This window comes from Solanum lycopersicum, chromosome 5 (assembly GCF_036512215.1).
Source record: "Solanum lycopersicum chromosome 5, SLM_r2.1".
NCBI lineage: Eukaryota > Viridiplantae > Streptophyta > Magnoliopsida > Solanales > Solanaceae > Solanum > Solanum lycopersicum.
Genome location: NC_090804.1, coordinates 44175034 through 44247122, shown reverse-complemented (window position 1 = coordinate 44247122; position 72089 = coordinate 44175034). Strand labels below are relative to the sequence as shown.

Below are 72089 nucleotides of genomic sequence, written 5' to 3'. Positions count from 1 at the left end.
ATTCGTCCGACCATACAAATGGAACATTCTTCTTAGTAAAATTTGTCAGTTGGGAAGCAACAGAAGAAAATCCCTTGACAAATCGACGGTACTAGCTAGCTAAACCAACAAAGCTCCTTACCTCTATAACATTAGTAGGTCTTACCCAACTCTTCACTTCTTCAATTTTAGAAGGATCCACCATCACCCCATCCTTAGAAACCACGTGCCCCAAGAAGGACACTGAATCTAGCAAAAACTCACACTTGGAGAATTTGGCATAAAGTCTTTTCCCCCTCAACACTTCCAATACGATTCTCAAATGCTCCTCATGTTCTTTCCTGCCCCTTGAGCATATCAGTATATCATCAATAAATACAATGAAAAAGAGATCCAGATATGGCTTAAAAATCTCATTCATCAAGCTCATGAAAGTAGCAGGGGCATTCGTCAGACCAAAGGACATTACTAAGAATTCATAATGTCCATACCTGGTTCGAAAAACAGTCTTTGGCACATCTGCTGCCCGTATTTTCAATTGATGATAACCAGATCTCAAAATCAATTTTTGAGAAGGTACAACCACCCTGTAACTGATCGAACAAATCATCAATGCGAGGAATAGGATACTTGTTCTTAATAGTTACCTTATTCAGTTGCATGTAATCTATGCACATCCGAAAACTTCCATCCTTCTTCTTCACAAATAAAACAGGAGCACCCCAAGGAGATGAACTTGGTCTAATAAAATCATTACCTAACAACTCTTGAAGCTGGGCCTTTAGCTCCCTTAACTCACCTAGAGCCATTCTATAAGGGGGTATGGAAATGGGGCGAGTACGCGGCTCCAGCTCAATACAAAAATCAATATCCCTATCCGGTGTCATACCAGGATGGTCTGCAGGAAACACATCCAGAAACTCACGGACTATCGAGACAGACTCAATCGAAGGTACTTGGAAAGTATCATCCCCGAGATGTGCCAAGAAAGATAAACAACCCTTACTAACCATTCTCTTAGCACGAAGGAAAGAGATAATATGAGCTGGAGCGGAAATATAGTGACCCTCCCACACTAGCGGATCTATCCCAGGCTTGGCCAATGTCACAGTTTTAGCATTACAATCTAAGATTGAAAAATTTGGAGAAATCAAAGTCATACCCAGAATTACATCGAAATCAACCATCTCTAGAATAATCAAATCTACATGAGTATTGCTCCCCACAAAAGTCACAAGACAAGACCTATACACCTTCTCAACTATCACAGACTCACCCACAGGAGTATAGACACGAATAGGCATGTCAAAAAAATCACAACATAAATCAAGACCAGTAGCAAATGAGGAAGATACATATGAAAATGTGGATCCAGGATCAAATAATACAGAAGCCATGCAATCACAGACAAGAAAATTACCTGTGATAACAGCATCAGATGTCTCTGCTTCAGACCTCCCGGGGAAAGCATAACAATGGGCCCTATCACCTGTCTGCCCGTTGCCCCTACCATGTTGCGGTGCAGTAGCTCCAGCTTGCCCGCCACCCCGGCTGATTTGGTGACTACCATTACCTTTGCCACCACGTCCTCCAGAATGGCGGCCTCTCCCATGACCACCTCTACCTCTAACTATTGGGGGTCTCTAACTCTGTTTTGGACAATATTTCCTAATATGTCCAGTCTCTCCACATCCATAACAATTTCTGGAGTCAAGCATAGGTCTCTGTGAGAATGATGAAGTCTGGGGATAACCTCCAAACTCAGAGAAATGTTGACAGGTCTGCGATGGACCCCCAGCTACAGCCTGCAGTGAAGACTGAATAGGTCAGTCTGGGTAACCTCCTGAACTTTGCCCTCTGGAGTAAGAACCACTAAACTCACCTCCCTTACGAAACTTCTTGGATGTCGACGCCATGGTGAAGTCGTCTGGCTTCACCCCCTCCACCTCTATCACAAAATAAACCACTTCCTAAAAGGATTTTGCTGCAGCAGCTACCTGTAAGGCTGGGATCTGCAAATCTGACCTCAATCCTTTCACAAAATGGCGAATCCTCTCTTGTGGACTGAAGCAAAGCTGGGTGGCATACCTGGATAGTGCACGAAATTTAGCCTCATAAGCAGTAACAGACATCTTGCCTTGCTCTAGGCTTAGGAACTCATCTCTCCTCTTGTCCCTCAAAGTCCGGGGTATATACTTCTCCATAAATAAGCTAGAGAATGATGCCCAAGTCATAGGTGGTGCCTGTGCTGGTTGACACTCAACATACGACCGCCAGCATATTTTGGCATTCCCCTGAAAATGATAGGTCACAAATTCAACACCGAATTGTTCTACTATGTCCATCATATGTAGCAGCTCATGACAATCAACCAGAAAATCATAGGCATCTTCAGATTCAGCACCCTTGAAGACTGGAGGTTTCAACTTCAAGAATTTAGTGAAAAGTTCATGCTGATCACTCGTCATTATAGACCCTGTAGTCAATCGAGGAAACGTGCCTACTTCCGATGAGGCATCCATGCGGGGAGCCACAACAGCTGCATGTTGTACTCCCTGAACCTGAGGTGCTGGTGCAAAAAACAGTGGAGGTGTCTGGCCCTGATCAGATAACCCGCGAAGATAAGTAAGAACCTGATTAATCATCTCTAGGGTAGGCTGGAGTGGTAATTCCTCATCTTGAACCTGCTCATTTTCCCCTTCCTCACCCTCTCTTACTACCTCATCAGTCGGTGGAGGAGTCACCGCCCTATTACTAGCTGGACCAGGTGTTTGTCCTCTACCTCTAGAGGGCGTCCTCCTGCGACCTCTACCACGGCCTCTTGCCACTGCTCCTCCTCGAGCTACAGCCCAATTGGTTGGCTCAGACGCACCCTGTCTTGCCGATGTTGGTGTTGGCACAGTTGTTACTCTAGTTCTAACCATCTGCGAAATAGAGTGAGGATGTCAGATACCAATTTGTATCAACTAGATACCAATTGGATCCAAGTAATAGCACGAAAGAAAGAAAGAAATGAGCTTTCCTAAAGTCCTATAGCTTCTCGAAGAAAAGTAAAGGTGTCCCCTTACAATTCCGCAAGACTCTACTAGACTTGTCCTTGTGTGATGAGATCAACGAACCTAACGCTCTGATACCAAGTTTGTCACGACCCAAAACGAGCCGCGAGTGGCACCCACACTTATCCTTCTAGGTGAGCGAATCAACAAATCTAAACCCTAACATTTACCAGTATATCAATTATGAATAGTAAAAATAATGCGGAAGATCCAAAACTTATTAACGTAATCAATTAAATAAACTTCTAAAGTTTAATACTTATTATTCCCAAAATCTGGAAGTCATCACATCAAGAACATCTATCCTCAAATTTCTAAATCTAAGAGTATTTAAGAAGCTAAAATAAGTAAAAAGATGGTCCATGTCCGAACTTCAAGGACATCAAGACGTGAATGAGAGAATCCAGTCCGAGCTAGGAATAATAGCTCACCCTGAAATCTGATATGCTGGAGACTGGCTAGAGTTGAGGACGAGTTGAAGTCGATAGTGCACTTGCTGCACTCCATAAAACAACAAGAAGAAAATACAAGTAGGGGTCAGTACAAGGAACACGTACTGAGTAGGTATCATCGGCCAACTCAAAATAGAAAGCAATATATACTGAATAATAATATAAAATCAACCACAATACTTAACGGGTAACAATCAACAAGTACAAGAACCATTGGCAACAACACCAAGCACACCTATGAGGACTCAAGCCTCCACACCATACTCATTTGGGAAATAGGTTCTTCGAATTTGAGTATATTAACATAATTCAAGATTCCTTCTCTTTATTATTATCGTGTCGGAACGTGACACTCCGATCCCATATACCGTGTCGGAACGTGACACTCCGATTCCCTAATACTACTGTGTCGGAACATGACACTCCAATCCAATATACCGTATCGGAATGTGACACTCCGATCCATTTATCTCATTATTTTATTTCATCAAGCCTTCTTTATGTCAAGGCGTCATCTTAATAGAGAGGATTTAAGATTGAAGATTCAACAGTCTCATCATTCTAACCCACCACAATTACACAATCAAAACATATAAACACACAATCAAGCACATAGAAGACTTTACAATGCCACCCAATACATATCGATCGCTATTTAGAGTTTATCTATCACATAGAAATAAACCATAACCTACCTCCACCGAAGAATCGTGATCAAGCAAGCTACTTCCCCAATGCCTTTCATGTCCTCTTCGTTCTCTCTCTCTCGCTCGTTCTCCCTTTCTGTTCTTTTTATTTTTCTTCTCCAGATTCTTTTTCTTTTACCCTAATTATCATATAATCCATTATGATAAAAGTAACCCACTATTTATTTCCCTATTATCTTCTTTAACCCTCAAATAAATAAATTATTAAATTTACCCGACTAATTTCATAATTATAATCATGAATAGTCCAAAACACCCATTTAAATTTTAGCGGAAATCCGACTCAGGGTAGAGTTACGCAGCTTGTGACGGTCCGTCGTATCTACGACGGTCCGTCTTGCAGGTCCGTCACAAAGTTCAGAGAGTTAAATTCAATAGTGAGGTTACGCAACTCGTGATGGTTCGTCGTATCCATGACGGCCCGTCCTGTAGTTCCATCATGAAGTTCAGAGAGTCGATCCCAGTACCCAGATTTCAGAGTTGAAGTGTTTTGGAACGAAGACCCTCGACGGACCGTTGTGCCTATGACGGTTCGTCCTACATGTCGTCGAGGGTAATGAGGAGAGTAGCAGAAGAAATTACACAAGTATGGGACGACGGAGTACATCACGGTCCGTCGTGACCATGACGGTCCGTCGCGTGATCCTTCGACCCAGTCATTTTTTATCAAAAATAATTCTACTGCTCGAACCGACTAAACAGGTTGTTACAATTTTAATTAAAAGAGTCAGTCCGCCCCAACTCATTCAACTCTCTATCCTGTTAGGGTTGGATTGGATCAGTCCATTTTGACACCTCTAGCCATAATATAAAGGAAAAATTTTCAAAACAATAATATTTTAGCATTAATAAGACCTCATAACCACACTTTCAATATTTATTAAAAATGTCAGTATTTTTTTTATATTGCTTATTTATGTATTTTTAATTTTCTTTAATTTGAAGAAAAAAAATACAATTAGTTAATAAAAGAGTGCTGAAAAATAAGGGAGAGAATATTTCAAATAATGTAAGTCACTGAAATTCCTCTTTAGTTACGTTCCAAATAAAAATCGATATGGCCTCTCTTTCCCTTATTGATCAAGTTTACAATATCGATTTTAAACTCTCCGATAATACTCAAACTATGTCGAACAAAAGTCAATTGATTTGAGATTTTTGCTTGCAGTGAAGAAGATTTAGAAAAATGTGAAATTAAAACAAAATAGGGATAATGCCCAAGTACCCCCTCAACCTATGTCCGAAATCTCAAAGACACACTTATACTATACTAAGGTCCTATTGCCCCCCTGAACTTATATTATTAATAATTTTTTACCCCTTTTTAGCTTACGTGGCACTATCTTGTGGGCCCAACGATGGTTGACTTTTTTTCGAACTAGTGCCACGTAGGCTAAAAAGGGGTAGAAAATTATATATAAAATAAGCTCAGGGGGTAATAGGACCTTAGTATAGTATAAGTATGTCTCTAAGATTTCGGGCATGGGTTGAGGGGGTACTTGGATATTTTCCCAAAAAAATATACAAAACTTGTTGGCATACAAAGCGAGATTGAAATAAGAAGTAAACACAAAAAAAATATAACTTGTTGACAAACATTTTAGAATGAATATAAAATCAAAATGAAATACAAAACTTGTTAACTTACAAAGTGAGCACAAAAAGTATATAACTTGTTGGCATACCTTTAGAATGAATACAAAATATAGAAGAAATACATGACACACAAAGTGAAATTGAAATACAAAGTTAGATTGAAATACAAAGTGGGTAAAAGAAAATATAAGAACTTGTTCAAAACCTCTGGAATCATACATATACATACATATATATATATATATATATATATATATATGCTGCTTATGTGGCATGTCTCAATGATCAGAAAAATATTTATCTATTTTTTTAATAATTTAGGGTCTTTTTTCTAATTTCTATACAATAGAATTATGTATACATACCTATATACTGCTATTATTTAGTTAGGGATAATGAACAAGTACCCCCTCAATCTATATCCGAAATCTCAGAGACACACTTATACTATACTAAGATCCTATTACCCCCCCTGAACTTACTTTATTAGTAATTTTCTACCCCTTTTTCGGCCTATGTGGCACTATGTTGTGGGCCCAACGCTGGTTGACTTTTTTTTTCAAGCTAGTGTCACGTAGGTCGAAAAGGTGCGGAAAATTACTTATAAAATAATTTTAGGGGGTTAATAGGACCTTAGTATAGTATAAGTGTGTCTCTAGAATTTCGGGCATAGATTGAGGGGGTATTTATGGATTTTCCCAATTAGTTACTTAATGAGCATTACACCTCCCTAAAATTAAGTAATTTCAAAAGGCTACAAATGGCTGAACGTAGAAATCTATTTTTGTTATATTTCTTTTCGTTAATATATATGAGGATCTTTAGCCCGCTTATGTGGCTGCCTCAATGATCAGAAAAATATTTATCTATTTTTTTAATAATTTAGGGCTTTTTTTCTAATTTCTACACAATAGAATTATGTATACATACCTATATGCTGCTATTAATAGTTACTTAATGAGCATTACACTTCCCTAAAATTAAGAAATTTCAAAAGGCTACAAATGACTGAACGTAAAAATCTATTTTTATTATATTTCTTTTTGTTATGTCGTTTTTCAACCTTTCTTTTTAGTTTTTATTATTGTAATTTTTTTTGTGTGCGTTTACTATCATACCCTCTATTTCTATTTTTTTAAAAATAAAAATATTTTATTTATCTTCTATCTTGTTTTTTAGTTTTTATTATTATAATTTTTTGTAATTTTTATTACTATTATTATACCTTCTATTTCTATTATTTTTTATTTTAAAAATATTTTATTTATCTCTTCTCCTTATTAACATAAATGTGTTCTTTTTATACCTTTTATTTCTATTTTTTTAAAATAAAATATATTTTATTTATCTCTTCTTATTATTATCATAAATGTGTTCTTTCATTTTTCATATCAATCAACCTCATTTAATTTATTGCCATTAAAATTGCAGAACATTAAAGACAATTTTCTTTTTAATATTTTCATTAATGCTATTAATTCCTACTACCTTTCTTTTTCTTTTGGTGTACTACTTTTTTTTTTTAATTTTTGTAGAGGAAATACTTCTTCAATTTTAAATTTTAAACTATGACAAATTTCAATTACATTTATTTTCTATTAAATAAGTATTACTAATTAAGCCTTATAATTTCATATCAGTTAAAAAATCTTTTTACCTTCCCTTTATTTTAATATTTTCATGTATAAATATATTTTCTCCTTTCTGTTCGAACCCGATTAACATGTTTATTCTTTTTAATTATTCTTGATTTTTTTTAATTGTAGGATCTTGGATTTTGGCGTGACAATAATTCAGAGGAATGTTGATTTTTTCTAAGGTATATTAGTAAATTTTTTTTCTTTTGTTATCATATTATTTATACTTTTTTTGTTTTTAACTTTGAGTTGTAGGAGTTTCAATTTTCGTGTGACAACAATGAAGGGAAATGTTGGCTAAAAAATTTTCAAGAAAGTTAAGGTCAGAATGCTAAATTTTTCACGAAAGTTAAGGTCCGAAGATGTATTTATAAAAGTTTTTCTTTTGTTATTATATTATTTATGTTGATCTCTTCTTCTTTCTTTTTCTTGATTTGTTGATATTTTAGCCCTTTGATAATTTATGTATTTTATTAGGATATTTCAATATGAATGAAGAATTTAGAACAATTGAAAACAATTAAAAAGTTTCTAATTTTATTCCTTAAACTGAGACAGTTATTGTAATGAACTTTTACTATTCGAAAAGCAAGAATATAATTATTGTTCTTCTCAATTTTTTACGTAAAAATACTAACTTTATCATCCAAAATATAAGAGGGATAGTTAATCACAGCTCTAGAAGAATCTACATTCAATAATAATAGTATAGTTAATCACAGCTCTAGAAGAATCTACATTCTATAATAATAGTGCTTACAAATTACTACTAACACATACTTTTTATATATAAATATAAATATACCTCATGTAAATCATAAATAAAAAGTAGACATACTTTTTTAGGAAAATAAACACTTTGAGTACAACTATGAAAGCTAGAAAGATTTTCAAAGTTTATTCTTTACATTCTTTATTTTTACTTTTTTGACTTCTTTTAAATGTTGAGAAAAGACATAAAGAGACCATCGAAGTTATCCCATATTTGCATAAAGACACCTAAACTTTTGAAGTGTCTCATCACTCCACTAAACAACTATATATCGTTGTAAATTAGCCATTTTTACCCATTAACTCATGTGGGTTGTTTACACGCATGTTAGACGCGTCATGGGTCATTTTTCCTTTTTATTTACCAGTTTAAAACAGCTACATGTCATTTTCTTTCTTTAATATTAATTGTTTAATCAATTTTTGTATCTTCCCCAATTTAAACTCAAAAATAGCCTTTGGTAGCCCTAAAATTTTGATTTCCATGGCAAGAACAATATTGGTTCTCTCTTTTTGACGACTTCATCATCTTCCTCAAGAAAATAAGGTAGGAATTCGTCTTTTCTCTTTTAATTTCCAGTATAAACGTTAATTTGAAGTTTTTTTATGGTTGAATTTCTTCTCAATTTTGTGGTTACTTTTTGATTGAAAATGTCAAATGCAATGTTGAATCGTATTTGTAACAATGGCAACTGTAGGAGGTCGATTCTAACACTTCTACATTATAATAATCCATAAAATTAGAATAATCGAAAAAAGTGAAGATTTTAGAACCCTAACATGTTATACCTTCAATCTCCAAGAATCTTCACAAATACACATCAACAACGATCAACAATGATGAACAACGAGATTGTCAACAACAACACTATGTATTTCGTTTGATTTTTTAGGGAAAAGTTGAGAAATGAAATGAAAAGGAGTTCACGAATTTTCTTCAAAAAAAAAAGGTCGGGTCGGGTTACCTAGAGAGTGAGCAACACGCGCATTACATAGACGACGGAATGAGTAAAAATAGTCAAATTACAACGATATATAGTTGTTTAGTGGTGTTATAGGACACTTTAAAAGTTTAGGTGTCTTTATGCAAATATGGGACAACTTCGATGGTGTCTTTATGTCTTTTCTCTTAAATGTTTGCAAAAATTAAATTAACGAAAGTTTTTGTAGCTTCACCAGCATTAATAATGAAAGAATTGAAATCAACAAAAAAAATACATAATTAAGTGTTGATCTAATATATATATATATATATATATATATATATATATATATATATATATATATATATATATATATATATATAGAGAGAGAGAGAGAGAGAGAGAGAGAGAGAGAGAGTTGAATTTTAAAAAGGTGTGAATGGAAAATGAAGAATTACGATTTTTATGAAAAGTTGCGACTTTTATGAAAAGTTGCGACTATTATGGAAAGTTGTGACTATTATAGAAAGTTGTGACTTTTATGAAAGGTGACGACACGACCTTTCTGAAAGATTGTGACTATTTCAAAGGTTTGTGACTTTTCCGGTAAGGTACAATAAGAACATTTTCACACTACCCTTTGTTTTCTATAAATTGAGGGATTTTCTCTCATTTTAATATAGAATTCATGACTTCTTCTTCAACTACTAAATCTAGTATTCTAAGTGTACTTTACTGTCGTTAAGTGGTTCGTTGACATCGGAGTTTTTGGTATCTATACTCTGGTGATTGAGATCATTTTACCTTGGGAGGTCATATTCCAAATCAAACCTCGGATACTAGAGGGGAATAATTTCCTTAAGGGGACACTGTGAGTTCAGAGAACTTGATCTTTTTCCTATTAAAAATTTTCCAGATTCTGGTACGTGTTTTACAAATTTTAGATTTGTGAATTAATTTCAGTTCTTCTATTCTTTTGTTCTTCACTGGTTCATTAATCTTGATAACTTCGTATTTCTGAAAAGTTTGTTGGACCAGTAAGATTCTTTAGACACATATTAACAACAATTCTTCTTTAAAAAAAATATTTCGTATATTTTTTTTAAATCCGTTTCTGATTCTAATTTCGCTACTAGTTTTAATTTTCTAGATGTAAAAATGTTCTTAAACTTTATTGTCTTACAAAGATGTTCAAAGTTTTTGTTCTAAGAATGTTTGTAATACAAGATGAACAATATATATATATATATATATATATATATATATATATACACACTCGGTAAAATCCAAATTAAATCTAGCAGCCCACTACTCTCAATTGCTAATACAAGTTTATTTACGTAAAAACTCAATTACGCATAATTAACTCCCTTAATACTTTTTTTTTAATTATTCAAATTCATTATTTACTTCAATTTTATGTTACTATTTGTAACGACCCATTTGTTCAATTTGAGCAATAGATCATTTTATTTCATAAAATAATTTTCGATAGATTCTAAATGAGTATTTTTGACTACTTGTAATTATAATTACAAAAATGATGGGATAGTTTTAATAATTTATGTAATTGAGGTTAAAGAAGATAAACATTATAATTAATAGTAAGTTTCATTTACCATTTTTATAATTAGTCATATAATAATTAGCGTAACAATAATCAATAGAGAAAAAAATAATAATAAAAAGTGACGCATGGTTGTACAAGGATATGCAGGGCGGCTTCAGGTGAGAATGATTTCACTCAAATTCTTCTTAGTGTATTAATTGTATAGATAATCATCAGTGAAGTAGGAAAATTGTAAAGTGCAAAAGTGTGGCCACAATTTGTAAGAATATGATTGAGTGAGATTTTGTATAGAAGTGAGGAAATTAATATTTTGACAATGGTTAGTGAAAATTGGCTAATGGCAATAAAATAATATTGTAAGTTCTGCATATTCCATATGTACAGGCCATGTAGTTTGGATTGCTGTTTGTTCGTACGCCACTGGTTTTATGACCAATGGCTTCCAACTTTATATGTTAATATTTTGTTCTCACATTATAAATTATATTTTAATATATTGAGATAGATAATTAAATATAGGTGTATTCTATTATTTAAATTCCATTAAAGTTATGCTAATTGGAGGAATTAAGAATTATCCTTAGGTTTGAACGTTAGAGAAAGTGATTATAAATTAGGTGAGTTGTTGGGTTTAGGCCGGACATAAAATAATATGAGTGTTTATAGACTCATTAACTTACAAATATGCATATATATTCGATAGATTGGAAAGGTTCAGAAGCATTGAGGAAAGAAAAAGTATTGTAAAAGTAGCTTGCGTGACTCCGGTTCTTCGGTGGAGGTAGGTTATGGTTTATGCTATTTCATATTAAACTCTTAATAGTGACTGATATACATTGGATGATATTGTGAAGTTTTCTATGTACTTGATTTTGTGATTGTGTGGCTTGGTCGTGTGTTTTGTGATTGGTCTGAAATCTCGAGGCCGTGGAATGTATAATCTTAAACCATCTCTATTTGAAGTAATGCCTTGAATAAAGAAGGCTCGATGAAATATTATTAACAAATGAAAAAGTGGTGATATTAAATGATAAATTAATGATATTATTGGATCGGAGTGTCACGTTCCGACACGGTATTCTTGGATCTAAGTGTCACGTTCTCACACGGTATTCTTGGATCGGAGTGTCACGTTCCGACACGATATTCTTGGATCGGAGTGTCACATTCCGACACGATAATATTAAAGGAAAAATATGTTGAATTAATGGAAGATACTCAATCTCAAAGAACTCAACTCCCAAAATGGTTTGGTTTGGAGGCATGAGTCCTCATGTGTGATCTTGATACCTTTGACTTAATACGTGCTTAATTTATTGTTATTGACACTTGTTCATATTGTTTGTCGCTTATCACATGTTAAGTTCTATAGTTGAGTTCATACCATTATTCTTTGTATATTAGTTCCTATTTTGGGTTGACCGATGATACCTACTCAGTACATGTTGCCCCCGTACTGAGTCCTACTTGTGTTTTTCTTTGTTTTCCTTTTATGAAATGCAGCAAGTGTACCTATGACTTCAAATTTCCCTCAGCTCTAGCCAGCCTCCCGCATATCAAGTTCCAGGGTGAGCTATTCATTCAAGCTCGTGTTGGATTCTTTCGGTCGTGACATGATATCCTATACTTTCGGACACATACCATTTTATTCTTTTGTTTTGGTGTATTTGATATTATTAGACTTAGTATTGGAGATTAGATGTCCTTGATGTGATGATTTTCAGGTTTTGGGAAATGATATTTAGTAAGATTTTGAGTTTCCATGTTATCTTTGTATTTTGTATGTTATGTTAAATTAGTTGGTTCGCCCACTTAGGAGGTTAAGTGTGGGTGCCACTCACGACTCGTTTTGGGTCGTGACAAACTTGGTATCAGAGCGTTAGGTTCAGTGATCTCATCACACAAGGACAAGTCTAATAGAGTCTTGAAGTACAGTATGGGGACGCCTTTACTTTTCTTCGAGAAGCTATACAACTTTAGGAACACTTCATTCCTTCTTTCTTTCGTGCTACTACTCGAGTCCAATTGGTATCCGATCTTGTTCACTCTATTTCGCATATGATTAGTACAAGAGTAGTAGAATTGGAAACACCAACATCAGTAAGAATGTATGCGTCCAAAAATAGATATGATTCCACGATTTACTATAGACATGTAATTACTAGTGACTAGTATGATGTTTTTATTAAGTTCTTAAAGTTGAAACTCCTATTCTTTATGGGTACTGAATGTGAAGATGCTTATGAATTACTTATTGTTTGTCACAAGTGTTGTTTCTTAAGATGGATATGATAGAGTGATTGGACGTTGAGTTTCCAACTTACTAATTTAAGGAATATGCAAAAATGTCATGACAGTCTCATATTGAGTCCTGCCGTTAATGACACTACCTATGAATTGGGTATCCTTTATGGCTTCTTCATGGGGAAGTGTATTATCTGGATCTTAAGAGATATGAGGTGGATGGGGTAAAACAAGATGACTTTGCCAAGGTGCATACATTCAAAAAGTTCGCAAGGGACGATTAGATAATGAATATCATTACTTTGTAAAATACAGTTAGTAAGTTCTCATAAGATATATGTTGCTTAGTGAATAATGAAATTTTGTTGAGTCAATCGGTGGTAGAATATCTATTACGATTTTATAGACTAAGTATATAAAAGAAAAGGGTCATGATACGACTACTACAATAATATCGATGTTTACTTGGTTAAAGTTATTATGTGTGTTATTCTTTTTCATCAACTATACCTAAGAATGAATTTAATAATATTTTAGATCTATTCAATGGATAGAAATATGTCGGCTATTGGTGTACGATCTTCTTGGTAGGTAAGACGTGTTTTAGTGAGGCATATAAAGAATTTTTAAGGTGTGGTAATAGTGTTATATGAAAATGAATACATCAATTCTCAAGTGTGAATACTAACTGCTTAAAGGGTTATTAGTGGTATGTCATGTTTAGATAATAAGATTCGGTGTTGCTTTTACATTTGAGAAATCAACCAATTTATTACTACACGCGCTTGGATTGAGCATTATTTGTTATTTATTTATTTTAAAAAATTTTAGTGGTGGATCTTTAGTACAGATATTAACACAACTTAAGTTGTGCAATGTATCTTGAGGGTTCTGAATGAGGACTGGTGATTTTATCTTAAGCTTCAAAAGGTAGATTGATACTAGCATGACAGACTTATAGGGAAAGAAAATCCTAGTGAGTATACTTTGGGTGAAGTAAAATGAAGATTTTAGTAAGAAAGTACATATAAAAATTGAGTTAGTCCCTTGAATTTGATTGGTATACAAGAGTTTAAGGTCTCAGGTTATAAAAAGGTTCACTTCGTGGTGATAAAAGGGTTAATTGAGCATGATGGGGAAAAAATCATGAGAAATTGTAATTGGGATGAAATTATATGATTAGGATTTGTTGGTTAAATAGATTTTGTATGTAATAAAGACTTGCGAGTATCTAAGGTTGTGATTTTCTTCTATTTAGTGAAGTAATGTGATTGTATGGAACGTTTTAGAAGATATTGGGGCACCGCTCGTATAGAACGTAAAGGAGCAAGAGTCATAATCAAAATAAGATAAAATTTATGGGATGTGTAGCTTTCAGAATAAGGTGAGAGCAAGGATTATTTTCTTTGTATGCTTGGATAAAAAATGTATCTTCGAAAGGATTGAGAATGGGGTTCAAGAGCACGTGATTTTTCCTATTTTGTTTTGGTTAAAGCAATAATGTAACAGGTTAATCAGATTGGTTAAAAGTTATTGGATAAATTTTAAGAAATGAGTGTACAAGCGTTCAACTTGAGTGGGATGATAAGCTTTGTTGTAGTGTTGAATATAGTAATTAGTAGGGTTAGATTTTTAGCGTAGGATATGGTAAGGTTGATGATAAGATAAGATACAGTAATTAATAAAAATCTTCAAAGTGTAAGCAAATATAGATATATAAGGGCATTGTATTACACAGTTGTACTTACAATTCAATTTTTTTGTTATAAGTCTGGATTTATGGTGATATATTTTGTCAAGGTATGAATTAGTAAGATGAGAAATGATTGATTGCATCGATATTGAGCATGTGAAAGAGTTTATGCATGTTTTGGACCATACAGTTTGTTATTTTGATTGTTAAAGGATCTAAAGAAGGGTTTACCCTCAGAGTTTTGATTTAGGGTGTGAAGTAAAATATCATGGGTTATTAGTAAAACATGAGATCACTAAGCAATCTAGAGAAACAAGAGTTTGATATATTGAAGGGTCGAGATATTAGAATTTTGCACCATAGAAAGAATTTGAGAAAAGTGAAGGAATAAGACCTCTTTTATAAACCCATGGGGTGTAGTTGATAGTTGTATTGATTTTTGCGTATGGGTTTAGATATGACTATGAGATGTGAACTAGTTCGGTACAAACTTACTAGGAATTTATCATCGACTTTTATAAATGAGGTATGAAAAGTTTAGAGTTTTACGTGGTATTAGATTGCTCAAATTAAGATTATGAATTACGAATGATGCATAAGGTGAGATATAATTTTACATGGTTATAAAAAGAAAGTTGGATTAATACTCTATTGATGGAACTACATAGAATGTTATGATGTGTTACATAGACATTTGATAGTAAATAGAGGTTATGAGCTCATAGTATATAAACTAATGGCGGTGACTAAATTTTTTTGAAGTGTTGGTATGAGTTATAGAATGATTTTAATGGTAGCATAAATTAGGTATATGAAATATTGTGTAGAGCCGACATTGTGTGTGATTTAATAACTCTATCTCGAAGGGAGAGTACTATTACTTTTGAAAGTATATCTATCAGCCTTGGGTGAGGCCCCTATCAATTATGCGATAATTAAATGAAAAGAGAAGGACCTATAGTTTGAAATTTTTAGAGGCGACAATGTGTTTTATAAGAAGACTAGATACGAGTGACAATTTGAGAGTAAGGAAAATGAAAGGTGTAGTTATGATTTTTTGTTATATTAAGAGTATTGAATTTAATGGAGTATTATGAGAAATATGTGAGCTTTGATAAACCTAGTATTTGTGCACTTATAATAGGGACTAAATTAGAGATTGTCTGGTAGCTGACAAATCAAAGAGATAGAGTCGGATGAATAAAATTGTTTGATATGGACAATATGAAAGGAGTATCTAGAGTTATTCGACTTGCGTTATGTATTGATTATTTGATTGTCCTCTTGGTAGAGCGGAAACCTTGGTTAGAATTGTTCATTCTTGTTACGAAAGATTTGGTGTTGTTTGAGAAAGTTAAAGTATACTAGTGACTTAACACAACAACTTTGAATATGAGAATTTATAAGAGAGCGACCAGTTGTTCGATAGACATCAGATTTATCTCATCATCGATATCATGTTTTGGCTATGTGTGATTGAACGTGAGGACCATTAGGTCTAGTTTTGTCATTCTTTAGGTTTGTCTATGACAGCTACTAATCTTGCATTTCGATAGTATTGTTAGAAGTTCTGTATGCTTGGGTGTATCACTCGATGGTGGTTACTTGATCTTTTCCATATTTGGATCAAATGAGTTCGATTTTCCTAGATGATTACTTAATGTCTAAAGATCATATTTTTATAGCTTAAGCTCGAGGAAATGTTTTGTTGTGAGAATGTATTCTTGATAAGATCTATGATGGTTTGTGCATTATGAGTTGTGGTGGATGGTTTAGGAATACTCCTGGTTTTAGCCAATATCGATTTAGGATTGTATCGTGGTTATATATATATATATATATATATATATATATATATATATATTTATCATGATGGTTGTGTCAAGGTCTAGTGGAAGAATCGATCAGTTGAAGAGTACTCCACTAGGGAATAGTTTTGTTGTTAGTTGAGTTAATACAAAACGATATCATTGGAGTATTAAGATGTCTTCATTTGAGGCATTGTATGGGAGGAGGTGTAGATCTCCAATTGGTTGGTTCGGTACTTTTGAGGTGAGATCTTGGGTACAAATATTGTAAAGGAATAGTTGAGACAACTATCCGTTTTACCCTCGCCTTCTATTGATCGTTCGAGGACGAACGATGGATAAATTGATATCTAATGTAACGATCCATTTGTTCAATTTGAGCAATAGATCATTTTATTTCATAAAATAATTTTTGATAGATTCTAAATGGGTATTTTTGACTATTTGTAATTATAATTATAAAAATAATGGGATAGTTTTAATAATTTATGTAGTTGAGGGTTAATGAAAATAACATTATAATTAATAGTGGGTTCCTTTTACCACTTTTATAATTAGTTATATAATAATTACGGTAACAATAATCAATAGAGAAAAATAATAATAATAAAAAGTGATGCATGGTTGTACAAGGATATGCGAGGGCGGCTTCAGGTGATAATGATTTCACTCAAATTCTTCTTAGTGTATTAATTGTATGGATAATCATTAGTGAAGTAGGAAAATTGTAAAGTGCAAAAGTGTGGCCACAATTTGTAAGAATATGATTGAGTGAGATTTTGTATAGAAGTGAGGAAATTAATATTTTAACAATGGTTAGTGAAAATTGGCTAATGGCAATAAAATAATATTGCAAGTTCTGCATATTCCATATGTACAGGTCATGTAGTTTGGATTACTGTTTGTTCGTATGCCACTGGTTTTATGACCAGTTGCTTCCAACTTTATATGTTAATATTTTGTTCTCACATTATAAATTATATTTTAATATATTAAGATAGGTAATTAAATATAGGTGTATTGTATTATTTAAATTCCATTAAAGTTATGCTAATTGAAGGAATTATGAATTATCCTTAGGTTTAAACGTTAGAGAAAGTGATTATAAATTAGGTGAGTTGTTGGGTTTAGGCCGGACATAAAATAATATTAGTGTTTATAGACTCGTTAACTTATAAATATGCATATATATTTGATAGATTGAAAAGGTTCAGAAGCATTGAGGAAAGGAAAAGTATTGTAAAAGTAGCTTGCGTGACTCCGGTTCTTCGGTGGAGGTAGGTTGGTTTATGCTATTTCATATTAAACTCTTAATAGTGATTGATATACATTGGATGATATTGTGAAATTTTCTATGTACTTGATTGTGTGATTGTGTGGCTTGATCGTGTGTTTTGTGATTGGTCTGAAATCTCGAGGCCGTGGAATGTATAATCTTAAACCATCTCTATTTGAAGTAATTCCTTGAATAAAGAAGGCTCGATGAAATATTATTAACGAATGAAAAAGTGGTGATATTAAATGATAAATTAATGATATTATTGGATCGGAGTGTCACATTCCGACACGGTATTCTTGGATCGGAGTGTCACGTTCCTACACGGTATTCTTAGATCGGAGTGTCACGTTCCGACACGATAATGTTAAAGGAAAAATGTGTTGAATTAATGGAAGATACTCAATCTCAAAGAACTCAACTCCCAAAATGGTTTGGTTTGGAGGCATGAGTCCTCATGTGTGATCTTGATACCGTTGACTTAATACGTGCTTACTTTATTGTTATTGACACTTGTTCATGTTTTTTGTCGCTTATCACATGTTAAGTTCTATAGTTGAATTCATACTATTATTCTTTGTATATTAGTTCCTATTTTGGGTTGACCGATGATACCTACTCAGTACATGTTGCCCCCGTACTGAGTCCTACTTGTGTTTTTCTTTGTTTTCCTTTTATGAAATGCAGCGAGTGTACCTACGACTTCAAATTTCCCTCAACTCTAGCCAGCCTCCCGCATATCAAGTTCCAGGGTGAGCTATTCATTCAAGTTCGTGTTGGATTATTTCGGTTATGACATGATGTCCTATACTTTCGGACACATACCATTTTATTCTTTTATTTTGGTGTATTTGATATTTTTAGACTTAGTATTGGAGATTAGATGTCCTTGATGTGATGACTTTCAGGTTTTGAGAAATGATATTTAGTAAGATTTTGAGTTTCTATGTTATCTTTATATTTTGTAAGTTATGTTAAATTGGTTGATCCGCCCACTTAAGAGGTTAAGTGTGGGTGCCACTCACGACTCGTTTTGGATCGTGACAGTATTCTTTTTATTACTTTAAGTACTAAAAAGGAAGTCATTTGTACCGCATAACATTCTTTCCTTTTCATTTCTAAGCTTACTATTCAATTCTTCATTACTATTATTGTGCTCCTTCATTTGAACTCTTTTTCCTAAAAAAGAAGTCATTTCGTAGGTTCTTCTTTCTTTGTTTTCTTTTGCCACAATTATTTATTTTATATTGTATTTTGGTACAGATTTTTTTTTTTGGGGGGAAATAAAGTACAATTTTCCCTCACTTGTGAGAAGTATTTGTCCAAATTCAAGATTGCAAACATGTCATATTAATATATCATTGTTTGCTACTTTTATTATTTATAGTAAGTTTTTATATAGTTATACTATGAATTCAACGTAATATTTTTTTTAGAGAAAATGCCTATTATAAGTGGTAGGAATAACTATATTAATTTCATATTGAATTTATTTAATTCTTATAACTTTGTAGAATATATTATCATTAGTGTTGTATCAAATTTTGTTACTTTTTTTCATTTATTGCAAACTTGTACATAATTAGTGTTGATTGGAATGTAATAACTTTTTTTTTTTTTGGAGTAAATGTCTTATTGTAATTTTAGGAATAATTATATCAATTTCTTATTGAGTTATGATATATTATCATTTCATTATATTTATAAATAAATAAATAAAATTATATGAATTTGTATTTGCTCACAAAACAAATGACTGTCTTTTTCCAAAAAAATATGAATATTTCTTTTATATCAAAATAATCTATATAACATATAAAGTCAGCCAAAAGAAGAATGACATGATTTGTCTTTTGAATAAGAAAATCATTTTTTTTCGATATCATATGCAATTTAAAGTTTAATTAATAGAATTCAATCTATGTTGATAATTAATAGCGCTATAAGGTAAAACTTAGCAGATTTTAGTAGTTTTAATTTTATCCTTACTTTAAAAGACATTTTAAAGCAAAAGTTCAAAAAATAATAATAATTCAATATCATAATTCATTTTTGAAAACTAACGGTTATTTCATAATTTCACTAATGTACTAACTTTTTTATTTGATTGTCGATATGGGCAAATTTACATTTTCAGTATTCTAACTTTTCTTTTTTTACATCTGAAAATCATATTAGATAGTTTATATAACACTAAATAAAATTATTTTATCTTTTGGGTTTATTATCAAAAATTTATGTTATTTCTTTTTTCCATTTCTTATTTACGTTGATATTATACGTTAATTTAAATGAGTAATCTCATTTTCTGGCGTCTTACACATTCATTCAATAAAAAAACATAGTCACGACCCAAACCGGGTTGCGACTGGCACCCACACTTACCCTCCTATGTGAGCGAACCAACCAATCTAACCTTAACATTTCAATATAATATCAACAGAAAGTAATGCGGAAGACTTAAACTCATTAAATAAAGACCAATTCATTAACTTCTAAAATTCAACATCTATTATTCCCCAAAATCTGGAAGTCATCATCACAAGAACATCTACGATCAAACGACTAAACTAAGAGTATTCTAAAAGCTAAAAATACATAAGAAGCTAGTCCATGCCGGAAGTTCAAGGCATCAAGACTTGAAGAAGAAGATCCAGTCCAAGCTAGAAGCATTAGCTCACCCTGAATTTCCGATGTAGTAAGACTGGCTTGAATTACTGTTGAGTTGAAGACGATGGCACGTTTGCTGCACTCCACAAATAAACAAGAAGAGAACATAAAAGTAGGGGTCAGTACAAAACACGGGTACTGAGTAGATATCATCGGCCAACTCAAAATAGAAATCAATATATACCAAGTAATATCATAAAATCAACTATGATACTCAACATGTAGCAACAACAAATACTATATCATTTACAATTACCGTCAAGTTCACACATGAGGACTCAAGCCTCGATACCATACTCATTTGGGAATCATGTTCATTAGATTGAGTATATTAACATCTTTCAAGATTCATTATCTTTATTTCTCTTGTGTCGGTACGTGACACTCCGCTCCCTCAATATTCATTAATCCTCTTTTGTCGGTACGTGACACTCCGATCCCCTAAATCTATGTGTCGGTTCGTAACACCCGATCCCCTAAATCTATGTGTCGGTTCGTGACACCCGATCCCCTAAATCTACGTGTCGGTTCGTGACACCCGATCCCCTAATACTACGTGTCGGTTCGTGACACCCGATCCCCTAATTCTACGTGTCGGTTCGTGACACCCGATCCCCTAATACTACGTGTCAGTTCGTGACACCCGATCCCCTAATTCTACTGGTCGGTTCGTGACACCCGATCCCCTAAATCTACGTGTCGGTTCGTGACACCCGATCCCCTAATACTACGTGTCGGTTCGTGACACCCGATCCCCTAATACTACGTGTCGGTCCGTGACACCCGATCCCCTAATACTACGTGTCGGTTCGTGACACCCGATCCCATAATTCTACGTGTCGGTTCGTGACACCCAATCCCCTAATCTCCTTCCATCAATTCATCAAGCCTTCTTTCTTACCAAGACATCATCAATCTCATTACTTTAGTTCATCAAACCTTCTCCCTTACCAAGGCATCATCATTAAAAAGAGATTAGGTTTTTATCAAGATTTGGGATTCAATAACTTCATCATGCTTAATATAATCACAATTATATAATCACGTTCATGCATCCATACAATTAAGCACATAGCAGGGTTTACAATACTACCAATACATATCATTCTCTATTAAAAGTTTACTATGAAAGCATGAAAACCATAACCTACCTCCACCGAAGATTCGTGATCAAGCAAGCAAATTTTCCCAAAGCTTTGTGTTTTTCCCCTTCTCGATCGTCTCTCTCTCTATCGATTCCCTTCTCTCTCTCTTTCTCTTGTTCTTTCTATTTTCTTTATTCAAACCCTCTTTCTTTTACCCTAATTAGTATATAATTAAGAATAAAAGATGACAATAATAGCCCACTAATTAACTTAAGGTTACCTCTTTTATCCCCCAAGAAATTGAGTTATTAATATAGACCCACGAAATATATAATTATAGCAGGAATAGTCCAAAACGCCCCTTTAAAACTTAACCAGAATTCCGACTTCCACTGGGATTACGCAACCCGTGACGTCCCGTCGCGCTTGCGATGGTCCGTCATGCAGGTTCGTCAGAGACTCGATTTCCTTAAGGAGTCTGTGACGGCCCGTCATACCTACGACGGTCCGTCCTGCACTTTTGTCACGACGTTCAGAGAATCGTTCCCTGTACCAAATTCTCAAGAGTTGAAGTGTTTTGAAACGGTGGATCACGACGGTTCGTCGTGCCTGTGACGGTCCGTCCTGCAGGTCCGTCACAGAGTTCAGAGAGTCGATTTCAGCACCCAAATTTCAGAATTTCTAAGTGTTTTGGGACGAGACACCCTTGACGGTCCGTCGTGCCCATGACGTTCCGTCGTGGGTTCCGTCGTCTCAGCCTGTTTTTCCAGAAATAAAATCTGCTGCTCAAAACGACTAAATAGGTCGTTACATTAGATACCAATTTACCCATCGTTCGTCCCCGAACAATCACAAGAAGGAGAATAAGGGCGAAAAGGGGTACCTGAATATGTGAACAGGTGTGGATATCTTTCTCGCATATCAACCTCCTTCTCCCAAGTGGCTTCTTCAACGGGTCAATTCTTCCATTGAACTTTGATGGATGCAATCTCCCTTGATCTCAACTTGCGAATTTCACTATCTAGAATAACAACAGGCTCCTCCTCATAGGACAAATTCCCATCAAGCAAAACTGAATCCCAACGGATAATATAGTTTCCATCCCCATGGTATCTTTTCAACATCGACACATAGAATACCGGATGTACCCCGGACAGCCCTGGAGGCAAGGCTAACTCATAAGCCACCTCCCCTACTCGCTTAAGTACTTCAAATGGACCAATATACCTTGGGCTAAGTTTACCTCGCTTACCAAACCGCATCACCCCTTTCATCGGCGAAACCTTCAACAAGACTTGTTCACCCTCCATGAACTCCAAGTCTCTAACCTTTCGATCTGCATACTCTTTTTGTCTACTTTGCACCGCTAGAAGCTTTTCTTGAATAGATTTCACCTTCTCCATCGAATCCCTCAAGAGATCCGTACCCCAAGGTCTAACCTCGAACGCCTCAAACCAACCAATAGGGGACCTACATCTCCTGCCATACAATGCTTCAAATGGAGCCATATCAATGCTCGAGTGATAGCTATTATTGTATGAAAATTCCGCTAAGGGTAAGAAACTATCCCAATGGCCACCAAACTCTATCACACATGCGCGAAGCATATCCACCAACACTTGAATCGTTCGCTCAGACTGACCATCGGTCTGAGGATGGAACGCGGTACTAAGGTCCAACCTAGTACCCAATTCCGCATGCAGTGTTTTCCAAAACTTAGAAGTAAACTGCGTACCTCTATCTGATATAATGGAGAGTGGAACCCCATGCAATCGCACCACTTCCGAGATGTAAAGTTTGTCTAACTTCTCTGCATTGTAAGTCAACTTGACCGGAATGAAATGAGCAGACTTAGTTAACCTATCAACAATCACCCAGATGGAATCGTACTTACCCATCGTCTTTGGAAGACCAACCACGAAGTCCATTGCGATTCTCTCCCATTTCCATTCCGGAATGGGCATTCTCTGAAGTGTTCCTCCGGGCCTTTGGTGTTCATACTTTACTTGTTGACAGTTTGGACATTTGGCAATAAAGTCCACAATGTCACGCTCTATTCTACTCCACCAAAAGTGTTGCTTTAGGTCACGGTACATCTTTGTTGCACCCGGATGTATCGAATACCTTGAACTATGAGCTTCTGTCAGAATAGTGTTGATCAAATCATCAACACAGGGCACACATACCCTTCCCTTGATTCTCAAAACACCTTCCTCATCGATTTGTGCTTCCTTAGCCTCCCCTCGCAATACTTTATCTTGGATTCGCCTTAGTTTCTCATCATCAAACTGTTTTCCCTTAATCTTGTCGAGAAAGGAAGATCTTGCCTCCACACAAGCCAACAATCCTCCCTTCTCATTTACTTCTAATCTCATCAAGTCATTAGCTAGAGTCTGAACCTCTCTAGCCAATGGGCGTCTAGAAGCTTGCAAGTGAGCTAGACTTCCCATGCTTCCCACCTTTCTACTTAAAGCATCCGCTACAACATTCGCCTTCCCCGGATGATACAAAATAGTGATGTCGTAGTCTTTCAGTAGTTCCATCCATCTCCTCTGTCTAAAGTTCAAATCTTTCTGAGTAAAGACATACTGTAGGCTACGATGATCCGTATAGATCTCACACTTAACCCCATATAAATAGTGTCTCCATTGCTTTAATGCAAACACCACCGCAGCCAATTCCAAATCCTGGGTCGGATAGTTACGTTCATGCACCTTTAGTTGCCTTGAAGCATAAGCAATCACACTCTTCTCTTGCATTAGTACTGCACCCAAACCAGAATAGGATGCATCACAATAAACAATGAAGTTCTTACCCTCTACTGGCAAGGTAAGGATAGGTGCGGTAGTCAACAAAGTCTTGAGCTTCTGAAAGTTTTCCTCACATTCGTCCGACCATACAAATGGAACATTCTGCTTAGTCAAGTTCGTCAATTGGGAAGCAATAGAAGAGAATCCCTTGACAAATCGGCGGTAGTAGCTAGCTAACCCAACAAAGCTCCTTATTTCTGACACATTAGTAGGTCTTACCCAATTCTTCCCTGTCTCAATCTTAGAAGGATCCACCATCACTCCATCCTTAGAAACCACGTGCCCCAAGAAGGACACTGCATCTAGCCAAAACTCACACTTAGAGAACTTGGCATAAAGATTTTTCTCCCTCAACATTTCCAATACCATTCTCAAATGCTCTTCATGTTTCCTTCTTGATCTTTGAGTATACCAATATATCATCAATAAATACGATCACGAAGAGGTCCAAATATGGCTTAAAAATCCCATTCATCAAGCTCATGAACGCAGCAGGGGCATTCGTAAGACCAAAAGACATCACTACAAATTCCTAATGCCCATACCTCGTTCGAAAAGCAGTCTTTGGCACATCCGTTGCCCGTATTTTCAATTGATGATAACCGAATCTCAAGTCAATCTTAGAGAAGACACAAGCACCTTGTAACTGATCGAACAAGTCATCAATGCGGGGAAGAGGATACTTGTTCTTTATGGTTACCTTGTTTAGTTGTCTGTAGTCTATACACATTCGAAAACTCCCATCCTTCTTCTTCACAAACAAAACCGGAGCACCCCAAGGAGATGCACTTGGTCTAATAAAGCCTTTGTTTAACAACTCTTGAAGCTGGGCTTTTAACTCTCTTAACTCCGCGGGAGCCATTCTGTAAGGGGGTATAGAAATGGGGCGAGTACCCGGTTCAAGGTCAATACAGAAATCAATATCCCTATCTGGTGGCATACCAGGAAGATCTGCAGGGAACACATCTAGAAACTTACGGACCACCGAAACCGACTCAATCGAAGGTACTTGGGTAGTATCGTCCTTGAGATGTGCCAAGAAAGCTAAACACCCTTTACTAACCATTTTCTTAGCACGAAGAAAGGAGATGATACGCACCGGATTGGAAGTGTAGTCACCCTCCCACACTAACAGATCTGTCCCAGGCTTGGCTAACGTCATGGTTTTAGCATTACAATCCAAGATTGCAAAATTTGGAGAAAGCCAAGTCATACCCAGAATTACATCGAAGTCAACCATTTCTTGAAAGGATTTTGCCGTAGCCGCTACCTGTAAGGCTGAAATCCGCAACTCTGACCTCAAACCTTTCACAAAACGACGAATCCGCTCTTGTGGACTGAAACAAAGTTGAGTGGCATATCTGGATAGTGCACGAAACTTAGCCTCATATGCATTGACCGACATCCTACCTTGCTCTAGGCTCAAGAACTCATCCCTTTTCCTATCCCTCAAAGTCCGGGGGATATACTTCTCCATAAACAAGCTAGAGAATGAGGCCCAAGTCATAGGTGGTGCCTCCGTTGGTTGACACTCAACATGTGACCGCCACCACATTTTGGTGTTCCCTTGAAACTGATAACTCACGAATTCAACACCAAACCGTTCTACTATACCCATCTTGTGTAGTAGCTCATGACAGTCAACCAGAAAATCGTAAGCATCCTCAGATTCAGCACCCTTGAAGACTGGAGGTTTCAATTTCAAGAACTTACTGAAAAGTTCATGCTGATCACTTGTCATTATGGGCCCAGTAGTCAGACGTGGAAACGTGCCTATGTCCAATGAGGCATCCATACGAGGAGCCATAGTGGCTGCATGTTGTACCTCTGAAACCGGAGGTGTTGGTGCAGAAAACACTGGAGGGGACTGACGCTGATCAGACAACCCACTAAGATAAGCAAGAACCTGATTGATCATCTCTGGGTAGGTTGGGGCGGAAATTCCTCATTTTGCACTTGTTCATTCTCCCCTTCCTCACCCTCTCTTACCACTTCCTCAGTCGGTGGAGGAGTCACCGCCCTAGTATCAGACGGGCTAGGTGCTCGTCCTCTTCCTCTAGAGGACGTCCTCCCACGACCTCTACCACGGCCTCTTGCCGCTACTCTTCCTCGAGCTACAGCCCCAGTGGCTGGCTCAGACGCTTCTTGTCTTGCCGATGTTGGTGTTGGCGCAGTCGTTGCTCTAGTTCTAACCATCCGCGAAATAGAGTGAAGATGGTCAGATACCAATTTGTATCACCTAGATACCAATTGGATCCAAGTAATAGCACGAAAGAAAGAAAGAATGGAATTTTCCTAAAGTCTTGTAGCCTCTCAAAGAAAAGTAAAGGTGTCCCCCTACCGTTCCTCAAGACTCTACTAGACTCGTTCTTGTGTGATGAGACCAACGAACCTAATGCTCTGATACCAAGTTTGTCACGACCCAAACCGGGTTGCGACTGGCACCCACACTTACTCTCTTATGTGAGCGAACCAACCAATCTAACCTTAACATTTCAATATAATATCAACAGAAAGTAATGCGGAAGACTTAAACTCATTAAATAAAGACCAATTCATTAACTTCTAAAATTCAACATCTATTATTCCCCAAAATCTGGAAGTCATCATCACAAGAACATCTACGATCAAACGACTAAACTAAGAGTATTCTAAAAGCTAAAAATACATAAGAAGCTAGTCCATGCCGAAAGTTCAAGGCATCAAGACTTGAAGAAGAAGATCCAGTCCAAGCTAGAAGCATTAGCTCACCCTGAATTTCCGATGTAGTAAGACTGGCTTGAATTACTGTTGAGTTGAAGACGATGGCATGTTTGCTGCACTCCACAAATAAACAAGAAGAGAACATAAAAGTAGGGGTCAGTACAAAACACGGGTACTGAGTAGATATCATCGGCCAACTCAAAATAGAAATCAATATATACCAAGTAATATCATAAAATCAACTATGATACTCAACATGTAGCAACAACAAATACTATATCATTAACAATTACCGTCAAGTTCACACATGAGGACTCAAGCCTCGATACCATACTCATTTGGAATCATGTTCATTAGATTGAGTATATTAACATCTTTCAAGATTCATTATCTTTATTTCTCTTGTGTCGGTACGTGACACTCCGCTCCCTCAATATTCATTAATCCTCTTGTGTCGGTACGTGATACTCCGATCCCCTAAATCTATGTGTCGGTTCGTGACACCCGATCTCCTAAATCTATGTGTCGGTTCGTGACACCCGATCCCCTAAATCTACGTGTCGGTTCGTGACACCCGATCCCCTAATACTACGTGTCAGTTCGTGACACCCGATCCCCTAATTCTACGTGTCGGTTCGTGACACCCGATCCCCTAATACTACGTGTCGGTTCGTGACACCCGATCCCCTAATTCTACGTGTCGGTTCGTAACACCCGATCCCCTAAATCTACGTGTCGGTTCGTGACACCCGATCCCCTAATACTACGTGTCGGTTCGTGACACCCGATCCCCTAATACTATGTGTCGGTCCGTGACACCCGATCCCCTAATACTACGTGTCGGTTCGTGACACCCGATCCCCTAATTCTACGTGTCGGTTCGTGACACCCGATCCTCTAATCTCCTTCCATCAATTCATCAAGCCTTCTTTCTTACCAAGGCATCATCAATCTCATTACTTTAGTTCATCAAGCCTTCTCCCTTACCAAGGCATCATCATTAAAAAGAGATTAGGTTTTTATCAAGATTTGGGATTCAATAACTTCATCATGCTTAATATAATCACAATTATATAATCACGTTCATGCATCCATACAATTAAGCACATAGCAGGGTTTACAATACTACCAATACATATCATTCTCTATTAAGAGTTTACTATGAAAGCATGAAAACCATAACCTACCTCCACCGAAGATTCGTGATCAAGCAAGCAAATTTTCCCAAAGCTTTGTGTTTTTCCCCTTCTCGATCGTCTCTCTCTCTATCGATTCCCTTCTCTCTCTTTCTCTTGTTCTTTCTATTTTCTTTATTCAAACCCTCTTTCTTTTACCCTAATTAGTATATAATTAAGAATAAAAGATGACAATAATAGCCCACTAATTAACTTAAGGTTACCTCTTTTATCCCCCAAGAAATTGAGTTATTAATATAGACCCACGAAATATATAATTATAGCAGGAATAGTCCAAAACGCCCCTTTAAAACTTAACCAGAATTCCGACTTCCACTGGGATTACGCAACCTGTGACGTCCCGTCGCGCTTGCGACGGTCCGTCATGCAGGTTCGTCAGAGACTCGATTTCCTTAAGGAGTCTGTGACGGCCCGTCGTACCTACGACGGTCCGTCCTGCACTTCCGTCACAACGTTTAGAGAATCGTTCCCTGTACCAAATTCTCAAGAGTTGAAGTGTTTTGAAACGGTGGATCACGACGGTTCGTCGTGCCTGTGACGGTCCGTCCTGCAGGTCCGTCACAGAGTTCAGAGAGTCGATTTCAGTACCCAAATTTCAGAATTTCTAAGTGTTTTGGGACGAGACACCCTCGACGGTCCGTCGTGCCCATGACGTTCCGTCGTGGGTTCCGTTGTCTCAGCCTGTTTTTCCAGAAATAAAATCTGCTGCTCAAAACGACTAAACAGGTCGTTACATATACATACATACATACATATATATATATATATATATATATATATATATATATATATATATATATAATCTAAACTCTAAAGGATCATGAAAAGACAATTATTGTCTCTTATATAAAATTGTAATACTAATTAATATTTAATTATATTTATACTCTTTTCATCTCATTTTATGTGACATCATTTGACTTGATACTAGTGTTAAAGAAAAAAAATTAAAAGTGTGGTAAATTCTATTTAATTAGATAAACTAATACTTATGGGAATAGACAATGAAGAAAAATGGGTCACATAAAATGAAACAAAAGAAAAAAGTATGATTTTTACGACCGCACAGAGCGCGACCAATTTGTTGATAAAAATTAAAAAATATTACCAATCTTATTAACTTACAAAGTGTAAATGAAATATAAAATGAGCATAAAAAAAATAGAAAACTTGTTGGCATATAAAAAGGATTGCCATCAATCTTTGGGGATAACTTGGCAGTCATGCCACACGGTGCGATTGGCTTTGCAGGATAGTTCATATCCCTCACTGTTTCAACAGATATTTCTTGTTTCATCACTTCACATGGTGCCATTGGCTTTGCTAGACTCTGAAGAACGAAAAAAGAGAGAACATAGGGAGTCCTGATAAAATTGTGAATTTGTTGTGAGAGAATTTGAGCAAAATATAATTATCTTTTATATTTGGTTTATCTTTTTTAGGAAAATTTATAACTCTATAAATTGAATATTGTTCTTTGTATACCATGGGCATAATAACATCTAATATGTAGTTATGAAAGAGTTTTATTTATGTGAGATTACTTTCCCAATAGAATTTATATTTTTTTGTTATTAGTTTTTAATATGTAGGTCAGTTGACCAAATCATATTAATAATATAATTTAACTATCCTTTTGTTTGTCATCTAATTTATCACAAATATGATATGTAATTGTAAATTTCAGTATAACGCAATAAAAATAATTTTGAACACGAGGGAGGGACTTTTGTGTGAGTAATAATAGTATATAGTTTAATGAAAAAAACTAATCCACATAATAATAGGAACACTTTATTTTTATTATGTTTCAGAATATTCAAAATTATATATTGTATATCAATTTGCAATATATCAAAGTAAACATTCATGCAATGAAAAATAATCAGCATATTACAATCTCCAAATTACTAATGATGAATGTGTAAGAATTGCCTCCAAACGAAACCTCTAAAATGACTAGAGATTTGAAAGCAAACTCAATTAGTAGGAAAATTAATAGGTTTGCATTAGATACAAATGAGTGGGAAAATGACATGTTGCTCCAAGTCATCTGTTTCCCACGTGAAACTGTTCACGTGTGTATGACAGCACATTGTTTTCTCTTATTTATTTTTTTTTTACATCTTTTTTCTACTTTGAGTTAAGAAGGTTCATATGAATACACTTCTTAAAAAAGTTATACGAAATATAAATTTATTTGCTTTGGGTATAATATAAAGTTGACCTCATCTACACAAATAATAGTCATTTGTTCATTGCTAAAGTTGTTTTTTTTGGAAGTGCCCGAGTTCAAAACCAGACAACAACACACTAATTTTTTGGTTTCTTTTTTCTATTTTCTTCTTCAACCGCTTTATAAAAATTTTAGGTTCACAATCGCCATTAATTTTTTAGTTTTTCATTTTCGTAAATTTTCTTCTTTATATTTAAATCCGCTTGATACTAAATTCATCACTGCATTTCTTTCCATACTACGAAAGGTTTAACATATGGTCCTCTATGTTGTTGAATGCTCAAACTCAATGAATGATCAACATGACAAGTGAAGATAGGACTTAGGAGTGACTCTTCCTTACATACCACTTAGCATGTTTTTATTTTATTTTGTATATTTGGCATGAACTTCAACCATTTTGTCATTGGTTTGTGTTATTTCCCTTTCAAGATATGGACAATAAACGAAAGCTCCAACAGTCTCCCTCAACACTACTACAAATTCATCCTAGGACCACTCCGTTTGGATTAACTTAAAAATTAATCGAATCTACTTTTAATTCAATTTTTAAAACTTAAAAGTGTTTGGTAAATAAAAATAATAATTTAAAATAATTCAAAAATAACTTAAAATAAGTTACAAAGTATTTGATAAAGTAAAAAATGACTTAAAATAAGTCAGGAACCAAAAGTAGGTCTCCCCTACTTTTTTTTTTTTACTTAAAAATCATTGTAGAATATTTTTTATTTTTGACTTAAAAACTATTTTTTAAAGTCAATCCAAACGGGCTCTAATGCTTGAATATAATATAACGCTAGATTAAAAAATGTGGATGGGTTTAAGGTTGTGTGGCGGATGAGATGCAGAGAGGGTTGAAGTCAGTCTTTTTTAAAACTAATATGGAAAGGGGCGGATTGAAGTGAGTTTTTTTAAAAACTGACGTGGGGCGGATCGGGTTGTGATATATGTGATTTTATGTGGATCAAACTTAATTTGAACTTTTTACATGTTATAATAGCAATGTATCATTATTTATTAAGATAATTTATTTAAAGCTATTAAAATATTTAAGATAGAAACTGAAAATGGTTCAATAAAAAATAATATAATTTCTTACATGTTTCCCAATTGATTTATATAAAATAATTTTTAAAATCATTATCCTCTTAAATTAATATAACTTAATGAAAAAATGATTTTGTTCTTTATGAATTTGATTTTTGTATTAAATTTCACAAGAAAAAAACATTAAAAGAATTATTTGAGGCAGATTCATATGGCGTGGGGTGAGACAGGTTTAAAATGAAACAAAATTTATTATACAGAGTGAATTAAGAATTTTTCATGGTAAGCTCAACTCGCTCTGCCGCATCACCTCGTTGTCATCACAGTTTTCCATACTAGATGACAGACACCCTGCATTCCAAAAACTTACATATCTAGATCGCAGACAAAGAAAGTTCATCGCCGACTATTGATGAGGAATTATGATTGCTAGAGGTCCTCTTCTAGGGTGAAACCCATAAGTGTCCTAATTTAATACTAGTAGTATTTACAATTCATAATGCAACATAAATAAATAAGGAAGAGAAATAAATTTGAAAGGTACAAGTCATAACTTGGCCAGGTTTACAACAAAAACATTGATGAGAGTGCTCAATTGTTGTCACTCATAAATAAATAAAATAGTAGTAGTAGTAGTTTTTTCATTTTTCTTTTTTATTTTTTAGTTCACGTTGGAGCCCTACTAAGTCCGGTAATAGTAATTTTTTCATCCACAAACAAGAGGCTTTACTGCAGGTACTCTAAGGCAACTAAGACTTCCACCTGGAATGACAGAGCACTCAGGTTGAGGCCTTTGCATTTGTCTTCCTGGAATACAGTTCAATGAGAAATCAATACCCACATTTCTCAATGGAAGTTTGTCACAATCTTGGCTCAACTCAGAGAAGAAATTGTAAGCAAGAGTCAAATTCACAAGGTTTCTTAGTGAACAAACCAAGTCTGGTAAATCTCCAGATAACTTGTTATGTCCCAAGTTGAGAACCTCAATGCCACTCAAACAAGAAAGGGTATCAGGCAAATGCCCCATCAGTGAATTGAAACTTACATCTAATACTTGCAAATCCGTCCATAATCCCACACCTTCTGGTATACAACCATTTAACTCATTGTTTAAGAACAAAATCTCCTTAATTCTCGGACCCATGTACCCTAAACTAAAAGGAATGTTGCCAGTAAACTTATTATTAGCAAAATTAATGACTGAAGCAGGGGAATTCCCTAAACTCTGAGGTAGTTCACCATCAAACTGGTTATTATTAAGAAAAATAGCATCAAGTTTTCTGTTGAACAGATCCTCGGGAATTGGGCCTGTGAAACTGTTGAATCTGAGATCTAAATAAAGAAGATTTGGGATGAATAGTACTGTAGTAGGGAATGGACCTGAGAAATGGTTGTTACTAAGGTCTAATTCAACGAGTGAAGACAGATCTCTGAATGTTTGTGGAATTATACCTGAAAATCTGTTGGTATTGAGATGAATGAGAGACACATCTGTTAAATAAGATAGTTCTTTTACTAGAGTGCCTTGAAGATTTGCATGATTGAGATCTATACCTGTAACAACTGGGTCTGTTGGGTTGCCCATGTAATCTTGAGAGTTTGAGCAGAAAATTCCTTTGTAACTACACACATTTGGACCCACCCAATTCTTCAAAATCCCCGATGGATCATCAGTAATTGCAGATTTCCATGCTTGAAGAGCAGTGTATGCTGAACTTTGACTTGGGACAGCTCCTGGGTTTGGGCTGTTGATCCCTCCACCAAACCAAACACCTCCAGGTCCAACACCAACACCAACGCCAACGCCAACACCAACACCAACACCAACAACTTGAGTAACTATGATTTGAAGAAGCAAAACCAGAAAGCAACTTCCCCCCATTTTTGATCAAACAAGAGTCTTTTCTTTTTTTTGCAAGGTTGCACAAAATGTGATTGTAGCATTGATGAGAGACGATGTGGGTTTAGTTGGTGCTGCTTCTTCAATGAGGGGTTTATTGCTACTCTCGTCTTACACTACATATTTAATACACTCAGCATTGCAATTGCAATTGCAATTATTAATAAAAGCTTTACTTGTATATAACAGCTGACTTGTCATTGAGCACCAACTGTTCATGAAAATGAAGTTATGCCCCAATTTCTACAAAGGACGACTTTTCCTTTTTTCTTCTCATGCCAGTATTGCTTGTAAAATAATTTAACTATTACTTTAATTAAAAGTGGGCGAGATCATTATGGGTTCATAATGATTGTGAGACAATGAATTCGTTCAAAAATTAATGGTGAAGCCATGTTCATCATTTCCCTTTTTATCAGTATTAAAGAAGGCTACTAAGTCTTTCCCGAAACCTTTAATTATAAATTGTAATTATTGAATTTAAAATTCTAATTAAATTTAGATTGTGCTCTTCGAGGTTCAATTAGGATACGCTTCTTACTTAAAAATCGAATATCAGATATCTAATTAAGAACAAAACATTTATATCGATGTACCACAATCTATACTGATAACTAAATTAATATTTTGATATCATTCATCTGTTACCCGACTCAGTAAATAGGTTGCATGTTCCTTCTTCTTATATTATATAAGACTATATTGTTAAAAATAAATAAATTGTATGATACTGCACAGGTGATATTCATGACTAGTAGTGGGTGGGCACATCAGTGGAGACATTTCTATTAATGGAGTAGCTGATACAATAGTGTTTGATCCTTTCAAATATTTTTAGAAAATAATATTTACGCAAAGTTTGAGTGAAATTACAATATATGTTTGGCCCGAAGCTTTTTCAAGAATATTTGATTATTTTTAGAAAAATATAATTCTATTCTTAAGTTTCAAAAACTATTAAAATACACATAAATTTATATTATAATTTTATATAGAGAAAATGGTCTAACCCCCCCCCCCCCCCCCCCCAAAATCTATACCCGAAATCTCAACTACACACTTCAATTTTATGGGTGTTTCATTACCTACCTAAACTGTATTTTTATATATTTTATACCCATAGCACCTAGAAGCATAATTTGACGAAAAATTTCTCCTTCTCCAACAGTCATCTTCCCCACTTTTAAATAACCATTACTTCTTCTTCCTCCACCATTAATCCTTATTTCTTTTGTGAAAAATTCACGATTTCCTCTCAAAATTAAGTAAGGTTTAGTTGTTAATGTTCATTTTTACTTCAAATCTTGAATTCAGAGTTCGTAATCTGCTCTTATTTCTTATTTAAGTCTCTAATTAGAATTTTGAATTTTCTCAAAATTCATCAAAAATGACAAATGAAAACTTGAATAGGCTTTGTAAGATGCAAACACGGAATTTTGCTAAAGTTGTAAATTTTCTTGGTCGAAATTAAATCCAAAAAGAAGATTTTGATTTTGCGCATGCTATGGTGTATGTGTTTTTTCTCTTGTATTCTTGCTATATTTCTTTTGACGATTCATTTTTTAGTCTAAAAATTGTAGATGGAGATGAACATGAGAAAAAAGGGTTTTTGGATTTCTCTTTGTTCCTTTGTTCTGTTTTCAGTTTAGGAGGGAAATGGAGGGGAAAAACTAGAAAAGGGAGAAAAACAAGAAATGAGAGTTTCAAGGTGAGGGGTCCCAGCTCGTGTAATCACGCATGACAACTTGTTTGGTTTATGTGTTGAGGTCATGACTTAGGCAGGTAGAAAAATTATAAAAATATAGTTTATGTGGGTAATGGGACACCGGTGAAGTTGGAGTGTTTAGTTAGGATTTCGGGTATAGGTTGGAGGGGTTCTAGACTATTTTCTCTTTTATATATAATGAATATGTTTTGTTAAAACATAACCTTATAATATAATTGATAACAATCAACAATAACAAAATAACAACATAGATAAGACAATACATTAATCGCATATTCAAACTCGTCATTGATTCGATTATAATTTTAACTCATTAAACACTATTGTTTTTTTCATCAATTTTATCACTCAAATTAGAACACAAACTTTTTCGGAGGAGACAGTAACAAATATTAGTTATAATTAATAAATAATGACTACTTTTACATAAAACATAAAAGTTTGGCAAATAGTTTTAAAATTCCCAAATATTAGAATTTGGCCCAAATACTAGTTTTTTCTAGTACTTGGGATCATTGGCAAATATATTTGACAAGTTATATGACCAAACATCACATCTCAAATTTTTCCCAAATATTATTGGAGTCAAACGAATCCTACATGGCGTCATCACAAATAATAATTTTCTTTCAATTTATTTACTTTCAAAACTAATCTTTTCCTTTCATGAGAAGCTGTGACATTTATGTAAAATTCTCGCAAATATGTGAAGAGTGAAGGATTGTATTGATAATTGAACGATTGAGTTACATACTCCTTATCTAGGAGAAGAGTCCTACAATAGCTACACTAGGAATCCGAATACAACACAAATATCTGCTAGCTGATCCTTAAACCTCACAAACTCCTAGCTTGTGACGAAACTCAGCAAAAACTTATTTGGTTAATGTTTTTGTATGAATTTCTGCTAGCTGATCCTTAGACCTCACAAACTGAGTAACAAGTTGTCCTTTGGCCACATTCTCATCAACAAAATGATAGTCCATTTCAACATGTAAAATTTCTAGCATGCATAACTGGATTAACTGTCATGTACAAAGCACTCATATTGTCACTTACAATGTAGGTACAGATCAAAGAAACACCCCTAGGTGATGAAGTAGATACATGATTCATGTCATTCTGATGTAGTGGAGGCAAGTGCTTTATACTCAGCTTCAAAACTTGAAGGAGCAACTGTGGACTGTTTCTTGGAGGTCCAAAAATACAGTTTGCACCTAGGTAGATGATATAGCCTGTAGTTAATCTCCTAGTGGTGGTACAACCTCCCCAATCAACATCTGAGTATCCATACAACCTACATGATGATTGTGAAATAAGCCAAAGTGCAGAGTGCCTTTGATGTACTTGAGAATCCTTTTTACCCCTTGAAGATGTTCACTGTTCAAATTTTGCATAAATTGTCTTCCTAAATTCAGAACATGAATAATATCCGGGTTTGTGAGAGTCAAGTTTTGAAGGCTTCCTACTATCATTTGGTAAAAAGATGCTTTAACCAGGCTTCCCACAACTTCATGTAGACCATGCTTTTGAGCCAAAGGAGTGGCTGCAGCCTTTGTAAAAGTCATTCAGTCTTGTCTAGCAGCTTAGCTGCATACTTGCTCTGGCTTAAGTGGATACCCTCATTAAAATACTTAACCTCAATTCTAAGAAAGAAGTGAAAAGAGCCAAGATCTTTCATGACAAATTCTTTTCCAAGTTGTTGAACCAATTCTGAGACATGCAATGAATTGCTACTTGTTATAACAATATCATCCACATATAACAAGAGAAATATGATGCCTTTGTGATATTGCAATATAAATAATGAAGAATCTGCCTTACTATAGATGAAGCCAAGGTTTAGGAGATGCATGCTTAACCTATCAAATCAGGCTCTTGGTGCTTGTTTAAGACCATACAACACCTTTTTAAGTAGACACACATGATGAGGATACTTGGGATCAATAAATACAGAAGGTTGACTCATGCACACATCCTCTTGTAAGATCCATGAAGAAATGTATTTTTTACATCGAGTTGTCTAACTTCCAACTTTGAGCTGATGGCAACGAATAAAACTACGCTAATGGTTGTTGCTTTAACCACAAGGCTAAAAGTTTCTTCAAAGTCGATGCCTTCAAGCTGAGAGAATCCTCTGGCCACAATTTTGGCCTTGTATCTGTCTATTATTTCATCAGCTTTTAATTTGGTCTTAAACACCCATTTTGAGTCAACCAAATTTATACCAGGAGATTTGGGCACCGATATTCATGTCTTGTTAGTGTGTAAAACATTGATTTCCTCTTGCATTTCTACAAGCTAATGAGGTGACTTAAGTGCTTCCTTAATAGTGTTTGGTTCCTTCAGAATGTCTTTGTTGTTGTGAGCAACAAGTGATAAGTGATGTTCCTTCGCCTTGTGACAAGTGATCATATGATGCCCTTTTGGTCATGAAGTACCTCAACTGATACATCAACCGAAGTAGTTGACTGGAGTGTAGCATTGTCAGTTTGATGGTCCACACACTACACCATTTTAGGTCTACGACAAAACTAAATCTGGACAACACTTGTAAGTGTTACCTAAAATATTTTTGAATACACTTTTAAAGTGTAGCCAAAATTTTTAACTTTTGATTTTGATAATTTTGACAACACTTATAAAGCATGCTCTTTAATGGTATATGCTACACTTTATAAGTGTTTTTATATTATGAAATAATTGAAAACAACTATTTTTATGTATGACCACACTTTAAAAGTGTGCTATTTTAAAAATTAAAAAAACAACAGTAGCCTTAATGTTTCTCCAAAAAATTTATATCCCTCTACCATTTTCAAAGTCTCGCTCCAATTTTGATTTTGGAAAAAAATATCATAAACATAAAACCTTTCAACTCTTAGGTCTTTGCCACTAATCATAAATTTTTTTTATAATATTTGAAGAAACAAAATTTGCTCAAAATATTAAATTTTTCCCAATTTTTTGAAGAACAAAATTGGTCCAAATGTGAAACGTTTCAAGGGCTCACAAATTAACAGGTATCTCTTCATTTTTCACTATAATTTTGCTACGATTTCTTCAGCAAATTCAAGGAATGAATCGCTCCTAAGATGACTAAGATTTTGCTCCTACGATCTGACTTCCATTTTGTTCCTAATCAACTGACTTTGTTCTTTACGATCTGCCAACGATTTTGCTCCTAATATGAAAATTCGCTCATCGTGAATCTCTCGTCTAGCTTATCTAATCAGCGTGAAGAACAAAATTCCTCCAAATCTATTTTCTTTTGCGCTGTTCTAGTCAAGATGATGAATAGTATAGAACTGAGTGCTTCACTTCAGAAGATGGTGTGTTATAGCTTCATCACAATGAAAGGATTTTGTTGGATTTGTTGGAATAGGGTTTTACAGGTAAACTTTTTATCTTTGAAAGTCTAAATTTATGGCATATGGGTTTATTGCTATGGTTACACATTTAGCTTTAGGGTTCTCATATTCTTGTGTTGTTGGCATGATATTATGTTAATTCTTTGCCTTATTTTTCTCTTTTAGATTTGTTGATTTCCCTTAAACCGTCAAAGGCCTAATGAATCTCGAGTTTTGGTTTAGTCTCAGACTGTTCACTGTTTGTGATGAGCTACGCTATAAGCCAAAGCTTATTGAAATTTCAGTTCATGTTCGCGAGTCTGGTGTTATTGTAACTATTTTAGGGATACTTCAAATTCTGCATAGCATTTCTACTCTTGATATAGGGTATAAAGTATGCTTTTACTTTCACTTTGACAATGCGGCCCTACTTAAATTCATCCTAAATATCATGAACCTTTTCTATCTATTTGTCGTACTAGTGCAACAATTATCGAACTAGAAAGGTTTCTATATTTTCAGTTGATGTTTTAACAATTCCAAAGCTTGTCTATATTTCTGCTCTTTGCCCTTGTCTTATTATTTTTTAGAAGTGTTGTAATGAATCTCTCTTGTAACCTGTTTTAAATATGTGGGATGAAGGTCAAAGCTGATAGGGATGAATCTTCCCCATAAGCTACTATGCTTGCTTCACATCAAGCTTCAAGCCACTAGTGGAAACAAGACGAAAACACCTGGACCTGGTGCTCTGTCTGCTCTAAGAGCTCTTGCTCGTTCTGGAATGAAAATTGGTCGTATAGGTAATGTTTAGCTTTTGTGTATCAAAATGTTAGAATTATCTATTTTTGTGAGAAACACATATGTGGAGTGAAACTGTTGATGAATCATATAACTTTCTAAATTATCTTGCAGAGGACGTGACTCCAATTCCAAATGATAGCACTCACATAAAGGGTGGTAGGAGAGGAAGAATGATGTAAGCTTGCTTCAATTGTCAATAAGGAGATGCAGTTTCTTGTTGAGAATGCTGCAGGTGTTAGTTTTGATATGAACTTGAATCTTATTCATCTACTATGTAGTTCTACTTATGTTTGCCTTGCTTATAATTTTTGCTACTTTTCGTGGTTAAATTTGTGAAACAATTATGAGAAATATGAATTTTAGCCTACTATCTATTAGCTGGTTGAGATCTATATTCCATGGTTTTTCCGTTTTGTTGTTGTAGTGATTGAACTTCGTATATGTTGACCTATTATTTAATGTTGTGAGATTCTGCACAATAAATTCCAAAAGTAGTTATCAAGAGCATAGTCCCAAGCTGCCAATTTAATTGACAGGATACCTTAGTTTATCATTGTTTGTCAAAGGGATTATTTCTTTCATTTGACATATTACATAGGCTTAAGTGTGTTGGTTACTAATTGTTAGTGAATTCTATAAAGTACAAAGATGTTCACTAACAGCTTGCTCGGTCGTATATATATTGCATTTTCATGGACATATCTGTGTGTTTTCTAAGTCCCTGCAGTTTAGAGACAACATTTTTGCATCCTTTCTAGTTGATGTGCAGTTAACAGTCTTGGTTTTGTAAGAGATAACTTTTACATAAGGTGGTATATCTGCTTCTGGATTGCTATTTTGCGTGGTCTGTGTTACTCATGAGAGTTGTAGAGCCTTGATTCTATTACCAATTTCTTATTTTGTAAAACTAGAGTTAAATAATAGAACTTTTCGTGTTTTCTCATTGAAGTTTCAAATAAGTAGCTAAATCTAAGAGCATATTTGAATTTACTTTTAGGTTTTAGCTTTTGAAATAAGTAGTTAACTCCAGGCTTCACAACAATTTTTTGAATCAAAATTACCTTCTTGTTGATCTTCTGGTTTTTTCCCTTGTAGTTTTGGCTCAAGCTTCTCTACTACGATCTTGTGTCTGCAATTTATAGAATCAGTGTACATGTGATAGAATCAACTTACATTACATACAATAGCAGTGTTGTGAAAAGCGCGCTTCAAAGCAAGGCGACCCTTGTGCGCTTTTTTATCTTGAGGCGAGGCGATCTGAAAAAAGCTCTCGCTTCAGATGAAGAAGCAAGAAGCAACCCTAAGGCAAAAGCGCAATAAAGAGCGCTTTTTATAAAAAAAGCTACAATTAGGTTTTTTTTTAAAAAAAATTAGTTTTTTTTTTAAAAAATAATCTGAAATATAACCTTCTCTCTCCTCACGACTCTTCTTTCACGACTCTTTCCCTTCTTTCTCTCCTCGCGACTCTTCTTTCCCAATACTTCTTTCCCTTCTTTCTCTTATGACGATCTTGACTGAGGCTGCCTCTCTCTTCAACCTCGACCGCGACTGCAGGTAACTTTTTGTTCATCTCTTTTTTAGCTAATGTTGATTAGTTCATCTCTATGCGTTTCTTTTCTCCTGAAATATACAATCTTCGCCTGTGCTTCATCTCTTCATCTTTCTGAGTTTCGACTACTCTAGTTTTTTCTTCTTCTTCTCTTCTTTTCTTCATCTCTGCTGCCTTCTCTGTTTCTAATTACTGACTGCTGCCTCCTCTGTTTTTTTTTTCAATTCTTATGCTTTTTTTTTTGTGATCAGTCTAGCAGCCTTGTTGAAGAATAGGAGTTTGAATCTTTGTGATTTAATTATGTTTTTGATTTTTTGCTTTATATGTTATGACTTATGAATATTTTTGCCTATGTAATTTCTTTCAATCTAAGACTATATTACCTCTATTTAGTTATTTAATATTTTTTTTTTTTTATACTAAATGTCGCTTTTTTAAAAAAAGCGCCGCTTCGCTTCACGCTTCTGTGAACCAAGCCCTCGTCGCTTTTTTCCGCTTCTCGCTTCCCAAAACACTGTACAATAGGTTATAGCTTGCACTTAACTCAGCTGCTGCAATATGCTATAATCAATTACTCTTATATAGCTGCTGCAATCTGCGATAATAAAGTGCAAGAAATTCTGGTAAGAGTTGAGCCCTTCTATAACTGTATGTACTCAGACAAAGGTTTCCAGATTGGTTGATCAGAAACAATGGGATAGTAGTGAATTTGAGTTGCAAGAATGGTCAGGAAAAGATCTGGAGGTGTAGTTTGAATGATCTTTCGATATCCCAGCTTACATTGATAAAAAAAGCATACATTTGATGTTTTTTTGTGTTGAGTTTCCTCTTTTTTCATGCTTTGTTTTGTGCCACTTCTATCCTGATTTACATGTCTGCATTAGAGTATCTTAAGATTACTCTCCTGCTGCCCCTGTTCTTTGGCCTGAAGTGGACTTGGAGTTGGAATTGATGTTCTGATCCAGTGCTGCCTGAACTAAACATGTAATTTGAAGTCTTTTCAGGGTTAGATTATGTTATAACATCGTAACATGCCCCAATTTCTGATAAATGCCCTGACATGGATCCTAGTTTTTCCTACTGGGTTCTTGACATGTTCAGATGCAAGAGGTTGCTGGGAACATGGAGGTTACCTTCATGGAAGAGGCAGTATAGATTCTTTCTCACAATAATTGCTTCTTCTTTTTTTTACTTTGGTACATTAGTCTGTCCATATAATGGAAATGTGGAATAGTTTCTTGAACCTTGTTTAAGTTATATATTGTAGCCCTTGACAACGATGACTTGCTTTACCTCAATAAGCAGATGGGAGCCGAGGAGAATGCTGAACGTCTTCTGCTCTCAAAAACGTGCATTTCAAGCATTCAAGATATCCTTTTTGTTTGTTTCTTCTTTGATGCCACTGCATAATAATATTGAATGGTGACAAGAATTTTAAATTGATGTCTGTTGAATCTCATTTACACATAGAGTTATTAAAAAGATTGATTTAATGATTTAACCCGTCGGATTTTAGCTTTGCTAGCATAGAGGATGTGTTGTGGTTTGCGAAAGTTAGGACACATAAAACTTATCCCCAAAAAACACAGATATGTACAGTTATCAAGTACTATAACCATTAAAATCTTCTATGTATTGCGTGACTAATTTAAACTAAGTTTTTGCTTATTATTTGCCTGCATCTGTTCCCCCTCCACTTCGGGTTGAGCCCAAGCCAAAAATTGGAATCAGGTACAATTGACTTATTTTACATTCTTACTTATTATTTACCTGCATCTGTTCCCCCTCCACTTCGGGTTGAGCCCAAGCCAAAAATTGGAATCAGGTACAATTGACTTATTTTACATTCTTACTTATTATTTACCTGCATCTGTTCCCCCTCCACTTCGGGTTGAGCCCAAGCCAAAAATTGGAATCAGGTACAATTGACTTCTTTTACATTCTTACTTATTATTTACCTGCATCTGTTCCCCCTCCACTTCGGGTTGAGCCCAAGCCAAAAATTGGAATCAGGTACAATTGACTTATTTTACATTCTTACTTTAGACACATTTTCTTTCCAAGTATTCTCCCTAGTCTTTTTCTCCTAGTTTTTATGCCTCAGTAATCAGAAGGTGAGTAATTTTTACAGCTTGATACTTTTTTGTCCTCAAATGTTCAAGGAGCCAAATTAAGATATTTACTGGTCTACAGGCAGCAAGTTTTACTCAAAAAGGATTTAGAAGTCAAGCCTAAGAAGCAGAAAGTTTCTAGAGGGTCTGATGGGAGTAATTTCAAGTACACAGGCTATTCCTAGTAGCAATTAGCAATTAGCAACTCTAATTCCAATCAAGAGAAGCAGAAAGAGGTCTTTCCATCCAAACAAAATGACACTGGAAATGAAAAAAAGGTACATAATCCGATAAAAAGAATGTTAGAAGCATATGAATGTTCCTCTTTTATATGTTAATTCTTTGCAATTCTATAGCCAGTAAATTCAATGTCATCTCCTACGAATCTAAGCATGAAGATTATGGCGACCAACATATATCAGCAGCTTTATGTCCGTGAAAATTAAAAAAACTTGCCTCCGTCATCATGTTAATTTTTCTTTAAAACACCAACTGCAAATAGAGTTCTCAATGTCATCCTCCACAAAGGACTGAGGAACCCTATCTGTAGAGAATGCCATTCATGACAAAATCTTATGATTATTAAAAACGACTAGTATCGAGCATATTGAATGCATGATTTATTTCACTAACTTATAATTTTATTTTAAAATGTGCAGAAAAATATCGGTAATTGAATTTTGATTAGTGGTGAGAAGTAAATTCGATCTATTGCATTGAACGATGAAGAGCTTTTGTACTATTGTCATATTTGTTTTAATGCCTTTGATTTTTTGGAATATATTGATAGTGGAGATCTTTAGGCAATCAAATTCTAAGTATTGGTTGTTACAAGACATGTTTTCAAAGCTTATTCAATATATATAGCTTCGATTAATTTATTAGCTAATTTTTTGGTTTATATCACTTATATATTTAATTATATGATTATTGATAATATGCAAATAAAAATTATTATTGTTAAAGATGAAAAATATTGGCTACAAAAATTCTACGAAACATTGTCACACTTAAAAAGTGTTGTTTTCGATGAGATATGAAAGACCACTTTTTAAACGTGACCAATAACAAAGCAAAGATCACATTTTAAGTGTAGTATAACCAGATAAAAGGTGTTGCTAATAGTTACTACAAAGCGTGCCCTTTATAGCTCTTTGGCAACGCTTTTTAAGTTTACCTGCTATGGTGACATTTCTAACTTGTTACCTAATGTCAAAGGTTACACTCCTTTTGATCACTCCCTAAAAAGTGTTGCTTAAAATCTAAAAGTGTAGCCTTTTATCAAAGACCACACTTTTTGCTAGTTTATGCTACACTTTACTAGGGTGGCGTTAGGCCTAAAATGGGATGGTGACAGGTACATCAAAGGCACTCACACTTTGGCCTTAGACTTATTTTTACAATCACGGATACCATGTAGAATTCTCATGTATATGTGAAGAATCAAGGATTTTATTGATAATTGAATGATTGAGTTACATACTCCTTATACAGGAGAAGAGTCTCATACTAGCTACACTAGGAATCCTAATACAACACAAATATATTATTTACACCTTATCATAGTCGACTACATCAACTTTAAGTCATACAAAATATAAACTTGTACATAATTTAAAATTAGTAGTCTAGTCTTAGTGTAACTCGAACTTTAACTCGTTAGGCATCTTCATGTAACCTATTCCTTTGACGTGTTTCATTTAACTTCTTTCAACAATTTATGAAAAATTGTGACTTTAATGAAGATGTGCAATTTTTATGAAAAGTTGTGACTTTAGTGAAGAGTTGCGACTTTTATGAAAAATTATGACTTATGAAAAGTTGTGAACTTTCGAAGGGTTTCAACTTTTTCAAATAATATATCCTTTCCGATAAGACTCAATAAACATTTGTTCACAGTACCATTTGTTGTCTATAAATAGAGGAATTTTGTATCATTTTTAAACAACGAATATTCTAAACCTCTTCCTCCTCTTCTTCATAATTAAATATTTGTATGCTTTGCTCGTGTTTAGTGACTCATTGACACCGGCCATTACTTATGTTACAAATCCTGATATGTATTTTTATAGTCATTTATTTATCTTATGTTATGAAGGATAAATGATAAGATGTAATAAGTTTCATTTTCTTTTACATTATTAATGTTTGTTACTATGTAATCTTGTATGTAAGACAATATAGTGTTTTAGTTTTAATGAAGAGAAAAGACATAAAGACACCATCGAAGTTGTCCCATATTTGCATAAAGACACCTAAACTTTTAAAGTGTCCTATCACACCACTTAACAACTATATATTGTTGTAAATTGGCCATTTTTACTCATTCCATCGTCTATGTAATGCGCGTGTTGCTCACTCTCTAGGTAACCCAACCCCACCCTTTTTTTTGAAGATTATTCGTGAACTCCTTTTCATTTCATTTCTCAACTTTTCCCTAAAAAATCAAACGAAATACACAATGTTCTTGTTGACGATAGTGTTGTTGTTGACAATCTCGTTGTTGATCATTGTTGATCGTTGTTGATGTGTATTTGTGAAGATTCTTGGAGATTGAAGGTCTAATAGGTTAGGGTTCTAAAATCTGCACTTTTTTTCTCGATTATTCTCATTTTATGGATTATTATATTGTAGAAGTGTTAGAATAGACCTCCTACAGTTGCCATTGTTAGGATATTTTTGAGTATGTTGGGTAATCGACTTAGTGTAGGGTATTGTGTTATTGACTTAGTGCAACTGTTAGTGATCAGGGTTTTGTGATTGTGTTTTAGGTTAGGGTTAGATGTTATCCACTTAGTTCGAATCTTATTATTTGTCTCTTATACATTTGTAGACTTCAATTTGTATACTAATAACTGCTATTGTTAGTGTTTTTGTTCTGTTAGTACTGTTAAAGCTTAATGTTAGTGCTTTATTCTACTTTTGTTAGTTAGTGTTTCTGTTGTTGTTGTTTGTTAGTGATTATGTTTGTTGTGTACAACTTGTTAGAGTTAGTTATTGAAATGTGTGTTTGAATTGTGTTTGTTGTTGTTACATGATTTTTCAGGATGACTTTTACTCTTATAACTTTAAGATGGTATCATGGGGGGAAATAGAATTTGGTCTACCACCTAAATATATTGGGGGGCATGTGACAGAATTCCTAGATGTAGATGTTGATAGGATGTCTTATTTTGAGTTGAGGGACTACATAAAGGAACTAGGATATACAATAGATTGTGATTTTTTCATCAAGTGGGATGGGTTATTGGTCCTTGTTGATAATGATAAGGTTATATTTGACCCTTTTCAATATGATGAATGATGGGGATACAGTGGAGGTGTATGTTTTTCATGGGGTTAGTGAAGCTAATCAGGCCCCACTTGGATTGGAGTTTGTCCCCCATGTGACTGAAAGTGGGGTAGGTGAGGAATCTTTTAATGAGACTTCTAACCCTAATAATCAGCCTCCTACTTCTACTTTTCCTTCCATCCCTACAACTGGTCCTTCTGAAACTTCCAGCACTCCATTTGAAGCTCAGTCTTCTACTGTGCCTCCACCATCTCCTTCTATTGTGCCTCCTCCTTCATCTGATTATCCTATAATAGATGATGATCCAACTGATGATGAAGTGGAAGATGAATCAGGATCTGAAGGGGATACTAGTGAAGATACTAAGGTTGACAGTGATGTTCATCAAGAGTATGTAGATATAAGGGCAACCAAGAGGCATTTCAAAAGGTCACAAAGGAGAAGTAGGGGAACTACTTCAGATCAGATTAATGTTAATGAGAAAGGTCCAGATATAGGGTATGATGAGACAAATAATGGTATTAGGGAAAGCTTAGTTGGTAAGCTAGGAGGTGATGAACCTTATTATCTAAGAGATGAAGTTCCTAACTTTGAAATAGATGGTGAAGAGGTTGATCAGGTAGTGCATAAACCTGTTAGGAGGAAGAAAACCCCAAATAGAGTTGTGTTTGATACAACTGCTGAAAAGATTGTTTGGGAATTAGGACTGGTTTTTGGAACTGTTGAAGAATTTAGAGTGGCAGTGACAAAATATGCAACCCAAGAACATATTCAAATTGAAAAATATGTAAATGAGCCTGGCAGAGTTAGAGTGAGATGTTGTAAAGAGAGTTGTCCTTGGTTGTTGTGTGCAAGTAAGGATAAAACTAGTGGAGATTTCATTGTGAAAACATACAACCCTATCCATAAATGTTTGACATCAACTCATAACTACCTGTGCAACTCAAAGTTTTCGGCCACCAAATACAAAGAAAGAATAACTCAACAGCCAAATTGTCTTGTTGCAGGACATTATTAGAAAGGAGTTGGATATTAATGTTGGTAGGACAACAGTGAGAAGAGCTAGGGCTAGAGTGTTACAAGAGATCATGGGTGATCACATTGTGGAGTATGGTAGGATTTTTGATTATAGAGATGAAATATTAAGGAGTAATCCAGGTAGTACTTGTGTAGTGAAGGTTGGAGAAGATTCTGAAACTAGGCAGAAATTTTTTGAAGGATTTTATGTTTGCTTCAATGCTTTAAAGAAAGCATTTTTTGGAGGTGCTAGAAGGTTGATTGGTTTTGATGGGTGTTTTCTCAAAGGTGTGTGTAAAGGCCAGTTGTTAGTGGCAGTTTGTAGAGATGGAAACAACCAAATGCTCCCTATTGCTTGGGCAGTTGTTGAGGTTGAGAATCAGTATACCTGGACATGGTTTCTTGAACTAGTAAAGAATGATCTTGAACTTGGAGAAGGGCATCAACTATCCATCATTAGTGATATGCAAAAGGTAATTACTGATATCCATCTTACTATTTTATTGTTGTTGAGTTTTGCACTTTAATTGATTCTTTTTCTGTTATGTTGGTATGTTAGGGACTAGAAATTGCTGTGGATACTTTATTGCCACTTGTTGAACATAGAAAATGTGCAAGACATGTTATTGCAAATTGGTCAAAAAATTGGAAAGGAGTTGAAAGAAGAAGAGTGTTTTGGAGGATTTCTAAATCCACATTTGAAGCTGAGATGAAGGACAATATAGAGACAATGAGGAAATTAGGACAAGAAGGTTTAGATAATCTTTTATGGTAGAATACATGGTGCAAGAAGTATTTTGAAGAATATAGCAATGTGATGTTGTGGACAACAATATGGCAGAAAGCTTTAATGCTTGGATAGTGTCTGCAAGGTATAAAACCATCATTACAATGTTTGAGGAGATAAGGGTGAAGATGATGAAAAGAATTGGTGATTTGAGAGAGTTCTCAAACACTTGGATCACTGATATATCTCCTATATCTTTGAAGATTTTGCAAGAAAACATTCAAAAGTCTATGCAATGTAACTTGACTTGGAATGGAGAAAGAGGTTTTGAGATTAAACACCATGGGTTTACACACACTGTGGACATTGTTAATAGGAGGTGTAGTTGCAGATCCTGACAGCTTAGTGGAATTCCTTGTCCTCATGGTGTTGCTGCCCTTCATTACAAAAACTTGGAACCAATCCATTATGTGGCTAGCTGTTATAGCAAGGAAACCTACCTCAGCACATATGCCCATTTTATTCAGCCAATGAATAACATGAAAATGTGGTCAACCTCAAATAATCCAATTGTAAAGCCACCAAAGATCAGAAAGTTGCATGGAAGACCAGTTAAGGTTAGAAGAAAGGAAGCAGATGAAAGCGGAAAAATTGGAAAGTTGAGCAAAAGAGGTGCTGTAATGACTTGTAGCAAATGTGGCACACAAGGACACAATAAAAGTCTGCCTGCCCATCCGTCTGTGGATGAAATGTTGTACTAAGGTTAACTTGAGTACCAAGACCTTTTTGAAATGACTTCTAGAAATGAGAGGTAAACTGAGGACCTCTATCTGAGATGATAGACAAAGGAACCCCATGCTACCTCACAATTTCAGTAGGGTAAAGCTTGGCATAGTCCTCTGCCGATTATGTAGTCTTGACCGCCAAAAAGTGAGAAGACTTAGTCATCCTATCAACTATCACCCAAATTGAGTCATGCTGTCTGCGAGTACAAGGTAACCCTGTGATGAAATCCATATTTATCACATCCCACTTCCAAGTAGGAATATCGATCTCTTGAGTCATACCTCTGGGTTTCTGATGTTCTATCTTGACTTGCTGGCAATTGGGGCATTTACTAACAAAATCTGCTATATCTCTCTTCATGCCATTCCACCAATAGACTTCCCTCAGATTGCAGTACATCTTAGTGGCACGTGGATGAATAGAATACCTGGAGTTATGAGCATCTGCAAGAATATGCTGCCTCAACTCTCCCACATCAGGAACACAAAATCTTCCTTAGTAGCAAAGTACACCATCTCCCCCTTGGAAGAAAACCTCCACTCTCTGATTGTTGAGTGCACCCTTTAGTTCAAGCAAGATCGGATCACTCTCTTACTTTTGCTTAACCTCCACTACCAAAGACGATTCAGCCCCATTCTGTACTGTTACACCGCTGTCTGATATGCTCATAAGGCGAACTCCCAAGCGAGCAAGCCTGTGAACATCCTTCACTAGCTCCTTTCTGTTTTCCTCAACATGGGTTACACTACCCATAGATAATCTACTAAGAGCATCACCACTATATTCACCTTTCCAAGATGATAATGCACACTCATATCATAATCTTTAAGGAACTCAAGCCATCTCCTCTGGCAAAGATTCAACTGTTTCTAGGTGAACACATACTGAAGGCTCTTATGATCGGTGAACACATCTACATGAACACCATACAAGTAGTGTCTCCATATCTTGAGTGCAAACACCACTGCTGCAAGCTCTAGGTCATGAGTTGGATAGTTATTCTCATGCACCTTAAGCTTTCTAGAGGCATAAGATATAACCTTATCTCTTTGCATCAACACACAACCAAGGCCAACTCTGGATGCATCGCAATAGATCACATAACAATTTGAACCCTCTGGTAGACTCAAGACAGGAGCTCTAGTCAATCTAGTTTCCAATTCTGCGAAGCTTTTCTCACAATCATCTGACTATTGGAACTTGACCAAATTCTAAGTCAACCTAGTCAATGGTGAGGCTATGGATGAAAATCCTTCCACGAACCTTCTTTAATAAACTGCTAGACCTAAGAAACATCTGATATCTGTAGTAGAGGCAGGTCTTGTCAATTGTTTCACTGCTTCTATCTTTTGTGAATCTACGCGGATCCCTTCTCTAGATATAATACGACCAAGGAAAGCAACAAATTTCAACAAAAGCTCACATTTACTAAACTTAGCGAATAATTGGCGATCTTTGAGAGTCTGCAGAACAACTCTAAAATGACTTGCATGTTCTTCCTCACTCCTAGAGTAAATGAGGATATCATCAATGAAGATGATAATGAACAAGTCTAAGTAGTGTTTGAACACTCTGTTCATCAAATCCATGAAAGCTGCAGGAGCATTGGTTAGTCCAAACGACATAACTACAAATTCATAATGACCATACCGAGTTCTGAAGACTGTTTTTAGAATGTCACTATCTCTGACTCTGAGTTGATGATAACCCGATCTAAGGTCTATCTTTGAGAAATGACTAGCACCCTGAAGTTGTTCAAATAAGTCATCAATCCTGGGGATGGGATACTTATTCGTGATTGTGACTTTGTTCAACTATCTATAGTCAATGCACATTCTAAGAGAACCATCTTTCTTCTTTACGAACAACACTGGTGCACCCCATGGTGAAATACTTGGTCTGATGAAGCCCTTATCTAGAAGGTCTTTTAAATGCTCATTCAATTCCTTAAGCTTTGCTGGAGACATTCTGCAAGGAGGAATGGGAATAGGCTGGGTATCTGGAAGGAGATCAATTCCAAAGTCGATTTCCCTTTCGAGAGGAACCCGGGGAAGATCTTTTGGAAATACTTCTGGAAATTCAAAGACTATTGGAACTGACTTAAGAGATGAGGTTTCAAGTCTAGCATACTTAGCCCGAACTACATGATAGAGATAACCCTTAGATATCATCTTTCTGGCCTTAAGGTAAGAAATAAATCAACCCATAGGCGCTAGGCTACTACCCTTCCATTCTAAGATTGGTTCATCTGGAAACTGAAAATGAACAATCCTAGTTCTACAATCGAATGAGGCATAACATGAGTGTAACCAATCCATGGTTAGAATGACATCGAAGTCTACCATTTCTAACTCTACTAGATTTGCTGAGGTGACTTTTTGAGATACTGTGACAGGGTAATTTCTGTATACCCATCTAGGTGTAACTGGGTCACCGACTAGAGTAGAGACCAACAAAGGTTCTGAGAGAGTTTCAGGACTAACACTGAATTGGACTGCTATACTGAGTTATTAAAGACAAAGTGATGTCCGTTGTCTTTCCACTGAGTGAACCATATGTGAGTCACATCCTTGACTTTGAAGGATGCCAATCTCACATATCACTACCAGTTACTGACATCACACCAAATATTTTCTTGATCTTATCAATGAACTTCTGTTGGTCCTTACCAACATGCGACCTTAAAAACTTTGACGGATTCATCCTAACAAAATCACAAACTTTGTGCCACTGATCGATCATTTTTTTTACTAGGAACTTCAACCTGTTGATTATTCTGGTTGGTCATACTCTGAGCCCAAAGCTGAATTGGAATTCTGAAACTCTGCATTTGAACTTCCTCAATTGGTACTAGAGGAACTACGTTAGCATTGTGTGCATTAGCATTCCATGCCTAAGCTCTACAAGAAGGAATGATCTTAAGCGCACAACGTCAAGTTAGAATGGAATCTAATCATACCTTACGCATGATAACAGTAACAAAAAAGTGAAGTTTATCCTAAAACAGTTTACAGCCTCCCGAACATTAGATGCGGTGCACTTCACACCCATGAAAATGACTCTACTTAGTGCGACTTTTTCAGACATCTTAGGACTCTTGAACCTAGTGCTCAAATACCAAGTTTTGTCATGCCCCGAATTACCCCCGAGACGCGGACACAAAACCTAGGACCACAAGTGATCCCAAGCTAACCCTGCTAGCATGATCATGAACACACTAAGATAATAAACTGTTGCGGAAGCTAAATCATACTTAAAATGAAAAGATGGGGAATACCTATAATCTATAACTTAGATATTTGATAACAATGAGTTTAATACAAAACAGATATTAACTCAATACTAAGCTGAATCTAACTATGTCTGAAAATAGCCTCTAAACTAGACTAGAAATACTGGGACAAGCCCCAGCTAAATCTAGCAAAAACTGAAACTAAATTACAAAAGACTGAAATGAAACTCATGACTGTTGTCCTCGAAGAATGAGGACTCACCACTGAATCTGCTGAATTGGAGTTCGAGAAAATTGATCTATGCTGAGAACCTGAACCTACATCACGAGAAAATGTAGCGCACGTATGCGTCAGTACTTGAAAGGTACTGAGAATGTAGGATAGAGTAAAGCTGAAATAAAACATAAATGAACAAGCACAAAAAAGTATAATAATCTGAACGTGATGTGCTAATTTCTTAGTTAACTGGATGCAATGACCAATTTATAACATGCGGAAACTAAATACTGAATATACGGATAAATGGTCAATGTAGAGAGTCTGACTGAACTGTGGGAGCTACTAATAATCAATAATAAAACCACATGGCCTAATGTGGAGTCTGATGTATACGCCCCATCGAGAGGACCCAATATACCCTATCAAAGGTATAAAGGCATGCTGGCGTGATCACTAAACTGATTGCCCGCAGAGGGGACTTACAACCTACTCGGCTAGTAGTGTTGTGACTATTGGGTAGGCAAAACCCCAGTCCAACTCGGTATTATGCTACTCCCAATGAATTTTGTAAATTAACTGACTATATATGAATTTCTGTAAATACTGGATAGCTCAAAATTGAACATGCAAAATGGGAATGCAACAATTAATCTGGTAATTATGCATTTATAACTGAGTCATGTATATCTGAAGTGTCTAAAATATATGACGTAACATGTGTAATTCAAGAACTAAGGAAATACAAAGCTAGAGTCATGTATACGATAGCGACGTACAACATCTTTTTGTCTGTCACTTTTTGATCAAAATACATGGTCAACTATTTTTAAAAAGCGACGGACAGTGTCTCTTAGTTTGCAAATTTTTGGTCAAAATATTGGTCAACTATTTTTTAAAAAAGCGACGGACATAGAGACGATATCTGTCTCTTTTCATTAAATACAGAGAGATATGATTCACCCCCCCCCCCCCCCCCCATTTCCCCATTTCTCCAATATCTCCTCCTCCTCTCCTCCTTCTCTCCAATCCTCGTTGATCTGCCGCTGCCACCGCGCGTTGCTGTCATCGTGAGTCATAGCTGTCGTTGCAGTTGCTACCGAACCAGTTGTCCCACTCGTTTCTCCTGTTCAATCTCTCCTTCTCCTTTAAGGTTAGGGTTTAATTATTCATCAAAATGTTTTTTAATTTGAGGTATATTTTGTGTTTGGTAGTTAATTTAATTGTAATTATTTTATTTAATTTGTATTTATTGATTGTTAGTTTGGATTGTAGAGATTATTACGGTTATCTTAGGATTTGTTTGAATTGAAGTATTTTTACAGTTAATTAGTTTGATTTTGGGATTGTAAGATTGGTTTGAATTTGCGATTTGAGCACTAGTTAGACTTTGAAATTTTAGGACTAGCTTGAATTTGTGATTTTAAGACTAGACTAAATTTTGAATTTAGGACTAGTTTGAATTATATTTGAGATTTTAAGACTAGCTAGTTTGAATTTGAAATTTTAGCGTTAGTTTGATTTAAGATTTTAGGAATAGTTTGAATTTGTGATTTTAAGAGTAGTTTGAATTTAATATTTAGGACTAGTTTGAAATATATTTCAAATTTTAGGTCTAATAGTTTGAATTTAGGATTTTAGCACTAGTATGATTTTTTTAATTTTAGGAGTACTTTGAATTTGTAATTTTAATACTAGTTAGAATTTTAAATTTGGGACAAGTTTGAATTATATTTGAGATTTTAGGACAAATAATTTAAATTTGGAATTTTAGCACTAGCTAGCTAGTATGAATATGGGATTTTAGGGATTTCAATTCGAACTTATAATTAATTATAACTTAAATGTACTATAACTTGAACTTAAAATGTTGTTGACCTTAATTAATTAGAACTAAATTTTTAACTTTATTAGAATTTTTTAATTTAATTAGAATTTTGAAGTACTTGAAAATCTTATTGACCTAAATTAATTTGAACTTAAATTAATTTGAACTTTATTGAACTTAATTAATTTATAATAACTTTAAAACTTAGTTAGGAATATAAAATTAATTGTGAACTTAACTAGAACTTGAATTTAATTAATTAGTATCCATTAATTAATTAAGCTTTAACTTTATAGATCTTGAAATGTAGCATTTATATTAACAATATAAATTAATTTAATGTAGTAAATTTATTATTAAATTTATTAATATAATTGAATATCTATATATTTGTAGATGAATCATCGTTTGTGGATGTATAATATACATTGTGCAATTGGTGGTGGTTTGAAGGCTGAGTTTATTGACGGTGTTAGAAATTTTATTGAACATACAATGACACTTGATATTTTTAAGAATAATGAATTGGTTAGGTGAGCTTGTAGTGCATGTAGGTGTTTAAATTTTTTTGAACCAGATACAATCATGGTTCATTTATATCGCAACGAATTTAAGCCTAGAGATTTTGTATGGATTGATCATGGAGAAAAAGATGGATTGAGTAATATGTTTTGTAGTTCGATGCCTGTGGATGAATATAATATGCCTGCACCACATTGTCATATTAGGGTTGAACATGATGATAGGGTTGAATGCGATAAGATTCATAAAATCATCAGGTTGAATGTGATAGGTTTCATAAAATGATCAATGATGCTTTTGGGATTCAATGTGGGATGGAACCCGAAAAATATTTTGATGAATCTCTTAATAAAGAAGAAAGACGCTTCTATGATCAATTAGAAGAGTCTATTCGTTCACTATGTAAATCGAGTCCGCATATTTCCTTGTCTTTTACGGTTAGATTAATAAAAATTTAATCAGATGGAATGTTCCTAATGCAGCTATGGACTCAATAGTTGATCTTTTGGGGAAATTAGATAATTCGGAGCTTAACATACCTAAGAACTTCTATCATACAAAGCACTAGTAGAATTCATTATTGTGTTAATGGATGCATGTTGTTTACAAGACTGATAGTGAATTAAAAAATTGTAAGTTTGGTGGACATACTCATTATAAGAGAACTCCGACCAGAAATATTGTCCCTATTAAGAGATGCATTTTGTACCTCTTATTTATAAGTTAAATACTTTGTATGCATCGATGAGTCTTTCAACACATATGAGATTATATCATTAATATAGTAGGCTACCAGGTGTTTTGCCTCATTCATATGATGATGAAGAAGGACACATTTTGATAACGTATACCCTAAATTTACTAGTGAACAAAGAAATGTTAGATTAGGGTTGTGTGCAGATGAATTTACATCATTATCTAATGTTGCTTCGCCTATTCATGCTAGCTGGTATTTCTTACTCCATATAATCTTCCACCTAAAATGTGGACGAGCCCCTACATCTTTCTAAGTTGTGTTATTTCAAGTCTCTGTGATAAAATTTTTTGATTGATGTCTATCTACAACCATTGATAGATGAGCTCAAAGAATTGTTGTTTAAAGGCTCTTTGACTTATGATATATCAACTAAGCATAATTTTGGTGTGCATTCTTCTTTAATGTTGACTATTAATGATTTTCGTGCATACGAGGTGCTGTCTAGTTGGATGATGACTGAAAAGGTAGCATGTCCTTATTGTATGAAAAATAGTAAGGGATTCACTTAAAAGCATGGCCTAAATAATACATGGTTTGATTGTTTTCACCAATTTTGGCCAATGGACCATAACTTATAAAGATGAAAAATGCATTTAGAAAAAATCAGATTTAAAGTGACCCCACCTCCATTACTCATAGGGCATCAAATTTGGGAGAGAATTTCTCAATTACCTAAAGTTAGAGAAGTTTCACTGTCTAATCTTCTAGATATGGTGTTGAACATAATTGGACCAAAGCATATTTTGGGAATTTCTGTTTGGAAGGATAATCTGCTACTACATAAAGTTGATGTTATGCACATAGAAAAAAAATTATTTTGACAATTTGTTTAACACAGTGATAGATGTTAAAGGTAAGACAAAAGACAATCCAAATGGTAGAATGAACATAAAGAAATACAATAGGAGAAAAGATTTATGGTTGTAGGAATTATGAAATGGTAAAATAGTTAAGCCGAAAACCATCTTTTCATTCCATTAGATGAGAAACATTAAATAAGTTATGAGTGGGTTATAAATTTAAGGATGCCGGAGGGATATGTTTCTAATTTAGGAAACAGGGAATATATGAATGAATGAAAATGGATAGGTATGAAAATTCATGATCGTTATGTTGTTCGCAACAAATTTCCTTAAGCGCTGAAAATGTCTGCAAGCAAAATAAATAAAAGAAAAATGTAATTTTTATTAATGAATCTTTGTGAGTACAATTTTGTTATTCTCTTTATTTTTCTCTCCTAAGTTTCTCTCTAATTCGAGGTCCTTCAGTAGCGTACTACTCGAATGTAGGATCATGTAGACCTCCTTGAGATGTAGGTGATCTCTGAGATTGTTGTGAAGTGTTTTTTCATTGCAAGTTGATCTCCAGGAAGAACTCCGTTGATCACTCCTTCGAAGAGTTATGTAGTTTATATTGTATCTTATGTATACCTTCTTGAGACGTATTTTATCTACGTAAATATCGGAAAGCACTTCGTTGTTGCAAGTCAATCTCCGGGAAGAACTCCATTGATCACTCCTTCAAAGAGCTATATCGTTGATGTTATAGCTTTATCCAACTGCAGAATGCTTCTTGAAGAGTTTTCTCTCCCCCCCCTTAGAATGTTATGTACATCGCCTATTTATAGTTTGTAGGGGGTGGATAATGCTGCTTGTGATTGGCCAAAGGATGTCATTTTGACAGTTTGCGGATTGTGATTGGATCTTGCATTTGACTAGGACTAGCACCTCATTTGGACACGTGGTGTCACCTTGTTGGTATTTAATGCCTAGTCAATGTGACATGTGGCATAAGTTTGGGCTTCAAGGTGAAATGGACCTTGGACTTGAATTTAATAAAAATGGACTTATTTATTTGTAAATCCCAAATAATCATTTAACTCAGATGAACATGGATTTAATCCATATTTTGTATGAATTAAATTTGATAAAATTTGCTTGTCTACAGATGCCCCTACTTCAAGCCTTGTTGAAGTGTAGGTTTGCCAACACTTGGAGACAATACTTGAAGCATTTATGAATGTGTTTTCATTTTTTGAGACTTGTGAATGTGTGTCTTGCCAAATTTAACGACGAAAGTTGAAGTTTTCATGAATGTGGTTTCCTTTTTCATTGTACTTGTCAACGTGTAGGCTTATCTAATTTGATGACGAAATTTAAAGTCTTCATGAATGTATATTAATTTTTAGACTTCTCTACGTGTAGGCTTGCCGAATTTTGATGAAGAAAGTTGAAGTCTTTTATTGAGACTTCAAGAATATTTGTTTCTTGTCATACCATTATAATACAAATGATTTGTTTGTAGAGATTTCAAAATTTTTTTTTAAACATTCTTGCTCGACAATATATTGATTTCAAATAGATGGGTCTAGTGAGTAGTAATATTTTGTCATCTTCCTTGCAAGGTGTGAGAAAAAACAAGAAGATTGATTGGATTTTGAATCAAACAAAAGAAATATCAAATTTCCTTTGGTTGATTTTTTATGAATCATTCTTGACATCTCAGGACTTCTTTATTTCCTTTTGAGTGCTAGCAACTTCCATTTAGATGGTAGGAATTGATATGGTTTGCTTCTTCCAATTTTACCAAAGTTTTCCTTGTAAAAGAAATAAAAATTGTTCAAAGGAAATTCTATATAAAAATCTCCCATGTACAAAGGATTGATCAAATAATCATTAAAAATATAATTTTTCTAACCAAATCAATGTGGAACTCCAAATTTGGTGTGTTCTTTTCTCGATTTCGCACAGTCCCGCCGAAATGTCCTTTTCTTGATCAAAAGAATTCAAACGATAAACAATTTGATTCTTAAAAAACTAGACCTATATTACTATTACATATCCAAAAATAATCATTGAAAACCTTTCGTATTGACGGGAATTGATTTTGAAATTGGTCATCAAATCTGGAAGTTTCCCTCACAGTTATGTCAATCTCGCCAAAAGGTTCCTTTCTCGATGTATGAGCATTCAAATGACAACACACTTAATTCTGGAGAAAATAGTCTTTTTTATATGACATATCAAAAAACCAAAGTTAAACTCCTTCCAAATTGACGGGAATCAAATTTTGAAGTTGGTCATCATATCAGGAAGTTCACCTCACAGTTATGCACAATCTCATCAAAACGTTCTTTCTCGGTGTAGGAGCACTAAAATAACAAGAGGCTTAATTCCGGAGAATATAGAATTTTGGTAATACTACATATCCAAAAATCAACGTTAAACACCTTCTGTATTAACAGGAATCAAATTTTGAAGTTGGACCCGAAATCTGGTAGTTATTCTCACAAATTTGTGTCTTCTCGCTATAGCACCATTCTCTTGGAGTAGGAGCATTCAAATGATAAGCGGCTTAATTCTGGAGAAACAAGACTCTTACTACTACAACATATCCAACAATCAACATCAACAACCTTTTGTAGTTACAATGATTAATTTTTTTGAAGTCGGTCCCCGAATCTAGAAGTTCTCCTGAAAATTATGATCAATCTTAAGCAATGACCACAATGAAGCATTGTGTTGTTCGGCACTAAGGCATACGTTAGAGTTGAACCTTTATGTTATTGAGGCCAGCCAAGCGGTCAATAACATATTATCGAAAAGCTTTGTTTCATTAATTTTTTTCAGGTTCAAAAAAGAGCGTCACCAATCTCAATATCTTATCAACAAGATGTAAATAGTAGACGTAATTTCAAAGGAACACATTATGTACCTACACTTCTGATCGTAGTTTTCACATATTACAATTTAGTGCGGCATCTACCTTTTCAAACAAGGATTTCACAAACAATGATTTAGTGTTTCAGCTTAAACCTTCATCGTAGAGTTGGTTGAGACAATCGACTTCTTTAGATTTATTGGAGAATAGGAAAGACACTACTGGGAGAATTCACCTTTCTTGCGGAATTGGTGGAATCAACTTGTCACTTCATAATCAGCTCAAAATTTTATCCTTCTCAGCTTGAATCCATAACTCGAAATAGGAAGATTGAAATTGGGATTTTCTTTTTCCGATGGAAAGGCGACTCAAAGAACTACACTATGTGTAGAAATCAAGGCTAAAGACTTTATAGATTGGTCCAGATATCGCTTCAAAGTCACCTCACGGTTCTGCATCGTTCAGCTCTTCAACTTTGTGCAATTGTGGAAGCAAATCAATAACTTGGCGTAGGAAACTCGTAATGATGAGATTCTGGCTTCATTGGAACCATATTCATAGATATACAACATATGTAAAAATCATGGCCAAATATTTTATTGATTGGTGTGGATATCACTTCAAAGTTAGCTCACGGTTCTGCCTCTCAACTCTTTAGCTTTGCACAATTTTGGGGAAAAAATCAATAACTCGGCGTAGGTGCCTCGAAATGATGTGATTCTTGTTTCATTGGAAGAATAACTCAAATACATACAAGATATGTAAAAATCACAGCCAAAAACTTTATGTATTTGTGCAGATATCGCTTCAAACTTAGCTTATGATTCTTTCTAGCCCAACTGTGTAGCTTCGAGAAACTTTAGAAGAAAATAAATAATTAGGTGAAAGTCCTCGAAATGATGTGATTCTTGTTTCATTGGAAGCATAACTCACAAACATATAATATATATAAAAGTCATGGCCAAAACCTTTACAGGTTTTCACAGGTATGTCTACTCAGTTTAATTTTGAAATTTGATGGTCTATTTCACAACTTTGAGCAGTCGTGGTAGAAACTTTATAACATGGCGTAGAAACCTCTCAATCACAAGACAATTTTTAAGTTGTGAAGTACACTCCAAGATTTGAAATATATGTTAAAATCATTGTCAAAACCTTTGCGGATTTTTACAGATGCATCTTTGAAGTAAGCTAATATGTCTTGATTAACTCTTCTTCTTTGCTCATTTGTGACACATTTGAAATCATATGCTAGCTACATGATTTTAAAGAGCTAGTGTGATGATCCCGCAATGCCAGAAATGTTTTTTTACTCATTTGACTGAACTTAGAATAATTACTCCAAGCGCCTACGTACCTCAGTGAAGAGGATCAAGTCATATCGTAGTTTAAGATGATGAGTTTATTTGTTTAATTTTTTTTATTGTACATAGTTTATACTCTTGAGGGTTAAGAGTAATATGCAATTATTGCTCATACCTTAAGGAGTGTTATAACTTGCTGTTTAGGCTCGTAAGTCGAGGAGTATTGCACGAAGAATTCCATTAATGTAATTGCCCTTCTAATTATTGGATTCTTTGGGTTGCTTTGACTCTAGGAGTGCAATGACTTTCTTGGTTAGCAGCTCATAAAGATCGCATGAACGTCAGAGTTTGGAAAGGGATACTCTTTTTCTTGGAACTCCTTCAAGGTAGATTAATTTTGCACTTCTCGCATTTTCTAATGTGCTACAATATCTTTCAACTTTTTTCTCGCGAAGGTCTTTGTATAAGTTGTGGTTACCACCACGGACTCATTAGTTGTGTACTCTAACGAATTTTTGAATTGTTTATCTTATTTTCTTGTATCAAAGACATGCAATGTCTTTTCATGGCTTGCAATGTTCAATTCCATATCATGAGCGCGTCTATCTAATTCTTCAAAAGTTAGAGGCTTAATTCCTTGAAGGATATATACAAGTCCCAATTGTATTCCTTGTATACAAATTTTGACTGTAGTAATTTTCGAAATTTGATTCTTGCAATATAAGCTCAGAATTTCCCAACGATTGACGTAGTCCACTACGAGTTCATCCTTACCTTGTTTTATGCTTGTAAATTCCATCATGCTCACTGTACGAAAGGTACTGTAGAAACGATTGAGAAATTAATTTTTTGTTGTTCTCAACAATCAATTGATTCAAGCTCCAAGTCCATATACAAATCAAAGGCGATTTCTTTTAAAGAACGAACACATTGCTTGACAAGAAGATCATCATGTGTACCGGCACTACTAAAAGTCTCGATGAAATGGGCAATATGTTGTTGGATTTCCCCATCCATCAAATTTCTACAATTTTGGTGGTTGATATCCAATTAGCATCAGTAGACCCTCGATTTTCTTAGAATACGACTTTGAATATCCTAAGTAACTTTGTGGTGTAACACCATATTGAGCTTTAATTTGTGATCATATATTATAGTTGTTGAACTGTTCGAATGGCAATTGAAGCAGACTGTTTTGCGCTTTGAGAGTCAACTAACTTTGTGAGAGAATCAATATCAACTTTTTCTTGAGTTTTTAGATTGTGATGTGACTCTCTAGAGTTGTAGAGTTCTAACTTGCTAATTAGTTTGTGATGTGGAGATTTTTGTAATCAATAGACTTCTTCAAAGCTTTAATGGTTTTCTCCATCATTGTGAACTTCTCGTCCATGTCAATTGCGTCAACCATAAATGAGTTAGCCTTTGTTTAAATTGAAAAATCTTTTGAACTTTTAGATTCACTAAAGTTGAAGTTATTGTGAGAAAGTTCATCAAACAACTTTGATGCAATTTTGCCTCCTGAGATTGCAATTTTGAGTGTCATTCAAGACTTGCTCTTTCTTGGAATCTCCATGAAGGTGAAATATTCAGATATATTCAAGGCACTTGTCTTGAATTCGCGTCGAGTGATTGGATATACATCACTAAAATTAACAAATGTGGCAACAGTAGATTCCTTCCATGAAACATCATTGATCTTCTTGAAGGCCATTGCAGAGTTGAACTTGTTATTTTTTTATTTGTAGGAGGAACAATTGAAGAATATAATTGGTCCCACAGGGCATGAAACATTTGTTCGCAAAAAAATTCCTTAAGCATTAAAATTTGAATGTAAGAAAAATAAATAAAAGAAAAATGTGATTTTTATTAATGACTCTTTGTGAGTACAATTATGCTATTTTCTTGATTCTTCTCTCCTAATTTTCTCCGTGATTCGGGGGATTTCAGTAGCGTATTTCTTAAATGTAGGATGATGTAGAACTCCTTGAGATATATTTGATCTCTTAGAACATCGAAAGCGCTTCGTCGTTGCAAGTTGATCTCCGAGAAGAAATTTTTTGATCACTTCTTTGAAGAGTTATAAATTTGATGTTGTAGCTTATGTATACCTCCTTGAGATGTTTTTGGTCTCCGAGAACGTCAAGAAGCACTTCTTCGTTGCAATTCAATCTCCGAGAAGAACTCCGTCAATCACTTCTTCGAAGAGCTATGTAGTTGATATTGTAGCTTTCTCTAATTGCATAATGCTTTTTATAGAGTTATCCTTTGTGGAAATTGAAGAATCTTTTGAACTTTTAGATTTAATAAAGTTGAAGCCAGTTTGAGTAAGTTCATCAAACAACTTTGATGCAATTTTGCCTTCTTAGATTGCAATTTTGAGTGCCATTCGAGACTTGCTCTTTCTTGGCATCTCTAAGAAGGTGAAATATTAAGATTAATTCAAGCCACTTGCCTTGAACTTGCGTCGAGTGATTGGATCAACAACACTAAAATTAACAAATGTAGCAACAATACAGTCCTTGCATTAAACATCATTGATCTTATTAAAGGTCATTCCAAAGTTGAACTTATTATTAATTTATTTTAGGAGGAAGAGATGAAGAATAGATTGGTCCCACTGCGCATTTAAAAATTTATTTGCAACAAATTTTGTTAAGCACTAAAAATTGAATGCAACAAAAATAAATTAAAGAAAAATATGATTTTTAATAAAGAATCTTGGTGAATACAGTTATGTTATTTCTTGATTCTTCTCTCCTAAGTTTCTCCGTGATTTGATGGAATTTAGTAGCGTATTTCTTGAATGTAGGATGATGTAGACCTCCTTGAGATGTATTTGATCTCCGAGAATGTTGAAAGCATTTTGTCGTTGCAAGTTCATCTCCAAGAATAACTCTATTTATCACTCCTTCAAAGATTTATATAGTTGATGATGTAGCTTATGTAGACCTCCTTGAGATGTATTTGATCTCCGAAAACGTCGAGAAACACTTCGTTGTTGCAGGTCAATCTCCAAAAAGAACTCCGCCAATCACTTCTTCGAAGAGATATGTAGTTGGTGTTGTAGCTTTGTCCAATTGCATAATTCTTTTTGAAGAGTTTTCTCCCCTCTCCCCCCCCACTCCCCGTCCCTCCTTAGAATGTTATGTCCATCCTCTATTTATAGTTATAAAAGAGGACAATGTTGCTTGGGATTGGACAAAGGATGTCACTTTGACACTTGGCAAATTGTGATTGGTTCTTGCATTTGACTTGAACTATCACCTCATTTGGACACGTGGTATCACTTTATTGGTCTTTGATGCCTAGATACTGTGACACGTGACATGAGTTTGGGCTTCAAGGTGAAATGGACCTTGGACTTAAATTTATTAAGAATGAACTTATTTATTTGTAAATCCCACATTAATCATTTAACCCAAATAAACATGGATCTGATCCAAATTTTGTATGAATTAAATCCAATAAAATTTTGTGTCTACACAACTATTCCATGAAACTTTAATTCCAATCGCTTTTATCTATCTACCCGAAAGGATATAAAAACCAATCACATCGATAAGTCTTCTCTGTACAGATTTGTATTCAGGAAAGTTATTGGGAGAGTAGTTTAGGCAAGATGGACGAAAATATTCTGGTTATTACTACTATGTTGGAGATGATATTTCCATGTGCTTTCTTTGATGTGATAGAGCATCTTCCAATTCACCTTTGCACAAGAGGTCCGCCTCGAAGGTCTGGTTCAAACAAGATAGATGCATCCATTTGATATATTAACTAAGTTATATATATAACCAAGTCTTCTATTAACTTATATATACATATATTCATGCAAAAAAATTGGTTGTTCCAAACAAACAATTAAGCAAAGAGGAAAGATCGAATAATAAGTTGTTAAAAGTCATATTGGAAGAGAAACTGCTGATTTTTATTCTTATTACTTTGGTGATGATGTTTCATGTAGGAGAAACATGCCCAATCACAATAATAAGGTGATATTGATATTTCATTTCCATTCATATCAATTTTTAATCAAAATTTTCAAGGATCTAAAAGGCATGGAAAGCGAGACTTCATTAATATGAAAATGCAATCAACTCTCACATATATTTTGCTGAATTATCCAGAGATTCAACCTTATATCAAGTAAGTGTTAAAAATATGTTATCAAATTACATAGTAATAAGTGTGCATTAACTAACAAAATACTTGAATGTAAAATTATCGGTTTGATAGTAAATACATGAGGTAATGAAGCCATCTATACAAAATTTTCCAAATGGATAAAAACTATGTGAGTGTGAAATCACAAAGTATTTAATGATATATTCATGTTATACTAAAATTATATAACCTAAAATAACAATCACTTAGTTTTATGATGAGTACACAAGTGTCCAACATGTGCAATTAGTGAAAGAAGTATCACTTGGACCAGAATCTCAAGTACTGAGAATGAATAAGTATTGTGTCAATGATTTTAAGTTTCAAACTGAAGATGTTTTTTTTAAGAACAAAAAAATAATAATAGTGGTGTCTACATACAAGGTGATGTTGATGGTACTAGTCACACTATTGAATATTATGGTGTAATTAATGAGATATTGAAGTGAGTTATTCAGTTTGGCGTAAGAAGAAGATTGTATTGTTTTTCTGTGAGTGATTTAACCCATCGCATCGAGGCACAAAGGTGGATCATCAAAATAATCTAATTGAAGTTAAGCAACCAGGAAATACAGAAGTTATGATCCTTTTATTATTGCACAAAATGCTAAAAGTGTATTGCGCTCCATATCCATTGCGTAGATGTCATGACCCAGATTCTGGAATCCGGATCCCAACCGGTGTGGTTGACCTCTTAGAGGTCGCACAAGCCTCATCTTGCATTCATCACATTCATCTAGTTAAATTTGTGGAAAATTGAAACTTTTTATATATATGAAGTCTACATAGACTTCATATAATTATTAACTAGATACATTATATACTAAGCTCAACATAAGAGGGCAACCATCTAACATAAAGAACCAATTCAAAACTTAAGATGAATATATCATAAATAGTTTTCCAAACATGGCCTTATTACAAAGCTTCTAAATGAAGGTGCGAAAGAAACTCTAGGGACAACATCCACTAGCTATGTCTAAAACTAAGGCTAGACTAAATTTTTACCATCCTCGAAATCATGAGGACTTAACAAATGGTTTAGAGAAACGCTTAACTCCAAACCGCTGCAAGTGTCGTCAACTTATTATCTAACCTGCACCTATAAAAATAGTGAATAGTAGGGGGTTAGTACCCCACTCGTACTAAGTATGGGTGTATGCACACATACACATAAAGCTATGCATGATCAATGAAAGCTCTTCCTATATTACATACTATTTCTGGAGAGTCTAGTCATTAGAATTTCTTAATTCATTGGTTGTGAATTGTGGTATGATGATGTGTTTTAATGCATTCAAAGAACAGAACTCATTTTCTATATGATTACAATATATTAGCATCATCAACGTAGATTTAGAACAACTCGGGCGAAGATTTGACATTTTGATCCTCTTAGGCCGAGAGCTCCTCCTTGTACACTTAGGTTATTTTTTAGCCTTTTTCTTCTTCATGTTGTGTAGTTCAATAACTCCTTTGGTCCTATGTTTTAATTAAAAGTGCAATGAGTCATTGTAGTCCAATACCAATAATGAATCAATGGAAGTAATCCAAGGACTAAGGAATGATTTCCCTACCTTATAGTGAGTCATTCTTTACACTATGTATTCATTACCTTTCATAAGCAATTCTCTATTGATCATGCCATTGATTTCATTACTTTCATGTTTTATATATTATACATTTCATATACATGATACTTGGAAATCGTTGATGTAGCATAAGAAATCTCAAGTGAGGGCCCAACATATGGGACCTCAACTCGAGGGTCTTCTTTAGCAAACACAGAGTCTGCTTCATTCGTTCATTCGTACTTACATTATTCATTTCCTTAATTTGTAGACTGATGTAAACACCAGCTATTCCTAGGATGAAGTTTAATACTCTCATGGGGATCACGAAGTGCAATGACCAAGAATGACCTAATGTCATTATTTGAATCTGATTTCACCTCCTGATTGTCTTGCACAAACACCTTCGGTATCGTTCATTTCATTATCTTTCATACATTGAGGAATTTCAACCTTAACCGACATAGATCATGTGAGCATCATGAAATCCAGTTTCTACCACACACAGAAAAGACGTGGAATCACCGGCCAAAGTGACCCAAAACATGCTACCGTACATGGAAATGGAACCCCGCCAGATCCCTATATTGGCAGTATAGGTTCAAAGACTAGGAGATATAAGCAGATCCGCACCAGGCATGTCGGACAGTCTCATCTCATGAGAGTTACGTGAACCTCCGCACTTCTAGAAAGAAGGAATGACCACTCATAGATAGCCTATCGGTGCTTAGTATAAAGTTCCATTACATTCAACTCATACATCATGGAAGCTGGATTCTAGTATGAGGAAATCATAGATTAATAGATAATTTTTCATCTCATCATTAGTATTAAGTATACATTAATCTCAATACTTTCGTTAGAGTGTTCATAGAGACTGGTCTTTTCTTTAACTTTACACTATCATAGGTGAGTACGTTTTGGTAACATTTACTTGGGCTCATTTGTGATTGCTCTCATCTTTCACATTGGCCTCTTATCATATTGTCACCACATTCATTAACATTATCACATTTGATTTTCATAATTACTCACCCCTTTACGTGAATGTTCATTTCTTCTTTATCTTCTACTGTTGACTCAAGAATTAGGGAGACTTGCTTCTATATTGAGATATACTTACTCTATTGATTACGGTCATCCTTAATTTAAATTGATGAAATGTGAATTTCCCTTACATATCATCCTTTGTTGTTAATGAGACTGGCTCACAGCTTCATACGTGAGTATTCTTTTAGCATAGTAGCTTAGGTGTAAACGAGGCTTGTCTCACTTTCTTTAACACCCCATTTGGTCACTTAATTACTTTATACCCCTTTAATTATGTTATAAATCACATTACTTACTTAATTTAGTGTAGTAGATTCATATCATCGTTTATGGACAACGAACACTTCATTCAATGAGTTTCATGAGTTCATATGTCATTCTTTTAGAGCATGTTGGGAGTTGTCCCAATGAGTGGCATGCCCTTGATTATTGGTTCATTGAATTAGTTTAGAAGTGCTTATATTATGATTGATACTCTAACTACACAAGATTGACATATGATTAGTATCAGCCTCAACCTTGAATATTAAACTACATAACCATTTGTTTTGGCATGTGCCAATTCTACTATGTTCATATTTAAATTTAATATATATGAACTATTAGCCAATCTTTTAATTATTTAATATAATATTATATCCATTTACATATATCACTTTTAGAAAATGTATTGTTAGCCATTTTATTGGCGTACGATTAATATTGGCATACACAATTGGGCATAGATTTCATAGTCAAATTTGTTGTCATAAGTCAATTTTCATGTGCAACATGCTTAAGTTATTATAAATTATACAGTATACAATCTTTTAATTATTTAACATAATATTATAGTCATTTACATACATCACTTTTAGACAATGTATTGTTAGCCATTTTATTGGCATACGATTAGTATTGACAAAAACAATTGGGCATAGATTTCATAACCATATTTGTTGGCATAAGCCAATTTTCATGTGCAACATGCTTAAGTTTTTGTACATTATACATTAGCCAATCTTTTAATTATTTAACATAATATTATAGCCCTTTACATATATTACTTTTAGACAATGTACTGTTAGCCATTTTATTGGCATACGATTAGTATTGGCATAAACAATTGGGTATAGATATCATAACCATATTTGTTGGCATAAGCCAATTTTCATGTGCAACATGCTTAAGTTTTTATACATTATACATTAGCCAATCTTCTCATTATTTAACATAATATTATACACCTTTATATACATCACTCTTAGACAATGTATTTTAGCCATTTCATTGGCATACGATTAGTATTCGCATAAAAAATTGGGCATAGATTTCATAACCATATTTGTTGGCAAAGCCAATTTTCATGTGCAACATGCTTAAGTTTTTATACATTATACATTAGCCAATCTTTTGATTATTTAACATAATATTATAGTCATTTACATACATCACTTTTAGACAATGTATTGTTAGCCATTTTATTGGCATACGATTGGTATTGGCATAAACAATTGGGCATATATTTCATAACCATATTTATTGGCATAAGTCAATTTCCATGTGCAACATGCTTAAGTTTTTATACATTGTACATTATTTCATTAAAAAAACATGCGCATTAAATTCAGCCAGCACCACGTACCAACAACATGATTTCTAACCTATTCAACATTGAAATCGTAACAAGGATACTAGGGAAAGGAGTTCGACAAGAACGACGGGAAACAATCTAGTTTTCAAGATCTTTAAATCATTCGAAAGAAAGTTTTTCTTGGAGAAAGAAGTCCACGAGAGAAACCAATACTTTAATTAGAACATAATCTACGAAGATCATCTTGAACGAAAACTTGGAGAAACCTTGAAATCGCCTAGGAGAATCAATGAAATTTTCTGTTTTTTTCTTTCCCTCGCTTGCTTACTGTTTTGCGTCCCTTTCTTTTCTATGAGTTTGAACGTGATTTTTAGGTTTAAGAACTTATATTGAATGATACAACTTAGGTTTAATAGTTTAATTTAATGAACTAATTAACAAATTACCAAAACGCCCCTCCTAAGTTGACTAAAAATAGGAGAACTTAACGCTTAGTCAAATCTGGAAATTAGTGTTGACTATGGTTTTGGTACACATTTTGACTTTACATTTAAATACTTAATTTAATTAATTTAAGTACCTGGGTTAATTACTAAAGTACCCTAAGTCATTGGGATCAAAATTAACCCTCTTGGACTATCCTAGGTTAAGTACTAGGATTTTTCTTGAGTTGTACTAGGTTAGTGTAAGAAATTTATTTTGATCATTAATAATAATTAATTAAATTGATAATTTAACTAATAAGGTGACCTTAGGTAATTACTAAAGTACCCTTAAGTCGTTAGGACCATAAACAATCCTTTGAACCATCCTAGGTTAGGTACTAGGTTGTCTTTTTCTTGTTTAAATCGAAATCTGGCTATTGCTTTGTGATTTCGGTTTTTTCCCCTTTAAATTAATTAATTAAGTATACTAGGGTAATTACTAAAGTACCATTAAGTTGTTAGGATCTTAACTAACTCTTTGGACCATCCTAGGTTATTTAGTTATTTAGGGCAGTAGGTTAGAGTCTAGAATTTGTAGGGAGGTTAGGCCTACATGGAGTGGTCCCTAGTGCACGTTTTTCCCCCTGACTACCCTAACAAAATTAGTTTATGGTTGTCCCCTCTTTATATGTCTTGCACATGGGTTGGTTTCACTTTCCTAGCTAACTACTATTTATGGATCATTTGAGAATGTTTACTTATTGTCCCAAGGATCTTCACTATGTCCTTGGGCACTGTTTAATCTACATAGTCATTTTAATTGATCATGTGCTATGGTACTAGCTTGACACTTGGATGCCTAGTACTTTGGTTTGCAAATACTAGAAAATATATGTTTTTAGCTTAGGGTCTTCATTGCAGGTACATTTATTAAACAAGCTCATTAATGTTTGAAAATTGGCTAACACCCTTTAAGTCAATATTTTCTAATATGCCCAATATTTGCTTATTTGGGTATTATATAGAAATTGGCTAATACCCCTTAGTCAATTTTCTATACTATGTCCAATATTGAGAAATATTGAGCTCTTCACTAGACATGCAATTTTCCGGAATGTTACAGTAGAGACAAAGTTGTTTTGTGGGTTGTTATAAAAACTAAGCATGTGGGAAGAATTGAAATGGACAATGTTTTAAATGTGTCTACCAAAATGATGTTGCATTGGTTCATCAACGAGTTGATGTTGAGTTGTAAACCACACTACAACATCCTCAACACATATTAGAAGAAGTTCTTAATGATGAATGTTGAGGAAGAAATACTCGAGAATGAGAAAAATGAATCATTTTATGATCAAGAATGGGACGATAATGAAATGAAACAATTGAGGAGGAAGAATGAGAGAATGATGGAATTGAAACAAAGAGGAGGACTAGTAGTATAAAGAAAGCTAATATATATGTAAGTTGATTTATTTTGATAATTTTATTTATTTATGATTTTTACATATTATACATGTAAAATTTGTATAAAAATGTCATCATGTGGCATGGTGATAGATATCGCGAGCATCTTGGAGTTAACCAGACTAATAAGGCTAAAAAGAAGAAGTCATCTAGGAGACCCATAGATCATGAGGATATTTCAGAATATATTTCTTCTGCGCAAAAGTGCATCAGTCATGATACTCATTTATTTGCCAACTATATATAATTATTAATGCATTGTTTAATTAAATTTTCAAAGAAGCGATAGACAACATCTCAATGTCTGTCTCTTTTTGGTCAAATATTTTGTCAAACATTAAAGAAAAGCGACGGTTTGCATCTCTTAGTCCATTGCTTTAATGGTCAAAACATCGGTCAACTATTTAAAAAAAGCGATGGACAAAGATATGTTATCCATCACTTCTTTTATAATATCTTGACCAGATCGGGATTTCCAATTTTGTTCTCTCTCTCTCTCTCTTTCTCTCTCTCTCTCTCTCTTCTTCTTCTTCTTATTCTTCTTCTTCTCCCTTCACTCTATTCTCTCCCTTATCTCTTCAATCTCTTCCGTCGATGCCACGTGCATACGCCGCCCCAGCTCCTTCCCTCGCTGCTTGCCGATCGCTTTTGTCACAACCTCTCTTATCATTTTAAGGTTAGTTCCTAATTTTAGGTTTTTTTTTCTTCAATTCCTGTGATTATAGTTGATATTCTGTTTGTATATTATTGTTTTAGTTTATTGGGTTGTGCTTAATCAACTGTTAATTTTATTTGATTGTTGTTAGGTATATAGAATTGAAGATTTTTTAATTTAGGGTTTTTTGAAATTTATACATATTTTAAATTGGACATTGTTAGTTAGTGAATGAATTAGTATTTTTTGTTAGGGTTTTCAAGATTTTTAATTGGGATCATTATTAGGGTTTTGAATTTAGGATTTTTTTTAAATTTTAATTGATTGTTAGTTAGTAAAATATTAATTTGAAGTTAGAAGTTAGTTTGAATATCGTGAATATATCTGTTGAATGTTTGAATGCCATGAATGAGTATATAAACTTGAACTTGAATATGAGTATAATCAGTTCATAGATTAGAAGTTTATATATAATTAAGTTTAGAAATTAGATATGAATTAACCTGAACTTAGAGCTTCAACTAATTGAACTTCATACTTGAAGGTTATATAATTAATTGAATTTATGGTTTTAAGACTAATTTAATTTTGGAATTTAGGACTAGTTTGAATTAAATTTGAGATTTTAGGATTACTAATAGTTTGAATTTTTGAATTTTATAGTTTGATTTTTAAATTCTAGGAGTATACTTTGAATTTGTGATTTTAATATTGGTATGAATTTGGAATCAATCAGGACTAATTTAAATTATATTTGAGATTTTATGACTACTAATAGTTTGAATTTGAGATTTTAGCACTAGCTAGTTTAATTTTTGAATTTGTGATTTTCAGAGTGGTTTAAATTTGGAATTTAGGACTAGTTTGAATTATATTTGATATTTTAGAAGTAACTGTTATAATTTGGGACACTAGCTAGTTAGTTTGAATTTGAAATTTAAGGGAT

The 72089-nt window shown here is 34.5% G+C and overlaps 3 protein-coding genes across 6 annotated transcripts; 2 read left to right on the top strand and 1 right to left on the bottom strand.

The window, feature by feature from the left end:
* Positions 1-31987: 31987 nt before the first annotated feature.
* On the bottom strand, positions 31988-33748 carry LOC101265923 (leucine-rich repeat extensin-like protein 4). Its single transcript, XM_004239278.5, has one exon. The coding sequence runs from the start codon at positions 33339-33341 to the stop codon at positions 32166-32168; it is 1176 nt and encodes a 391-aa protein (XP_004239326.1). The 5' UTR covers positions 33342-33748; the 3' UTR covers positions 31988-32165.
* Positions 33749-37834: 4086 nt separating this feature from the next.
* Positions 37835-48596, top strand: LOC104647435 (uncharacterized). 4 transcript variants are annotated; one of them, XM_069298066.1, is made up of 6 exons: positions 37846-38108; positions 38309-38480; positions 39078-39235; positions 39348-43174; positions 43556-47678; positions 47765-48596. In XM_069298066.1, the coding sequence occupies exon 5, from the start codon at positions 46136-46138 to the stop codon at positions 47204-47206; it is 1071 nt and encodes a 356-aa protein (XP_069154167.1). In that variant the 5' UTR covers positions 37846-38108; positions 38309-38480; positions 39078-39235; positions 39348-43174; positions 43556-46135; the 3' UTR covers positions 47207-47678; positions 47765-48596. The 4 variants fall into 4 exon arrangements, 3 of the variants coding, with proteins under 3 accessions (XP_069154166.1, XP_069154168.1, XP_069154167.1); XM_069298065.1 differs by having other exon boundaries at positions 37835-38480; XM_069298067.1 differs by lacking the exon at positions 38309-38480 and having other exon boundaries at positions 37845-38108.
* LOC138348832 (uncharacterized) lies at positions 47277-48693 on the top strand. The gene is made up of 4 exons (XM_069298412.1): positions 47277-47678; positions 47765-47957; positions 48047-48114; positions 48334-48693. Exons 1-4 carry the CDS (start codon positions 47277-47279, stop codon positions 48691-48693), a joined length of 1023 nt encoding a protein of 340 aa, XP_069154513.1.
* The last annotated feature ends 23396 nt before the right edge of the window (positions 48694-72089 follow it).

Coding starts and splice junctions, on each gene's coding strand:
- LOC104647435 (XM_069298065.1), top strand. CDS start 46,136: ATGGGTTATTGGTCCTTGTTGATAATGATAAGGTTATATTTGACCCTT.
- LOC138348832 (XM_069298412.1), top strand. CDS start 47,277: ATGGGTGATCACATTGTGGAGTATGGTAGGATTTTTGATTATAGAGAT. Junction 47,679..47,764: donor TCATTAGTGATATGCAAAAG/GTAATTACTGAT, acceptor TTGGTATGTTAG/GGACTAGAAATTGCTGTGGA. Junction 47,958..48,046: donor GAGGAAATTAGGACAAGAAG/GTTTAGATAATC, acceptor ACAATATGGCAG/AAAGCTTTAATGCTTGGATA.
- LOC101265923 (XM_004239278.5), bottom strand. CDS start 33,341: ATGGGGGGAAGTTGCTTTCTGGTTTTGCTTCTTCAAATCATAGTTACT.